Source organism: Thermobia domestica, chromosome 10, assembly GCF_964235325.1.
Source record: "Thermobia domestica chromosome 10, izTheDome1.hap1.1, whole genome shotgun sequence".
In the NCBI taxonomy this organism is placed as follows: Eukaryota; Metazoa; Arthropoda; class Insecta; order Zygentoma; family Lepismatidae; genus Thermobia; species Thermobia domestica.
Window position 1 is genome coordinate 63,463,960 of NC_137463.1, and position 72,089 is coordinate 63,536,048.

The following is a 72,089-nucleotide window of genomic DNA, read 5'->3' on the forward strand; positions in this document are numbered from 1 at the left end:
TTAGTATGAATATAAATTATTCAAGATTTCTCTAGTTCCTTGTTATATATATGAACAGTCTATAACAATGCTGGATTAAATTAGGAAATCATTTTACATCAAGGAGATAATTGCTAGAATTAATAAATCATAGATGTTAGAAGATCTTTAAATAATACTCGTTTAAATAAATATAAAAAGATTTATATTATTCTAGTAGAAATGCATATTTATATAGTTAAATATGTGTATTTTAAAGATCTCAGACATTCTTTAGATAATAAGCAGCAAATTTTTCTTAAAATTTGTATTCCCCTTTTCTTTGCTATGACAAGTTTTTTATGCTAAGCGCTCTATAAATTTCAGTGACTAATACGGTGATCACAATTTTGAAAATTGTGTATCAAATTCATTTTTAAATGTAGTGTCTTATAAAATAAATTAACACTGTTTTATGTTTGTCAATTTTACTTATGTGGTAGTTAAAATTTCATATTTAAATTCAAACAGAAAATTTGGAAGTAAATTGTACAGACATTTTTGATGTTTTTTCTTCGAACATTAGATCAATATTTTGAAATATGTAATTACGACTGACAATATTATGAATATTTAGCATCAATATTGCAAGCTCCTCAGTTTCTTACAAGGAAACAACGCGACTTCAACAGCAACCTCTCGGACTGTAACTTAGAATGATCGTTATTACGAAGTAAAACCTTGTCATCAAAACCAATTTTTAAAATTTTAGTGTTTTATTCAATCTTTACTTGGAGGAAGTACTATCCAGTAAGGAATATTAATGAAATTAGCTCAACCTTTGACATTGAAAATACTCATACTGCAGTGTGAGTAGCGTATGATGTCGAACTTTCAATTTCAAATATGTTGATAGTAATGTATCAATGTTTATAAAACTCAAGATATTGGTACGTGATTACTATACTTTTGTGCTATCTAGATTGTGGGTCAACAACATGTATCATAAACTGAAGGAAAAGGACATATCGTGATACCTTTGTGTCTGAAAGTTAAAGATATGAAAGTGCAAAGATATTTAATTATTTATAAGATCGTTTAAAAGTAAAGCGTTTATTAATCAATATAAAAATAAATCGGTTGTCAATTAGTCACAGTACGGAAAGTTGTTGCGTAGTGATCTACCCTTTTGTATGTCTCACAAGTTATAAAACCCCTCATAACACTAACGTATATATTGGAAAAAACTTCAAAGATATGGGTAAGTGAAGAGTGAGTTCAATCTATATGATAAGGAAGAACGAAGACGTTTCTATGCACTTTTATTATGTGTAGCGAATAAGACGTATTATTGTTGGTAGTTACGTAAAAGATTACGTATTTTAAGTAATATTCTGTAGAGTTTTTAAAAATAAATTTAAGTCGGTATTTAATTATCGCAAGTTCGTGATACGTGTGTGTTTGACTTTGTTAAATTATCTAACAGTGGTGATGAGAAAATTTCGTTAGAAAGAAATGAATGGCAGATTTCTACGCAAAGGGCAAACAATTGTTTGAACCCTATAATCCAGAGAACGGTGATATAGAAACTCATTTTAAAATATTTCAAAATATTGCATTACAAATTATATTCTGGATAAAAGAGAGTATGCGTTTTAATCTCGGTAATACGTCAGACAGTATATACAGCAATCACACAACTGGTGTCATCAAGGAAGGCAGCAGATCTAAAACATGCTAATTTAATAGACGTATTAGTCAACAATACTAATAATGTACAAATTATGCTGTAGAAATTTTCAAATTTAATAATCGCTGCACAGAATAACACTGTATAGTGATTTTTTCCTACTTCATCATTGTCCAATTACCCATATCCTTGAAATGTATTTCCCAACAATATTTCCCCCATTATTTTCAGATTAACCATATCCTCCACGTATCATCATCGTCCACCACTTTCTTCCCACTTTTCTCTCTTCTTGGTTTACTATCTACTCGCATTTCTAAAATTTCTTCCTCGTTCATCTTTTCTTCGCTTTCTTTCCCCATGGTTTACTATCCACTCACATGGCCAAACTTCATCGCTGTCCTGAATCACATCTCTTGTTCCCTCCATATTTGTTTGCCCAGTCTATTCTCTTTTTCTCATTTTGTTTTTTTCTAGACCTACTTCCTTTTAAATCGAATTGGCATCGATATAATTTTGTATACAATGGTTAGATTATGGAATGAATTTTTGAATTCTTCTCTCCGTTCGGGACAGTTCAGGTTAAGCCAATAAGTCCTACAATATTGTTATTCCATCTGCATTAGTCGCAATAATTGGTGACTCTTTAAAACCTACCTTGAACTCACCGGAACTTTGCCCCATAAACGGAATCATCCTTTTATCAGCCGTAACAATGGTATATGGGTTTGCTTCCAATTTATTTTTCATACATGCCTTCATATATGTTTATTTAGGAACAACAAGAACAGCGACTCCAGTGTCCAACTTAAAATTCCTTTCCCAGAAGGAATGGACACCCTACAGCATTTACTTATTCCCGAAAATAATTTTGTATGTCAGCGAATTTAATCTTAATAAACCTAACGTCTAATTTACATTTTCTTCGTATATTCCTTTCTTCCGTTTGTTGAATTTCTCTTTGAACTATTGTCAACCAGATGCTGTGTTACATTGTTGCTTGATTTGGTGTGTTCCTTTACGAAAATATCTTTCCCAGATGACCCAGTGTCTGGATCGCTGCTATTTTCATTGATATATAACAGCTGAGATTCTGATGGCAAATATTTATTACATTTTTTTGTTGGTGACACACTTTAGCAAAATGGTTATACATTATAAAATATAATGATATCAATTTATAAAGGAAATATTACCAAGATACACAAGGTTACTCTAAGGCGAGAGGATGACATGACATGGTGTTCTCTATAACACCAATTCAATTCAATGTTATGTATAACGATTTTCGCTAAGAAGTTCCTTGATAAGTATTCATTGTATTCAAATAGTAAGTGCTAATTTCGTTGAAAGGAGTTTCTTAATGTCTTATTAAAATAAATTTAAAAATATCACACTACTTCAATATCTTTATTACTAGCCATTACGTCGTACAGATAATTATAGTGCAGCCTGTATGACGTAAATACAAATTCTGTTTTAATAGTAAGGGTAGTAACGGGAATGAATATTTATTTTCTGTTCAGCCGTGTTTGATCCGCACTGGTGTTCCGTATTCTCCGCTTCTATGTTACCTTCCCTCCTGCTTATTAGATAAGGGAAATATTGCGGCGATGAACCATACATCTGAAATTGAAAGATGGTGTGTGTTATGCTTTCTCTATCGTAAATGTGGTAAAAAGCTAGGATTTACTTCTCATGACTAACAAGTGATAAATAATGACTTCAGAAATAAGTGAAATAGAATATGTTTTGTTTGGAGAATTGATACTAGATTTAATATTATTATTTACTATTGATATTAAATATTACATTTTATTGAGTACTATTCTTATTACTACGGGTACTTCTAATATTTCTCTCTTTACGAATATTTCTCTCTTTTTGAGTTGTAGTAGCAGTCTGCGAAAGCACCTTCGAAACAATTCCTGCACAATCAATAACATTGGAAAGAAGAAACATAGGCCAATATCTCACTTTGTTTGGCACGTATAGAATCTCCTGAGATGATAGACTGTATTCACACCCTACGTAACTTACGTTGTGCTTTGTGATATGATGTCCGAATTGTTCTTTCCGGAAACTACGGTCTTATCATAGTGCATAGAAGAGTGCTGGATCAGTTTATCCTCCTTGGGACATAGCTCGCAAAGATAAAATCTCCTTCAAAGCTCACGAGTGACGTATTTTCTAGTCACTAGAGGATTTTAAACTTTCCTTACTGTTGTCCCTTTCGCACTTTCTCATCACCAAACTCTGTAATTCTCTGAAGAAGTAACTCTTCTCTGAGTTCGGTGCTTTTACATAATTATATTTTTTTCATTTTCTTAACCATAGCTTCACAAGTCGCTTCTCAAGAACTTCTACTTTGCCTCGTTCAAGTGTAACTTTCTGGCCAACATATTTATCCATATATTTTTCTGTTTGCTCAATATATAAGAAAAGAAAACCGTTGGGTCCGCACGGACCCAAGGTTGGCTAAATACGTTTTGTTTCTTAACTGCTGTTATAATTTCTAAATATAAAAGTCTTCAATAATTAAATTGTAATTGGTCAATTGAAAACACCCTAAAAGTAGATGTCCTGACTCATAGACAAGAATGTGTGACAAACAGAGGAAACGTATGATCGCAATGAAGCCTGGGTTCCGCACGGACCCCAGGTTGCCGTCATAACGTTAAAGTCACAGACCTATGTTATGTTCGTAAAACCAAGTTTCTGAAACAAAATTTTTCTAGGCACCGCGTAATTTGCTTATAACTTAAGAATACATTCATGTTGTAATTACAATGGATATTTTTGTAAAGCATAGCCTATTAAAATCTTGTATATTGTTAAAAGAGCTGGAATAAACTACAGTCAATTAATTCTGCAACTGAATTTTGTTGGATCCAATAGCCTGCTTTATTTGTCGCTTTCTAGTGAAACAGATTTGAAGATTTAAAGTTTTAGAAATTTTTAGAGTAATTCCTAAAAAAAATATATTTATTTTGTATATTGTTATTGTTGTTGCGTATTTGTGTTATTTTTGTGCTAATGGAGATATTTTTAAATTAAAAACTTTGGGACAGAAACAGTATAAGTCTAAAAAGTGGAAGTGTAAACATTCAAAGAGTGACACGTATTTTTGTGCCTTTCGGGAAATAGGTTAAGTGGGCAGAAGTCCCCTTTTCAAAAAAGGTTCCCCTTGATTAAAAGGGCCACAATAAAGAAACGAAAGTCTCTCGATGCAAAGACGACTTTAAAGTAGGAAATGCGAGTTTTTTTCATTTTTGCGAGAAAAGAGTTTAAGGGGCAATGGCTCCCTTCGAAATGACAAAGAACCTGCACAAACTTTACGGAATTAAATTGCTTAAAATTGCGAAATGTTGTAGATATTGTATACGTGAGAAAAGTATCAATAGACACAGCCAACAATCACTTAAGGTTTGGCTAAATTTTTGAAAACAAAGAAGTTAACGATATTCAGAATTTCGGGAAGAATGAAAAAAACCGAGATGTTCAACGATACGTGTATTCTTACCTGTATTTTTATACTTATATTTCAACATCTTTGGGCAGAATGTACACTCAATTGATAAACAAGATTTTATGTAAATGAAGAAGAAATATATAAAAAGAATACATAAAAGAAGTAGTTGTTTTTGCTGTTGATATACTGTGCTGTTTTTTGTTAAAATAGAGATTCGTTGTCATGGCAACAAAATATCAATATAATATATAATTCAAGATCCATCTTCTAAAAGGCTATAGGCGTGATCTTTGAGGTATGCATTTTTTTTGTAATTACGTGCCATGATAAAAAAGGAAAATATTAAATGTAATATGAAGTTTTTATAGTAGTTTCAGTACCTAGTTTAGGTATAAATATATCCGGGAACTTTATATAAGTGTCGTCTTTATGTGTTGTAAATGTTGTGATCCTCAGAAAGAGTCTCAATTTGTACAATCATCCATCACTGACCGTTTATCCACTGCAGAACTTTTAATTTAAAAATAAAGAGCAGAAGGTAACGGCATTCTGAATTTCGATGGAATAGCTTGAAACTGTGATGTGTTGTAGATATTTTGATCCTGAGTGAACGTCTTAATGGACAAAAAGAAAAGAAAACAATTACTGGTCGTTTGGTCAGTATGAGGCCACATTTATGAAAGCAGCCGACCCAAAGATAGTGATATACTAGATTTTGGTCAAAATGACCGTAACAGTGATATGTTGTAAATATTGACATCCTGAGAAAAACCCTTAATGGACACAACCAGAAGTCACTAATCGCTTGGTCACAACATGGTTACTTTCTTGAAAACAGCCAAGTATAACGATGTTCTGGATTTCTGTAGGAATGAGTATATTTGTGATATGTTGTAGATCTTATCATCGTGAGAGAAAGCCGTATTGGACACAACCATCAATTGTTGACCGTATGGCCACTACAGGTACAGATTTTTTAAAACAGCCAGGCCTAACGATATTTTTGATTAAGGTGAAAATGAATGAAACTGTGATACGTTGTAGATGTCATAATCCTGAGAAAAATTGACTTCCAGGGTTTTCCTTTTTCCTTCAAGATGATCATCGGCATGTAGTCTATGCTTAAAGGATGTTACACGCTACTCTTCCCATCCCCTTTCCGGGTTGGTGTATAATACTTTTCGTGGGTTCATACAATTCCATCTAACTTTCCAACAATGTGCATTTCGTCTACATCGGGAGTCCAGCAACGTGAGGGTATGGGGAGAAGTTGGATGTACAAGTTTTCCCTCCCCCTCAGCATTTGAGGGAGAGACTCTTCCTCCAAAGGAGCTACAAGCATAAAGGTGGTATCAATAAAGATAAAAAAACATCCTAACTAATGAAACTCTGTGTATGGTCATTCTTGCGAAAGACAAAACAGTGTTGCCAACTTCGGGAAAATGCATATTTTATTTCCATTTTTTTTAAATTTCTTTTTCAACTTCTTCTTCGGGTTGGGCACGAGTAACAACGAATTTACCTCCTTGAAATCCGTGTATCACCAGCTGTCAAATTAGGTATGGCTTATATCTATGTTCCAATTAGGAACATGAAGGTAGACCAAAATATTTCGAAAACATTGTACAGGGTGAATGTCGCATAAAAAATAATCGGATTTTTTTCTCACTTGGTATTAAACTTTCGCCCTTCACTTTTTTCATGATTGTACCCAATGCCTGGCGTACACGTGAAAATGTTTTTCCTGCGTACGACAAGTAACAATGTTGCCAGCTTGAGACAAATTTCCTAAAACATTATATCTCATTTTGTTCATAACTTTCGTCTTCTTCTACTTCTACTTCTTCTTCTACAAGTTTGATATGCGACGCGCAAAAGTTAGCACGTTGGAATCTGAGTTCGGTATCCTTTAACACGAGGTATAGCTAATGTCCCTGGGACAATTAGAAGTAGTACTAGGGCCGTCAACGTAAAGGTCTACCATTTTCTTGAAACCCCTATCCGTAGTGTAAAAAAATGTGGCCCTATTGTTGCCAAACGGTCAGTGATGGATTTTTGTACAAATTGAGACGTCTTCTCAGGATCACAATATCTACAACACATCAAGGTTTCATTCATTTTATCGAAATCTATAATTCCATTAACTTCAGCTGTTTACAAAAATGTGGCCCTCAACTGACCAAACGGCCAGTTATTGGTGGTTGTGCTTATTGAGACTTTTCTTCACTATCTCAATATCTACAACATATCACAGTTTCCGTCATTCTCATCGAAATCCAGAATATAACTATCTTCGGCTGCTTTCAAAAATGTAGCCCTCTCGTGGCCAAACGGTCAGTGATTGGTAATTAGGTCCGTTAAGAATTTTTCTCAGGATCAATATATCTACAACATTTCACGGTTTCGGTCATTTTTACTGAAATCCAGAATATCGTAATCTTTGTCTGTTTTCAAAAAAGTGGCTCTGTAGTGGCCAAACGGTCAGTGATTTTTTGTTGTGCCCTTTGAGACTTTTTCTCATGTACACAATATCTACAACATATCACGATTTCAAACAATTCCACCGAAATCTAATTTCTGTAAAGGTTGTGGTCCTATATCGTTTCGAAGCGTACTTAAGCTCTTTTCTCGCAAAAACGACAAAATCTATATTTCCAACTTTGAAGTCATCTTTACATCGCCAGAGTTTCGTTTCTTTAACGTGGTCCTTTTAATCATGAGAGTCCATTTTTGAAAAGGGAGTTTTTGCCCCTTAACCAATTTTCCGAAAGAAGCAAAAAAATACGCGTCAATTTTTTTTGTTTAGTATAAAGGTGCCAAGTTTGAAGAAAATCGGATGAGTGGAAAACGTTCTGAAGCTACCTCGTTCACATTTTCATTTTTTGGACTTAAACTGTTTTTGCCCCACAGTCTTCAATTCTAACCCTGAAATAACTTAGTCATTTTTGTACGGGAATCCTTTAGTCATTTTTGTATGGAATCCCTTACTCAATTGTTGTATGGAATTGGTATAACGTGTTGTTATATAGACACATCTATTGTAAATTCAAGAAAGACTATGTATTTGTGATTGTACAAATTTATGTATTACATTCAACATTGTATGGTAACGACAGATGTAACCATTGCAATTCTGATTCGATTCTTTTCCATTATTTTCTCAACATATGAAGTAAGTGGCTTACTTATTATGTTTGCAAAATACAGAAGTATCGATCTTGAATAGTTTAAATGTATGAATTTCCAGGTTATGATGTAGAGAGGTCTTTAATACTAAAACTGATGAATGAATATTGGGTGTAGTTGGTTGTGGTTAGTAGCAATGATTGGTTGAATGATTGGATTATTTGGAGGAATATTTTTACTTTCTTTTTGTTTTTGAATAAATGATTGTGTGTTTGGTGTACTAGTATTTAGTTATGGAGTTTCTTGGAATACAGAATTATAGACTGGAAACAAACTAATATATCTCATCGGAAAATAATAAAATTTTAAAGAAGTTAGTTGTTGTAATGTGGTGCATTAATTTAGGGTTCAGGGGAAGAAAGGACAAAATCTCTATGAGTTGTTACGTACGAGGAATTACTGGCGCTATTAATGGCCACTGATAGAACTACATTAGAACATGTCGCGCTCTACTAAGCCAACTTAGAAGTTAAATGGAGAGAATTTGTTCTAATACATCGTTATTTCATTTGTTACTTGCTATGTGTTACGTCGCTATAATTCTGATATATACCAAGGTTCAGTTTGAAATGTTCATTACCAATACAAATTAAAAAGATATGCGCAATTTATCCAACTAGATTTTCGAAAGAAAATGTGTTGTTAATTGTTCCAAAATATCGATTGTAAATGCTTGTGAAAAATCAAATTGATAGTACCTCGTGAAAGTTTGGAGTGATTTGGTTAATGTCCTACATATAGGGTTTGTGGTATATTACTTCCATTTACCAATCATTGAATGAATTTGATTATAATAGTATATGTGATATTAATGATATAGATTCTGCATTTAGTACAATTGATTAACTTATTTTTTCATTCTCCATTTCAAATATCCCTATATTACGTACCAGCATAGTTGAATTTTGTGTGTCATATAGCTGGATTGGAGTATATCTTTTTTTTTGGGGGGGGGGAATTGCTTTATATATTCCTTTCCCAGAAGGAATGGACACCCTACAGCATTTACTTATTCCCGAAAATATTTTTGTATGTCAGCGAATTTAATCTTAATAAACCTAACGTCTAATTTACATTTTCTTCGTATATTCCTTTCTTCCGTTTGTTGAATTTCTCTTTGAACTATTGTGAACCAGATGCTGTGTTACATTGTTGCTTGATTTGGTGTGTTCCTTTACGAAAATATCTTTCCCAGATGACCCAGTGTCTGGATCGCTGCTATTTTCATTGATATATAACAGCTGAGATTCTGATGGCAAATATTTATTACATTTTTTTGTTGGTGACACACTTAGCAAAATGGTTATACATTATAAAATATATTGATATCAATTTATAAAGGAAATATTACCAAGATACACAAGGTTACTTTAAGGCGAGAGGATGACATGGCATGGTGTTCTTTATAACATGTTAAATTCAATGTTATGTATAACGATTTTCGCTAAGAAGTTCCTTGATAAGTATTCATTGTATTCAAATAGTAAGTGCTAATTTCGTTGAAAGGAGTTTCTTAATGTCTTATTAAAATAAATTTAAAAATATCACACTACGTCAATATCTTTATTACTAGCCATTACGTCGTACAGATAATTATAGTGCAGCCTGTATGACGTAAATACAAATTCTGTTTTAATAGTAAGGGTAGTAACGGGAATGAATATTTATTTTCTGTTCAGCCGTGTTTGATCCGCACTGGTGTTCCGTATTCTCCGCTTCTATGTTACCTTCCCTCCTGCTTATTAGATAAGGGAAATATTGCGGCGATGAACCATACATCTGAAATTGAAAGATGGTGTGTGTTATGCTTTTTCTGTCGTAAATGTGGTAAAAAGCTAGGATTTACTTGTCATGACTAACAAGTGATAAATAATGACTTCAGAAATAAGTGAAATAGAATATGTTTTGTTTGGAGAATTGATACTAGATTTAATATTATTATTTACTATTGATATTAAATATTTCATTTTATTGAGTACTATTCTTATTACTACGGGTACTTCTAATATTAGTCACAATAAAAGTGAGCTACGTTAACAAAAGTTCAATATGCTTTACCTAAATAGTAAGAGGAACGTATATTCAGTTAGATAATCATTAAACTAGTGATATTGAGTTAATTTTATTATGTCTTCACCATTCTGTCGATGTGCTATTAATGTTCTGAGCGATTATTTTATCATTTCACAGAACATATGTATGTACATTGAATACAGAAAAAGTATTCGGCAAGAGCATGATGATTGTGTACAACTTAGTTAATAAATATCTCTTTATATTACTGATTGTGTCAGTGTGAAGGCCACCAGACAGTCCAGGTTCTGAAATATTTCATTCTACCTCTTCGGCAACATATTTAAAATAATGTAAGGCACAGGAATGATTCTTGTGAGAGACCATACTAATAATAGGCATTTACGAGACTCCTAAGTTATAATTCTAATGGACGAAAGTAAACTTACTCATTTTTTTCTCTCTCTGCCTATTCTTTTTTAGAACACCTAGGATATTAGTGCAATGTTAGTAAATACACGTGTAGTTATATAAAGGTAAAGGTGGTAATATTAAACACTGAAATTTTATGACCTTGATTTGGATATAATCTACATTGATTTTATTTTTAAAAGATCTACAATGCGTGGCACGATTTCCCGACCGTAATGTGTTGTTATGATGTGTTGAAAGTATTTCCGTATCGCTCCAGTTCAAAGGTAAAATGACTATTCTGAGATGTGAAGTCGATAAAGTTATGTTGGTCTTATCTACGTCTGATTCTCTTGCCCTATTTTGTATTTCGTAAGTCATTCAATGTCATAAAGAGACTGTGTAACTAGAGACTTACTAATGATACGGAACTACTAAATAGGCTATTCCTTAAATAGTAGGTAATGAAATGAAACAATAACGGAAAGTATCGTTTATGTTACAATTTTAAACGTCGGAAAAGAAACTACGAATTATTGGGACAGATTAATCTAATCAATATCATAAATTGTAATTAAAAGCAGCAATTGAATTCCAGTACACGTACTAAAATTTAAAATAAATTAAACGTACCAATTCTTAGCAAGAAGTATTTAAGATTTCTCTAGTTTCATTTTGTATAAAAAAGAAAACAAACAATCCAAATGTTGGATAAAATTAGCAAATCATTTTACACTAAGCAGACAATTGCTGAAATTATTATATAAAGAAAGGTCGAAGATCTTTAAAATTTACTTATATAATTAAATAGATAACGATTATTATTATTCAAATAGAAATCTTTGTTTTTTAATTAAACAAGTATATTTTATATATCTCTAATTTTCCTTACCTAATAAACACATTTCATTAAATTGAATATTTTTCGTTAAGAGAAACTAAAAATATTATTTTTATTATACTTATTCACTATGGCGTACGACGTCCACACTAAGTTAGTATAAACGAACTTCCTTAACCCATTATTGCATATGATCTGAAAAATCGAAAGTGTTAATTACGTTTTAATTCATTCTAACCTCATATCCAGAACTTTTGAGAACAAAACATTAGAGCCTGTTCCTGTAACAGTGGGTGTTATTGTTGTCGAAAAACTTGCACTTTGGTTTTTCAGGGTAAATTCCTCAAAGCCGGCCATTGCTATTGAAATATCAATAACGTTTCAAGTACATGACTCTTAAAGACATGTGACTTCGGTGTCAATAAATAAAACCGTTAACAACAAAGTGTTAATGTTGTATGAAGATTAAAATATTATTTATTATAAAAACATTTGTAAAATGTAGGCCTATTAGTCAAGTATTTCCCGTGTATGTGATACCTTTTATGGCGTTTGCCACCCACTACAATAAACTTTCACGTACACTTCGCTACAGTCGTTTAAATTGCTCTAAGCATGCCCCAAAATAACAAATTGTACGCACATTTTACCTCGAGAAAACTTCATGCACTAATGGGTTAATTTTAATTTGTTTGCTATGATAACTTTTGCTGGTATTTCTAAAAGCTGTCTTAATTTCAGTAACTAATACAGTGATCACAGTAATTAGAATTGTTACCTAAATTCATTTTGAAATATAGTTGTCTAATAAAATAAATTTGCAATAATTTATTTTGGCAAACTTATTCTCGTCAGAATGTTCGTTGACATTTCATAAGTAAAATCAAACACAAAATTTAGAAGTAAGTAGTACCTATAATATGTTCGTAATCCTATTATGCGAAAGTTGGGTCATTATTTCAAAATATTTAGTTACGGTTAACAATACTCGGAAGATACTCAATTTCAGTATTGACACTCTGTTTCTTACAAGGAAATAATGCGACATCGACAACAACTTCTTTCACCTTACTTGGAGTAATCGTCATTACGAAATAAGACCTTGTCATCAAAACCAAGTTTTAAAACTTTTATTGTGTTACTCAATCTTTACATCTAGAAAAGATTAAGCAGTAAGATACTTTTAATAAAGTTAACTCAACCTTTGAACATACTGTCGTTTCAGTCACCTACCGATGTCGAACTTTGAACTGAAGATCTGTCGATAGTAGTGTATCAAACAATGTCGGTTGAATTCAACATATTGCTACGTGATTGTTATATTTCTTCGCTATCTTGATTGTGGGTCAGCAACATAGATCACAAAGTGAAGAGAAAGATTTTATCGTGGTACTTTTGTGTCTAAAATTTTAAAATATGAATGTGCAAAGAAATCTAATGAATTATGAGATTGTCTACAAGTAAAGGGTTTATGAATGAATATAACAATTGGTCAGGTGTTAGCTAATAACAGTACTGCATAGTGTTGTGTTTCCTTGTATGTCTCACAAGTTGTATAACCCCTCATAACAGCAACATGTATGTTGGGAAACAAACTTCAAGTATATGGGTAAATGGACAGGATAAGGAAAGAGGAAGGCGTTGGCATGTATTTTGATTCTGTGGAGCGTGTGCGTGTTTGGATTCCAACGATCCTAATCTTAATAAACCTAATACCTAATGTGCATTTTCATGTTTATTTCTTTTTTCCGTTTTGCTGAATTCTTCTTTGATATATTGTCAACCAAATCCTGTGTGACTTTGTTGTTTGATTTGATGTGTTACTTTATGGAAACTGCTCCTCTCCTCAGATGACTCTATGTCTGAATCGGTACTTTTCCCATTGACATTGAACTGCTCAGATCCTGATCACATATATTTAAATCGGTGACACACCTTAGCAAGATGGTTTTATCTTTCCGGAATATAGTAACATCAAATTATGAAAAAAATATTACCAAGACACTCAATGTTACTTTAAAGCGAGAAGATGACGTGACCCGCTGTTTTATAAAGCAAATTGAACTTAACCATCTCTATAATGATCTTCACTAGGGAGTAAAATCTTAAATCCCGACTGTATTCAAATTTTAAGTTCTTAATTTCTTTGGAAGAGTTTCTTAAGGTCTAATTAAGAGAAATGTTTAACTGTTACGCAATTATAATAACTTTATTACTATCTATTACGTGGTAGAGATAATTACAATTATCGCTGTATGACATGAGTACATGCTCTGTTTCAATAGTAATACGGCCAGTTTATTTATATTTCTTGTTTACCAATGTTGTTTCCAATCTGCTGTTGATTAAGGTTTTTTTCTATGTTATAATAGCTGTTAAGTACTGAATAAGGATAATAATGCGTTGATGATCCATACATCTCAAGTTCAAAGGTGGTGTATTTTATATTTTCTGAATCGTAAATGAGATAAACGGCTAGAATTTACTTGACGTGACTAATACGTGATAAATAATGATCAGAAATAAGGAAATTTCAATCCGTTCTTCTTTGGAGAATCAATATTAGATTTAATATTACTATTTACTACTGGCACAAAGTGTTATATTTTATTGACTACTATTTTTATTACTATGGGTAATTCTAATATTAATCATAATAAAAGTAAGCCACCTTCCCAAAAGATCAATATGGTCTACCTTAATAATAAGAGAAACGCATATTCAATTAGATAATCAATAAACTCCGTGATATTGAGCTATTTTTATAAATTGTTCAGCTTTCTTTCGATGAGTTATTAAAAATCTCAGGGATTTTTTCCCATTGCACAATACATATAGAAATGTTATGTATGTTGCTTATACACAAGAAAGGCATTGATAAGAGAAAAATGATTCTGAACTACCTAGCAGATAATATATTACAAATTTTGTCAATGTGTTGACCATCAAGGAGCGTAGTTTTTGAAATATGTAATTCCTCCTGTTTGGCAACTTATTTAAAATAATATAAATCACAGAAAAGACCATTAGAAGAGACTATACTAATAATACACATTTGCGTAACTCCTAAGTTTTAATTCTGATGTAGGAAAGTAAACTAATTTAAGTTCTTTTCTCTTTAGCTATTCTTTTTTAGAACATCTATGATTATAGTGCGATGTTAGTAAATACACTTGTCGTGATGTTAAAGTGCAGATGGCAATGTTAATCACAGAAATTTTAAACCGTTGATTTGGATATAATCTACGTTGATTTTAGTGTAGAAAGAACTTCAACTTGTGATATGATTTCCCGACCGTAATGTGCAATAGAAAGAGAGGTTGATTATGGTGATCCGTGATGTGGAAAAAGCTATGTTGGTCTGATCTAGGTAGATAAAATTTCAATCTACATTTCAAAATAATACCATCTTGTTTAAAGCAAGGTATGCCTCATGAAGTGGTGTTTGTTACCCTCTTCCAATGAAGGCGGGTTTTTTTAGTTTCTAACTATACTCCAATTCATTGCTTTTGTGGGTATTCTTGAAAGTATCGTTCATTGATATCATGTTTTAGTAAACATTTTCAGTGTAGAGAATTGTTTTCTGTGTAACTGTCGTCTTAATTGGATTTGTTTTCAGTAGACTGGGACCAACTTTACACAATATTACTGTGGGTAGTATAACCTACACAACTTCTATTTACGATTAAACTGTTTTCCTTGGACCGTGATAGTATTACCGACCATTTACAGTGCATGGTGGAAAAATGTTCCTCTTTAGAAACGTTGTCAATTCCACTTTCTTTGTTCCACAAATGGTGCTTATCTTATGTTGTTTTCAGGTATAGGTACCTGTGAAGTGAGTAATCATTGAAGTAAGAACTTATGTACGGTAGGGTGCATCGAATTTCCACTTTTTTTGAAATCAGCTTACCCTTAGTGATATTTTTTGCAATATGGCCTCCATATAACGTATAAAAAAATTGCAAGTCGATTGATCAATATCTTTAGGTGCCACCAACGGCCAAAAGTTTTGAAATTTTGTTAAAAAGTAAATGTTATTTTTAAAAATGTAAAATATCTAGTTTTATGAAATATGGTTATCCTATCTGGTTTTGTTTCTGTAAAAGGTCAATATTTTACGTGAAAAAAATTTCAGCTTGATGAGTCAAGTCATTCAGGTGCCACCTGTGGCTTAAAATATAGACAAATGTGTCCCTACTTTTTCATTTTTTTAAAATTAAGTAGCAATGTTTGTGATTCATCTGGATCGTTAATTAGATAAGAAAGATTTTGTTTTACATCTGCAGCTATTTGCTTATTTCCAAGCGTTAATGATTGAAATGACCCAGAACTCACCATGAGGAGGTGGCTGTAGTTCGATTTCCGCCCACCCATATATACTAATGTTGCATATGGTAGTGCAAGTCATATTGTTACTCTTTTACCTCAAACTGTTTTTCTTTTCTTTTTTGCATTACAGTCTGGTATTTTTTTTCTTGTTTGTAGTGTTGATAGGACAAATCTATGTCGTGCTTCTTGCCCACATACCGTTGATGCTGCTTCTGTCCCCAACTTCACCATTCTTTCTACCGCGCGAGTGTGACAGGGTAAGGATGTAATATATTCATTAGCCATTGGAGCCGTCTTTACATTTTCTCTTAGCTTCTGCAGGCTCAAGTGTTTTGTCAGTGGTGACTCTGTCAGCGTCATGTTGACCAATTAATCCTATCAACATAGTTTGTCGCTTCTAAGTTGATTTCAGGGATGACGAATTCTCGTACCGGTACGCGATCACCAGATTGGGTCATTTGTCTTGCTTTTAGGACTCGCCTCCAGCCGAGCTCTCGTACGTTAGCATCTTGGTCAGTCAACATTGATAGAAGTAGGTTTTCAGGACGACCGTACCACGCATTTCTACGGACATTGGATCAATTTTTTTCCTGTATTTCGCTTCCATGTGGCGAGAAGTCGTGATGAGTTGCCACAAATGACGAGCTTCTTTTGCACACGATGTAATACTGATCACAGCAAACCGGAGTGGCGCGTAGACCATCATGATGTACTGCACGATGGTTTTAAGTTCATTCGTGGGTTCTTTTGTTCCTACGCATAAACGTAAGACTCTATTTGCTGTAATTACCCATCTGGCTTGATGGATTTTACCAGGGTTCATGTGAGCTAACTCAATGGGCCATTCTCCTGAAGAAACCGCTTGGCAGATATTCAGCACTTATTTTTGATCCGTGTTTAATGAATCTTCAGTGAAGTTCAGATCCCAGTCTACTGGAACGGGCTGAAAAATATGGAGTGACAACTCTTCACAGATTGGAAGTGCTGATCCTATTGGTCCTTTAAATGTATTTGGTAAAGTAGACTTGCCGTCTATAAATTCAATCAAATGTCGAAATGGGAGTTCATTCGTGTGTATGATGATTAATTGGTGATATGATTAATTGGTCAGCATGACGCTGACAGAGTCACCACTGACGAAACACTTGAGCCTGCAGAAGCTAAGAGAAAATGTAAAGACGGCTCCAATGGCTAATGAATATATTACATCCTTACCCTGTCACACTCTCGCGGTAGAAAAAATGGTGAAGTTGAGGACAGAAGCGGCATCAACGGTATGTGGGCAAGAAGCACGACATAGATTTGTCCTATCAACACTACAATCAAGAAAAAACATACCAGAATGTAATACAAAAAAGAAAAGAAAAACAGTTTGAGGTAAAAGAGTAACAATATGACTTGCACTACCATATGCAACATTAGTATGTACGGGTGGGCGGAACTCGAACTACAGCCACCTCCTCATGGTGAGTTCTGGGTCATTTCAATCATTAACGTTTGGAAATAAGCAAATAGCTGCAGATGTAAAACAAAATCTTTCTTATCTAATTAACGATCCAGATGAATCACAAACAATGCTACTTAATTTTAAAAAGTGAAAAAGTAGGGACACATTTGTCCATATTTTAAGCCACAGGTGGCACCTGAATGACTTAACTCATCAAGCTGAAATTTTTTTCACGTAAAATATTGACCTTTTACAGAAACAAAACCAGATAGGATAACCATATTTCATAAAACTAGATATTTTACATTATTAAAAATAATATTTATTTTTTAACAAAATTTTAAAACTTTTGGCCGTTGGTGGCACCTAAAGATATTGACCAATCGACTTGCAATTTTTTAAACGTTATATTGAGGCCATTTCGCAAAAAAATATCACTAAGGGTAAGCTGATTTCAAAGAAAGTGGAAATTCGATGCACCCTAATGTACGGTCTCTCGGTAGGCTACTGAAAGTCTAATAAGTTTTGTCGGTACATAAAACTCAGTACTTATTCTTTGTTTCACGAATGATGATGTAACCGTGATACAGCTAAGTATAAATGGGCATTGCGACATATCCTGTCATTCTGTCAACGAAAGAGAAAAATAGAAGAAAACGAGTTCCTTCCTCACTTTGGAACAAGTCTCGAGGAAACACAGGAAAATCTCGAAATGGTTGTGTAGGAAGTTTTCTGTTATCTTGCTATATCTTAGATTTTGTAAGTTATTCAATCTAGTTAGGGGATATTAAACAAAGTTACGAGCGCTGAGGTACAAATTGGTTTGTTATAATAACTGAAGTGGTTGACGTAACTAGAATATCACTACCAAAGATCGAGATACTTGGGCCAGTATCAGGCCCCATGAAAGCGACTAGAGAATCTGGTTTCTTAACTGGTGCAGAGAAAATAAAACATCTGGCAGTATAAATTCTATTAGTTCTTGAACGGAGGGGAAGGAGCTATGAGTAATTTAATCACAATTGATACAACGGCCCTCTCATTTTTTTTAGAAAGCACGAAATTATTATGACCATATTTCTTTTGGCGATTTTTCAGAATGCAGGTAATAAACTTCAAACTTTTGTATATTATATGTGAACAATGTTTATTTCTACATATAATACATTCATGGAAAGTGTTCAGAATTTATTTTATAAATACTTGTCTCGTTGTCTTATTGCCGAAATGTGGTAATACATTCTTTTCATGTCTTGTAGATAAACTGTGTCTCCTCCAAAATTATTTCATTTATTTTCCTGTCGTTCATCGTTTTTTTTGATACTATACTAGTACGGGTTTGTATTTTGTAAAAAAAAAAAGTAAAGCCACCCTATAAAGCGTAACATGAGAATTCATTTTAGCAAACTATATTTTGCACAAAATTAATATAGTGCAAGGTTTATTACAACGTGAAGACAAAATGCACTGTAATAGCTGTTACACTTTTTTCTATGTTTGTTTCTTCAGAACAGAAGGATGAAACTATTTATAATGTTTATATGAGAAAACGAAGATATGTATTATGTACAGTGATAATGCATAAATGTATATAACACATTCAGTTTATTTTTATACTTTTCAATTCGTGACAAATACATATTAGGGAATAAGAATAAATTAGCAAAATTGCAAGGTAAATATACTTAAATAATATTTCTCTACTGTCTATATACTTGAATATATACCTGCAAAAAGGAAACAATTAAAAAAATTGAAATTTTGAGTTTTACGTCCCACGATTATGCCGGTTAGGCTAAAGGAGACGGTAATGATGAGTAATGAATGAAATGGTGGAATGAAGAAAGTGGGAGGAAACGGGAGAACCCCGAGAAAACTCACGCAAACGGTGTTTGCCCACCACAAAGTTCACTTGGCGGAAGCAGGGTTTGAACCCGAGACCACCTAGCACCAGAGGTGAACGCTCTACCACTGAGTCCCGCGGCCCCCGGAAACAATGTCGTAGAAACCTCTTTAAAGAATTTGAAACTATAAATGTATAATTAAAGTAACAATTTATGTTCGGAAATTTATACAATTTGATAAAGTAAGATCTCCTCTTTTCTACAGTCTAGAATGCTATCTATTATAGTGAAAGTTGCGAAATACTTTATTGGGAAGTAAGAACTGTGGAAAATATGGAAAAAAGATCAGTAACCTTGAAGAAATCTCACAAGATGAAATTCTCTCTTATAGAGTGAATTATCTTAAGCAATTAGAAGAGAATGGTAAATATGTAACACGGGTTTATACAAATTAAAGATTTGGACTGCTCTTAAAGTACAATACTGTATTTAGTGCAAACAATGAATCACATTTATACAGATGGATGCATTTTTGCTGAATCTTTCAAACGTATGTTTACTACGAATCATGTTCTGTTATTTGCTCTTATGACCCTTAAACCTTATGTCCAATTCAATAGAGACATTGTGAGTATATCTTTCTAAAATGTTATTATATTTTTGGAGAAATGCTCAACGAATTACCTCATTGAACGCGTGCGCTTTTCCCCGTTCTGTTATGTAATTATAGACATAGTGTTACAAACAAACTTACATTATAACTTAAATTAATATGACCTTTTGAGCACTAAATTTCATCTTTCAAATGTTATGGGCTTAGGTTACCGTAGGTGGTATCGCGTGGAATACGAGTGGGTAATAATTTTTATTATATCTTAAGAATAACAATATTTTAGCATTGAATTATATGTTAAGATTTATATGAATAAAGCAGTTATTTATGATAATTAAGAACATTGTATAACTTGAATTACTAGAATTTTACAATGCTTATACTTTAATGAAAAAAGAAGAATATAATATATTGGCCATATTTTTTAAATCCTCGCTACTGATATTTTAGCAGATTACCTGAAGCGTAAAGATTCCCGACTTTCGTATGATTTTCCAATGTCATTTTATATTTATATGTGAAATTATCCACAATTTGTCATCTTCTCGCTAATCACCTACGGACACGAAAGTGTACTCTGTTACTTTGCTGTGTCGGAGGGTCATCAAGAATGTGTTTCAATATAGCGTTACTAAAAGGTGCATTTGTGATATTAAACCAAATATAAACACCACAGTAAAAATTGACAAAAATTAACAATCTTTAAAATAATATTTTTTAGGAATTATATGTTCATCAAGAAACGGATATCAATTTGCCTTCGTGCAAGTGGAAAACAAATGTTTTTGGTCAGCAGTTAACGAAACAAAGGAAAAGTGCATTGGTTTGGCCTAGTTACATGAAGTTTGTAACGTGAAACTATATGTGAATATTGGTGATACTTCCAAAAGAATCAAACGTCTCCAAATTGAATAATTTTGACCTGCTAAAATATTATTATACACGCACTCTTCCTCGTGCTTCATACACGCTAGGTATTTCGTGTGCGTAGAGATTTTATTCATGGAGCCATACTTGGAAAAGGAAATATGAACAAAAACACGAAGTGAAGTGATAATTTGCATTTTTTTAAAAGAAAGGAAAGAAAACAAAATATAATAAACATGTGAAATGTATTTTTTTATTAATATAAATTTTTTGTGATAATATTTTGTTTAGTGGAAGTTCATTCACTTTGTAAAACTTAACCTAATAGAAGTGTTCGATGCAAGTGCTACGTATAAAGGAAAACATGAATTATAGCTTATGGAAACAATATTAACTATCTATCAATGAAATTAATCCCATGAATTTTAGTAGATGAGATTCTCAGTCATATTCTATAGGGTTCAGAGGTAGGACTAACTGAGTAAGTTGAACGTAAAGCAATGCTATTAAAAATGTTAAAATAGTAATAAAATGTTCAAATTTTACAAAGATATAAGGAGTAATCTCTAGAATTGTTTTTTCCCTACAGTATTTTAGGTCAGATGAGAACGAGTTGTAACAAAACACTAAGTTAGTCATTTTGCGAATATGCATAGGAAATCGACATGATAACATTCAACAAATTATTTAAAATGTATGTTTCGAATACCGTCTGCAATATACGACCATAGCAGTTATGTACTTAACAACGGTGCATAATTTGAAGAAAAACACCTGACGCACTACACTGTCACAACCATAACAATAATATTTTCTTTTATTTTTTCGTTGCTACGATGCATGAATACTCAGTAGTACAGCACTCTGTTATGATGAGTGGACTTCTGGGGTTTGATCCCCGACCCAATATGTTTTCAGTGTTAAACATGTATCCGTAGGTTATCTCGAGATGCTCTACTTTTCTTCCACTTTTCTATTTCACCACTTTTTCATTCACTTGATTTAATCATTCGGCACATTTAGCTTAAAGCCGTAAATTGGGTAGATAAACTTAAATATTACATTTCATTTTTGGTTCTAGCACTGTAAGTCTTTCGGTTAGTAATAGGATACTTCCTATGATGTGGCTGTAATAATCCAATCAGTAACATATAATGTGACTAAGAATAACACATGAATCAAACATACTAACAATTAAAATAAATTAAACAGAGAAATTAATTACGATTATAATGTATTTTAGCATTCTAATTTCGTCTTATGTAAAACAAACACAAAATCTAAATGACGGATGAATGTACATGGTCCTGTTATATTAACTAGATGGTTCCTAGAATTATGATTTCAAAGAAGAAACATTAAAATATACTTGTATAATAATGTTTAATTAAATAAATAATTCTTTCGGTTTAAATAATCAATTAGTGTTCTTAAAAATTCTTATTGCTCGTGAACATAAACTGAAAATATCATATTTATTATTTTTAGGGACTACTCAAATTTAGTATAAACGAAATGTCTTAAATTCAACTTCTTTGCTATGACCACTTTTGTTTTTATACTAAGAGCTCTCTAAATGTCAATAATTAATACAGTGATCATAATTATGAGAATAATAGTTAAAATTAATTTTGAAGTGTAGTTGTCTTATAAAATAACTTTGCATTAGTTTATGTTTGTGAATCTCACAGAAATATTATCCCAAATTACAGGTAAAATTGTAAAGACATTTGTTATTTTTTTTCGAAAAATAGCTTATTATTTTAAATATTTAGTCTGACTAACAATATTATCTATAGCGTATGTAATATATTTGTGGGGGAAATGTGACATCAACACCTCAGACCTTAACTTGGAGCAATAATCATTACGAAATTAAACATTTAATTCACACTTATGTAAAACTCCATTTCAAAATTTTAGCCTGTTATTCAATTTTTAGTAAAAAGTAAAAGAAAATAAAAAAGTACAAAATTAATTTGGAATTGATATTTCTCTCCGTTTGAGAACTCTTTATATCGCTATGAGATTATAAATGTAATCGAAATTCTTTATCACCACTCAAACAAATGCGTCTTCCATTTCAAACTTACAACAACAAAAAAAAAAAAAAGAAAAGAAAAGAAAAAAAAGAAAAAAAAAAGAAATAAATTCCTCAAGAAAATAAATCATCCTTTCGCTGTCATCTAGGTAACAGGTTCTAAATACGATTGAGTTAAATTGAAAATTCAAGGAATTTATGATGGAGAAATAGTTTATTATAACTAAAATGTCTCTAATTTAGATAAGGTGAGTGACTAGGATTTTTTATTCAAGGCACGTTACTTTGCGCTTCTGAAAGAAATTTTATATCTTGCTCGGCTTCCCAAAGAACTCAACGAAAGACTTTAATTTCAATATCTCTGTACCTAAACAATAAAACTTCAAGAACTGCGGTAATATGGAAAGTGGTACTTTCTCTACTCCAGGTTTGTATTCCTTGCTTTCAAAGACTGCTAAATTTATTGCAGTAACAGTCTGTTCTACACCTGGTTTGGACTCTCAACACTCGGAGAAATTCAGGTAAGAAACTAACTAAAATCTTAAAGGAGAGGAAGATTTAGGAAATTAGTAGTAGCAGTCGTCACTCATGGTTCAGCTATTATATTACGACTATCATTTAAGAATATAGATTAGAAAGTTAAAACCCATACTCTAATACTTTCGTACACGAAAGTCGCAGTGTGAAAATAGAAACACCAGCCAGGCTTTAATACCGCCTGACTGTACGGTGATAGAACCCAAATTGCAACCTGGATTCAAAAATAACATGAGAACACCTCCAGCGCTTGGAAATTTCAAAACCTTGCCTAAGTGTCCTGGTTTCACTCTCTCCTTAGGACCACCCAAAGAGCAAATTACTTTTCACTGTTTTAAACCATTAAACTAGAGCTAATTTAATCCATTATGCGGACTTAGAGCTCAAAAATACTACTTATTTTTTTTAAAATTTCTACTCTTATCTCGGGAATTCACCTAAGTTATGACCAGTGACAACTTTCTCTAGAGGGACTGGAAGTCAACGACTTACTTCTCCAGTGGACATCCAGTAACTAAGCTAAAAGGCAACTCCCGGAATAAAAGCTTACATGCTAATTTCCTTCGGACTGAACAGCCACTAGTATGGACCTCTACCCTACAGACCTCCCTAGCTGAAACAGCGAAAGCCATTAAGAAATTCGCCTTTTTATATGTTTTGGCAGGGACAGAAAAATGAAGAAAAACCTTAACTGAGCAACGGTTCTGGAAAATTCTACAGCAATGGAAAATTACTGGAAAAGCAAGCAAGAAAGGGAAATTTTCAAAAAAGTAGCCACTCTACCAGATGTACAATCAAAGTGGGGCGCGAGGGTAATAGTTGATCTAACTAACTGAAACTTAATCTTAGAAAATTCGTATATATACAGGGTGGGCCATTTAAATCAATCCACGGAAATATCTGAAAAATGATAAAACAGAAAAAAATATTTGAAGTACACGTTATATATTGCTAAGGGGGAAAACCAATTCCGCTAAAGTACCCCCCTCGCCCCCCGTAAATGGGGGTAATGGGGTAACTTTGAAATGTCAAATAGAAATATGGGTCGAGTAATACCTCGTTCGAAAGATCTTGGAAAACTAAGCAAAACTGTACCAAAAGATGTTTCGTATTGTGCACCAGTTTCAAAATGGCCGCCATGATATGGTTCGGAAACTCTAGTACCCGTAGTATGAAAACCATGGAAGGTAAATGAATGGAACAAAATTGAAATACGTAAATATCATAGGGCATATCGAATGGTGTAATCCCTGTGATCCCAGTGGCCTCCCTGAAGGGGTCTTGGGGGCTAACTTAAAAATTAAATATCCGACCGGACAACAGTTCGGGCGTACGCTTGACCTACCCAATGCTGTTTGGAAGGTAGACTTCATGGATAGAGAATTGGTGCACTGAGTTAATGCGGTTGACAAGTTACATTTTGATTAACTATTAGCACTCATGTCATATTGTGAGCTTGAGGGACGAAACTGTGTGTAGGTATATCCCAGAGATTCTTTTTGAATAACCAGCTCGCATGCATAAAAGTTTCTGTGGCGACGGATATTAGCAAATTCACATGTTTGTAAGTTCCAGCAACTGCATTATTCGACAACTTCTTTCGTATAACGTTCCTTCAGTTTTCGCATCAAATCATACTCAGCCACACAGATATGCTTTACCATTGAAATAAAATTTCACCTTTTTTGTCACTACAGCGTCATCCTTACAAACAAATGTTTCAACCACACCATACCTATTTGTAAGGTAGCCTTAATTTGCGAATTAAAGTAGAGTTCTCATTTGAACTTTCACTGTTACTTTCCACCCTGCTCACATACAGAGCGCAGGACTTGGATTTCTCTCTTAACATTATTGCAATTTTACTCTAATATTTTTATCTCTGTTGTATTATCCTTGAACCTTGGAATGCCTCGGTGTTTTTCCTATTTAATTTTCGTTAGTTTCTTTTACGTTTAACCGTATTCATACTATGGGCACTAGACGTTTTCTTAGACACAGTCACCATGTCTTGGCAATCATTTTGAAAACTGTGTCTCATGTAGAAAATATTCTTACAGAAGGTGTTTGATATTAATTTGTCTATGTAACGTTATGTTACTCGCTTCAAGTTGCTATTTGAAATTTTCAAGTTGGCCACGGATACCTTTCAGTTGGCCCTTGGAGTCACCCCAACAACACCTCCCAATGTGCCTTACGTCAGTTAGCTACTCCAGTTTTTTCTTCTGTTGATTTATCTCCAATCGCTTTCATACTTCGGGTACTAAACCTTTTCTCTGACAAGGATACTATGTTTCGGCGGTCTTTTAAGAACACTGCCATTTCACCTCAATCGTTTTCTCGTGCAAGATGTTTGATTTTACAAGATCTATCGAACGAGGTACCACTCGACTCATAATACTTTTTGAAATCTTGAAGCTAGCCCCCAAGAACCCTTCAAGGAGGCCACCGGGATATGCCCTATGATATTTACATATTTCAATTTTGTTCCATTCATTTACCTTCCATAGTTTTCATACTACGGGTACTGGAGTTTCCGAACCATATCATGGCGGCCATTTTGAAACTGGTGCACAATATGAAACATCTTTTGGTACAGCGTTACTTAGTTTTCCAAGATCTTTCGAACGAGATATTACTCGACCCATGTTCACATTTCACATTACAAAGTTACTCCCCATTACCCAATTGGTTTTCACCCTTAGCAATATATAGCGTGTACTTCAAACATTTCTTCTATGTTTTATCATTTTTCAGACATTTTCGTGGATTGATTAAAATGACCCACCCTGTATATATATATATATATATATATATATGATTGGTATAATTCTTTAATTGAAATTTAGATACATTTACATATTACAAACACAGTAAAATGTATATATATTAATCTATACTTATATAAAATAAGAGCGTCAGATAAATGGGTCAGACATGACTTACTAATTAATATTCAAATCATAATATTATATATATATATTTAATATTAATCAAGGCAAGTGCCCCTCGCATTTATCCACTCCAATAAAAAAGAAAAAACAAGGAGAAAAGTTCCTTGCCTTCATCTGCGCATTTGAGTTTATAGTCTCGAACTATCATTTTGATATTCTCTCTGATCGAAAAAACACAATTACACTGAAAAATCAAATCAATTAAAACTTACTTAAACTTTTTAAAAACTACTTTAATTCACTTAATGGATAATATTCCTTCAATGTTTGTTTAATCGTACCTTTCTTAAAACTTTTCACATTTTACGCTTCGGAATTAAAAAGCAAAATTTTATAAATAAAAAACACTTTATATAATTTTGAAATGTTATTGACACACGTTAAACTTCACTGTTGTCTTCAATTTCACATAAGTATCACTAGAAGTATCACTCGATGTTTTAGAAGTTCAACTTCTTCATAACTTTTCCACACCTTCAGTGGGATTGGAAAAAAGAGATTCTTACCCGGGGTGTCGGGGATTGACTCGCAGTCTAATTTTTCTCCATCAGCAAGGACATCTATAACGTACTCCTCGTCACGGGCTACGTCTAGACGTATCTCCATCTGGAGCCTTCTTATCCTTTTCTCGCAAGAAGTTTTAGTAGTATATACGAACCGATTTTTGAAACTGAACAGCTCTTATTTCCTTTAAGATATATTCTTGGTCGTTTTTCCTAATTCTTTTGTCTGGCACTTCACCAGTTTTATTACTTGAAGGTAATCTTCGTTTACTGTTCTTTGGTGCATCAACTTAACACAGAAGTTCTAACTCAAAACTTGAACCAGCTTTAGGGCGAGCTGCCACATAAACATTTCTCGTAGATGTAGGTTTTTCGAATACTTCCGCCAGTTTTTTTCACAGAAAAGAACCTTTCGGTTTCGACTCCAAAAAAGCGACTGATCGACTGGTGGACTACCAGGCTAAATCTCTAACATCTAACTAATTTCAAAGAAAAGTAAGAGAAGAAAAATGTATATATAACAAAACATCGTTGAAATACTCTGAACAACCTCGTTCGTAGGATTCTTTATTTGTCGCCTGCCCTTGCATTTTTCATCTGGAAAAAATGTTCCCGCAAACTCAGATTGTAATTACTTTACACTCTTACAAAATTTTGGGTGCCATAAAAATAGGTTTGAGCATGTCTGATTTAGTCTTTACTATTCTCCCGCTGTTCTGATTACTTACTAAAAATGTATTTGCACCAATCTGCTTTTGAACTATGCAAGGGCCTCCGTTCTTCGGCAATAATAAAGCTCTAACTTGGTTTGTAGGTGAAGATAACCGTGTTAATCATTAACCATATTCTCTGACCTTATTTTTCTTTTTTCCGTGAGGTTCCAAGATAAGTTACTTAATATTACATCAAGAATCTGTTTTGAGGAATTCCCAACAACTGCATAACCGGAGTATTTTCCTCTCATCTTGTTTGGTTTTTAGAAAAAATGGGCATTTTCCCGTCATCAATACATCAGCCATTCAGGGAAATAAAGAATGCATTTTTTTCAAATAGGAAATCGCTACCAACCAGACATTTTTTGAGTAGACCTCTCAAAATGTAAAACTTCTGACTGCATATATGTCATAATATTCTATATTTACAATCACACTTTCTTCAGTCTTTGTAGTACCTTTTGCTAAACAAAGCAATAAAAATTCCTTTCTGTATTTGGCGTCTTTATTTTTCCATATTTTCGCTTCTGCCTCGTCAATAAAAGAAAGCTGACTGCCCTTGTCACAATAGAGAAGAACGTCTCTACCAAGAATTGACGCTTTTATGAAAGCTTCGGTGTCCCTTCCATGAAATGCCTTTTTTTTCTCGTAGCGCTAGAAAAGGATTTCTGTCTTTTTTCCTTCCTTTGTTCTAATTTTGCAACAGCAGGTGCATTGTCCTTCCGTTTACAACCAACACAGAATTCTTGGGACAACTTGTCCTTGAAAATTTCTTAACTTGAGCATCCACTGCTTCTGATTCTGGTTCTGTAAAACTAATCAGACGATAATAGTTTTCAAAACACCAAGAATTCCGTGAGAGGAAAATATAATTTCCAGCCTTAGCAATAAAATCTTAACCTAGTATATATTCAATAGATTGGTGTTCCAAAACCTAGAACGTATGGGAAAACTTCATTAGTTTGATAACAAAATGTAGGATACATTATCTGCCAAGTCTTTACCTCTCCCGACGCTAATACTTATTCGCTTTGATTTCGCTCTTTCTGAATCCACTGTTTACAAGTCTTTTGGTTCACGAGCGATATAAACAAGCCACTGTGAAGAAAACAGTCCTTTACCTGCATATAGAAACTCCAAAAACATTAAGGTGGACAGTTTCTTCCCTTCGCAATTTTCCTAAGAAATTTCATTAGTGACGATGTGGGATCTGGCGCTTATTTTCGTGGTTTACAACTCTTTTCCTGCTCGGGCACTCAAACCCTTTGGTAAATAACCTCGCACAAGCATGGCATTTAATTAGTGGTTTTTATTTCTTTTTCTGTTTAATTTCACTCCGTTCACTTGTCCTCCTACTAAAGTACGTTGGATTTAATGTCTGAACTTTAATCTCAGGTTCTGTTTCTACTTCTAAAGAACATCTTTTAAGGGTGGCAATCTCAATCCTATCTCTATTTCCAGCATAATTTTGTGTGATGGAATTGTAATTTCTAGGAAACATGCTTTCACCCTCAGAGCGTATTCTACAAGTTCTCTCAGGTTTCTAAATTCTTTTTCATGCAAATACTGCTTCAATTTCGAATGCGCTTTACTTACCATCTTTTGAATTTGTTCAGCTTCCGGATATTTGCCTTCTTAGATAGGAAAAATATAACGCCATTCCCCTTAAAAATCTCGATAGGGGTTCGTCTGGTTGCTGGATCCTATCCGCTAATTGAGTTTAAATCTCACTCTCATAATTGAAACTAAAATATTCTTGTAGAGGACTTGTTCTAAATTCTACAAATCTAGAAGACTTCTTGAAATTAAACCGTTTTTTTGCGTCTGCCTGCAATAGCTTAGGAATGACTTCTAACATTTCCTCTAATTAAATATTTATACTTTTCGCATAGTCCACAACATTTTCAAGGTAATCAAAGGGGTTCTATGACACTTCAGCGGAAAATGTAGAAAGCGTTTATTTAACTTCATCTAAGCTACTCCAGTTGCAACTTCGTTGATTGCTACCGCCTTTATTTGCCTCTCGGAGGTTTCTTATCTCTTTTGCTACATCCTGCAGAGGTATCTGCGTCTGAAAACCTATACCAAAAGACGTCTTAAGCAAATTTAAATCCTCCATATTTTTCATGTTTCCCTATTCCTTTCTGAAATTTTTAACTCAATCATATAAGAGAACTACCCTATGAAAGGTAAAAAATAAAAATAATATAAAAAATATTTTAAATATATTTCACTTCGTTTGGGATCTCTTTATATCTATAAGAAATTATAAATCTAATCGAGATTATATATCACCACTCAAACAAATGAGTCTGCCATTTTTACCTTACAACAAAAGAAATAAACTCCTCAAGAGACTAAATCGGCAGCTCTCTGTCGTCTAGGTAACAGGTTCTAAATACGATTTAGTTAAAATGAAACTTATAGGAATTTATGATGAAGAAATAGTTTATTATAACTAAAATTCCTCTAATTTAAATAAGGTGAGAGACTAGGAATTTTTGATTCAAGGCACGTTACTTTGCGCTTTTGGAAGAACTTTAATATCTTGCTCGGCTTCCCAAAGAACTCAACGAAAGACTTTAATTTCAATATATGTGTACTTAAACAATAAAACTTATCTGAAATTTCTTTCGAGAACTGCGGTAACATGGAAAGTAGTACTGTCTTTACTCTAGGTCCATATTCTTTGTTTTCAAAGACTGTTAAACTTTATTACAGTAACAGTCTGTCTCAAACCTGGTTTGGACTCTCAACACGCAGAGAAATTCAGGTAGGAAACAAACTAAAATTTTAAAGGATAGAATGATTTTGAGAAATATGAGTAGCAACCGTCACTCATGGCTCAGCTATTATATTACGACTGTCATTTAAGAATATAGATTAGAAAGGTAAAACACACACGCTTATACTTTCGTACACGAAAGTCGTATTGTGAAAATAGAAACACCAGCCAGGCTTTAATACCGACCGACTTTACGGCGATCGATCCCAAATCGGAACCTGGATTCAGAAAATGTCTTGGGAAAACCTCCAACTCCTGGAAATTTCAAAACCTAAGTGTCCTGGTTTCACTCTCTCCGTAGGATCACCCAAAGAGCAAATTACTTTTCAATCTTTCTAACCATTAAACTAGAGTTTATTTAAGCCATTATTCGGACGTAGAGCTTAAAAATCCTACATATTTTTTTTTTAATTTCTACTCTTATCTCGTTAATTCACCTAAGTTATGGCCAGTAATGACCACTTTCTCTAGCGGGACTGGAAGCAAACGACATCCAGTAACTAAACTAAAAGACAACTCCCGGAAAAAATCTTACTTGTTAATTTCCTTCGGAATGAACAGCCTCTAGTATGGACCTCTACCTACGGACCTCCCTGCCTGAAACAGCGAAAACTATTTAAAATTTCGCCTTTTTTATGTTTGGCCAATGATAAAAAATTTAAGAAAAACCTTAACTGAGCAACGGTTCTGGAAACTTCTACAGCAATTGAAAATTATTGGAAAATCAAGCAACAAAGAGAAATCTTTAAAAAAAAGTAGCATCTCTACTAGATCTATAATCAAAGTGGGCGCTAGAGTAATATTCTGTCTAACTAACTAAACCTTGGTCTTAAAAATTAGTATACATATCAATGATTGGAATAATTCTCTAATTGATATTTACATACATTCACATATTATAAACACTGTAAAATTATATATATTACGCTATACTTATATTAAAAAATAGTGTCAGTAAATGCGTCGGATAAATGAGTCAGGGCTGACTTGGTAATTAATATACACATCTTAGTTTATATATGTTTAATATTATGTATATATCATGCTTAATCAATCAAGGTAACGAAGTGCCCCTTGCAAGTAGATGAAAATACTACGTACTTAAAAATAAAGTTAATGAAACATTTCAACATTATTATTCTTATACACAAGGTTGGGTCGCGCATTGGTGTTTAATGTTCAAATTCAACTCTACATGTAGTAGTAGTGTATTGTACCACTTTTGTTGAACTCAAGACAGCTACACTTGTTATGTTTTTCGGAATCTTATATTGTGGCATCATCATTATAGGTCAAAATTTGAACGAGAAGGAAATACCGTGAGAACTTTTGTATCTATCAAAATCTTTTCTATGAGGAACTTCACTAGAAGTAATTTGTAGAGTCTTTTTTGCATTCAAATAATGTGTTAATTTCCTTGAAACGATTTTCAATAGCTGTAATTAAAATAAATTTTGAAGTAACCCACTACTGCTTCCATATGTGTTTATCAGTATCTATTAAATCATGCAAATCATAACAATGTTCTTTGCATGGTTCGAACAAATATTCAGTTTTAGAACTAATATTTTCCTCTGAGTATTTATCCCTTGCTTAGCCTCGTTAGTTCTCTTTTGATGTGAATGATTTTTTGCGGTTATGTCACTAAAGCAGTCATGTATATCAAAGCAATACGATAATTCCCCATACATCAGAAATTGAAAGATATTATTTGTATGCTTCCTGTGCTATAAATTTGATTAAAAAGATTAGGATTTATTTCGTATGACTAAAGTGTGAGAAGCAATATTTCACAGATAAGAGATTGAAATGTTTTAATTTAGAGATTCAATATTAATTATTCCGTTGTGCTTTTCTATAACCAATTATTCCTATCGCTACAAATATTACTACTAATAATCAACTACTTTTCTAAAGTTCATTTTGGTCTTCCTAACTAGTAGTAAAACGCTTATTAATTTGACAATCATTAAAATGCCTGACATCAAGTTAATTTAATAAGGCCTTCAGCATTTGGTCGATGAGTTATTATTGTTCTAAGGACACTTGTAGAATTAAAACTTACTTCCATTGCGCAATACACATGAACGTGTGTTGGATATAGAGAAAATAGTCCTAGATCAGAAGTGTGAAACGATTATGAACAACTTAGCTTCTAGTAAACCATTTGTTATATTATTGACTGTTTTGGTGTGATGCTACAAGCCAGGGTAGACTTTAGTGACTTACTGAAAATAGTGTGAGGAACGGGAATGGCTGTAAGAAAAGCTCAAGATAATAACAGCCATTGGCGAGACATCTAAGATTTTCATTGGGAAAAACGGAAGGGAAGGAACTCGGTTTCTCCTCTCTACCGCCAGTCTTGCTTATATCACCTTAGATACCTGAGCGATGCTTCTTCATACATCTTTAGTCCTCTTCTAACAATGCAGGCGGTAATGTTTATCACAGAGGTCCTATTAGATTCTATTGGAGGTAATGTGCATTGACGTTAGTGCTGAAACAACTTCAAGACGTGGCAGTATATCCCGTTTGTAATATCTTGCCAGGATGACTTGGAAGCTTTTCGTACTACTATAATACAAGGTAAGAACGGTTAGTACATTCCGTGATACGGAAGAAGTTATAATACTTTTATCTATGTGGAACATTTTCCCATCTAGAGTTCATACTTGTTCCCATTTCTTTGCGCCGAGATGTGCTACATAACGATTACTCTTTTTGTGAACCTCTTCTGGATGAAGCCACTGTTTACGCAGTTTCTGCCTCTGTTCCAATACGTGCTTCCGTCGTGTTTTTCAAGTCTCTTTATTAGTCATCGCGTCTTTAGTCAAAGTTTCTAGTTTACAGGATTGTTTTTTGTAACTGCTCTTCTAGTAGTGCGTCTCATATTCGAACCTTAAGTGGACTGGAAAGTATTCTTCTAAGATTTTCGGTGAATTATGCAATCCATACAACATCTACTTTGATAAAATATCTTCTTCGCAATTGTGTGTGTTGCTCAGCGTTTATAATGGGCAGTGGAGAATATACATACATGTTCTTCTTTCAAACTTTGTGAATTTCATTTACTTACGTTGTTATCAGGTAGAAGCTCCTGTGTGTTCGGCATACTCTGAGATATAATAGCGGCTGTATGTTTTGCTGAGCTACGCTACTGAATCATTTTATTTTATCATAGGTAACCTTGTTAACTTAATACTTTATTTTATTAAAAGTGAGGTAAGAATGAAAAACAGTTTTAGCTGTTAGTTCACCAACTATGGAGTACTAAACTTAAGTTTTTAGTATAGTGTCGCGGCATGCATCTCAGATGTTACACAACTCTGTTACATAACTACGTATAACAGCAATTTATATTGACATCGACTTATGAAGAAAATATAGTTAAAACACACAGGGTTGCATCAAACAGAGGAGATGAGGTGGTATACTTTTCTTAAGGTAAATTCAGCAAAAACATTGCACACGTATATTGAACTCAATTTTATCTATTTAGATCTTCGCAAGGAATTAAGTTGCAAGGTCTCCCTTTGTTAAATAATAGGTTTTCATATCGTTTAAAAAAATTGACGGACTAATTGAAACGAGTTTTAATACGTTATTACAATAAGATATTTTATCACGATACTCGTAACATCGTACAGATCATAACAATGTTCTCTGTACGATGTTAATACTTATTTATATTTAAACATATTACCTTTTCCCAGTCTCTATTGCTTATTTAACAATGTTTTATCCAAGTTGTTTTAACCCTAGAACGCATGAGTTTTTCTTTTCTGTGAAAAAATAGTTTTGCAATTGAAAACAAAAATGAGTAAAGGAAGTAACTTTACCCTTAATAGTGTCACCTATACGGAAAGTGTGGAATTACAACTAGCTTCGAACGTTCCCAATGTGGTTCAAAATTCAGTAGTAACTACAAACCGTTATGTAGGGAAGCACAGATTAATTACCACTATGACTCATATCTGTCCCACTATGCATTATAGGGTTAAATCATTGTTTGCGTTTACGTTATAAGAGAAATTTAAAGATTTTGTGCTTTATTGTTTTTGTACTGTAAGTGTGATAAAAAGCTAGAATTCATTCGTTATGAGTTGAATGTGGCAAATAATTATTTCTCAGATAATTATGATAATAATTATTAAATAATTATGTTTGGTTTGTTTTAATGGTATTAATATTAGTCTTAAAGTTATTAACTATTATTATTAATAACAATCTTATTCCTAAATAATATTAATACTAATACTAATATTAATAGCAGTAAAGATACACTATGTTTCTAAAGTGCAATGTGATCTGACGTATTAGTAGAGTGAATGTTTATTTCATTGGATACTCGTTAAAATCCATGATATTGAGTTAATATCATAAGGTTTTCTGCATGTTGTCTATGAGTTATTATTGCTCTAAGAATACTTGTACCCTTAAAACTTTCTCATATTGCACAATACATTGTAAAGTGTGTTGTATGTACAGAAGATTGCCCTCGATAATAAAAAATAAACGATTTTGATTAAGCTAATACTGTGATGTTTGTTTCAGTGTGATTGTCAACAGGCAGAGTGGTTTCTGACCGTTTCGGCAACTTACTGAAAATCATATTTGGTAGAGGAGCTCAATACACATTGGTGAGATTACTGAATTTTCATTTAGAAGGATGAAACCAGAATAATTCAATTTCTTCCCTCTCCGGGCATTCTGATTTAGGATATCTTTTATGATCGTGCTCTGTTGGTACATCCACGGATACTCGTGTAAACGTATAGGAGGCAATGTACACCTTGTCTCAGAAAGGTTGAGCACATTCTTTATTGGTGTTTTGAGGCAAAAATTTTCTAAGTCCAGCTTCGGGTATCTTCGGAAAAAAAGTAAACCAGGATCGAAACTAAAAGTCAGCCTTTGCAATCGGGAAATAGTTTGCAGATGTGTTTTTCTTCTTTTAAACATAATAAGACTTGTTACCAAGTGTAGAAAAAAAGCATCATTGATTTAAATACTTAATGATACAATATTTCGAAACCTTGTATTAATGTCAACACATGCTTGTTTGTTATTTAGCTTTTCATGCGTAATGGAACTTTTAGATACGTTAAAGAATCTTTCCATATGTAAATAATGCTCAGAGTCAAGACATAGAACATAACGTTTCACCTGAGTACTAAAATAAAAGTCAAAGTAGAACAAAAACAGCGTTTGTAGTGGATATGAATGTCATAATTATCTTGAGAAACGTTATACATGTTTCGCTAGAAGCATGTTTTCGTAAATCCTTGTGTTACTCACTGTTAAGGTTTCGGATTTCAAATCTTAAGATTACGAGTTCGATTCCCATCTGAGGCAGTGATTTTTTTTGAAATTGTATTTTCCGCAATGCATGAAAAATTATAAAAAATAATTACATTAAAATACCTAAGTTGTATATACATCACATAATCATTGCAGAACATAGTAATTATTATGTTTAAAGTATAACATCTGAGATAGGTAGATGTTCACAATAGGTAGTTATTATATATGAGAATGTTAAATACAAGTTAGGAAAATCGTTCAATAGCAATAAATAAATTATGTAGTGTATTTATTTGCATCTATTTGTCAAAGAGATGTAACTTCTCAATATCTCATTACAGCATGTTTTTACATTCGTGAAATACAGTATATTCCTACGGATATAGAAAGTGTGTAAACAGAGTATCCAAAGTCGGGTCCTGCTTGAAGACATAATTTTTCCCGATCACCTTAACGTCACGGGAAGAAACACAAATTATCTTTAGAACGGAATGTCGTTACTTAAAGTCTCATTCGAAATACGTTGAATATGCTTCTGTATATTCATCTCTCTCTCTCTCTCTCTCTCTCTCCCCTCTCTCTCTCGCTTTGTTTATGTGTGTGTGTGTGTTTTGCGGAATATGCCATGTTGAATACACCATTTGCGAAGTATTTGAGCATCGCTGTCATCGAATACCAGAAATTAAAAATCGTATTTCAGTTGTTTGTTCATGTTAGCTCACTGCTAGAGTACGGGCTTGGTAATGAATAGGTCTTTAGTTCAAAGCCTGCAGCGATTTATCTTTTTTTTTTTGTTAGTAGAATTGCACTGACATCGGATACGAGGAGTGGTTTACTTCTAGAAATATTTTCAGAGGCGTTTAGGTAGCCCTGAAAAGGGCTGTTTTCGGGAGTTAAGGCGGGGACATTAATATCGTGTCCAAGACCCTTCTGAATTTATTACACGCTCGATTCTTCTGGATATGGAATCTATTAAATGGATGACAAATCTATCTCCTTCCCCTCCTCCAGCCATACTCCGGAAACAAGATGTAACAGGTCATCCTGAGTTCTTGGTGGATCTGCCTAAGGCCAACTTCCCTTAGAGTACGCTTCACTTCTGCCCACATATTTTCTATGGGATTGAGGTCTGCTCCACGAGGCGGCGAGTCAATTAAATCAATCTCAGGCTGCCCTGCGAATCATTCCTGAACCACACGGGAAGTATGTATTGGTGACTGGTCTTGCTGGAACTGAATTACACCATTAGGCTGAAATACTCGTACAGATGGCACCATGATATTACTCATAATGTCTAAGTACTGAGTACTGTCCAGATGTCCTTCAATTCTGTGAAGCTGTCCTGCTCCGCGACTGGAAATCCATCCCCAACATGAAATAGCTACATGGCCACTGCGATTGCAAGCATCCACATATCTAGGGTCATATCGGGTGCCTCTCGGACGATACACAAATCGGCGTCCCTCATTTGATGATGTGAATATGGATTCATCTGAGAAAACTACGTTTTCCCAATTGCGACCCACATTCGCCTGTGCAAACGCGAGACGGTAAATTTTGTTATCGTCTGAGAGTTTTTCCTTCACGGCAGCAACACAGCCACGTAACCCAGCATGACGAAGCTTTCGCAGAGCTGTATGCTTACTACCAGGAAAGAGAGAAGCTTCCCTTAGTGGGTCCAACAGGGCTTCGTTTACTAATCTCGCATCTTCGGCTTCGGTTGGCACATGCGGACGACCAGGAGATCGTAAATTACCAGTCTGACCTGTAGCATCATATTTCCGAATCCATCGCCTTCCTGTAGAGGCCGGGACACCTACTCTCCAGCTAGCTGCAGTTGCAGAATAGCCTTCCAACTCCCATAAAGCAATTAGTGCTGTACGTCTATCCATAGTTACCAATGTTCTGAGCTGTGAGCAGGGAGCAATACGTAAAAGCTAGTACCTGACGTGTGATTGGTTACTTGCACGACACGGCTATTGTGGGGAACGACTTGGTCAACGACTCGCGAAAGAAATCTGAAAATGGTGCGCCGTAATAATAATATTAAAAACAGTTTTTATAAAGGAATATTAATACATACGAAAAGCTGTTTAAAGAATAAATTGTTATACTGACTTTATACGTATAAAAACATATACCATATACCAAACAGATTGAGCGATATGATGATAGCTGTTTTGAGATGAACACTTTCGAAGTCCAACTTCGAGTATCTTCGGAAAAAAGTAAACTAAAGCTGCTGGTTCGAACCTCCAAGCCAACCTTAGCAATCTGGGGAAAAATGTAGAGATATGTTTTTCCTTCTCTTAAATATAATAAGACATGTTGAAGTGGTATTATGTGTAGAAAAAAGTAACATTGATTGAAATAATTAATGATACAATATTTCGAAACTATGTATTCACACTCTCGTTTCGTCATTGTGATTTCCACACGGAAAAGAGCATTTACGTATAAGCTCAGTTATATTTCAGAAGCAGATTCCGAAAAGCGGTAATGTTAGCTCAGGTGTACACCCCGAGCGTTTAAATCGTGAGTTCGATACCCGTTCAGGTGAGATTCTTGTATGATATTCTACTTTCCTCAATGCACGAAAATTATTTAAAATAGTTAGATTACAATTCATCAGTTGTATATATATATATCAAATGAATATATATATTCATATCATTTCACGACATAAGTAATACTGATCTTTAAAATATAACATCTGAGGTATTGACAGAACGTCGGCATGTTGTATGTGAATATTAAATACAAATTAAGAAAATCGTGTAACAGCAATAAATAAGTTATGTAATGTATTTATTTGCAGCTATTTTCATACGCAAATAACTTCTCAATATTCGCATTACAGCATTTAGGTAGAGCATATCGAAAATCGGATCGTGGTTCAAGAAAAAAACTAGCTAACCCCAAACTGTCATGTAAGAAATTCACTAATCGCAAAAGTAAAGTGAAGAGATTGAGAGCGGTAATACCTTAATCGCTCTCTCTCTCTCAACCCTCTCTTATCTCCATTTATACATACAAAAGTGTATGTATGTATGTTCCAACATAACTCATGTATGCCTAGAGCAGGGTTTCTCAACCTGGGAATATCGAAGATAAGCGGAAGAGATAAATATAGTTAGAATCTGATACCGGAAATTATTTTTAAATATTATTTTGAATTTTTTCTGATAGGCATACTTTTATTTTTATACATACTGTAAAGCACAATAAAAAATAAGTCTACTGAACATTTTCAAAGGGTGCAGAGTTGTTTAAAAATTAATTTAAATTTATAGGGGTATGATATGAAAATAATGAGAATTGTATATAGAAATGCTAGAAGAATACACAAGGAACAAAACCTGCACATTGAAATACAATTAAAATTGAAACCTAATGAGATACCTAAGCATGGTGTAATTTCACTAGTACAGCAATGCCCGGTTCAATCTTCGTGACGTGAATCAATGGCGTGAATATTATCAAGCCATTTTCAACTCATAAGCGATTTCTTGTCTTTGTTTTAATATTTACCATGAAATAAAACACACACACACCCACTTTCGCATAGGTACGAAATGACAAATGGAATTGTTACTTTTAAAGCAGCAGATACCAGATCAGGATATTGTTTTCTCCTCATCAGGTAGAACTTGTCCAAGTCTTCGTTATATAAAACCAGTTGCAAAGACTTGTCGCATGATCATTCGATTATTTTGTCAAGAAGTTGTTTGCTTAGGTCAGATACGTTAATGACCTCTTCAATGAAGGAGTTTAACATCCATCTTGAAACAAAAGAGGGCACAAATTTCGGAGGAAGTGTGTTATTCATGTTAGGAAGGTGCATGTGCACATGTATAAAATAGAAGGAAAAAGTAATAAAATATGCTCAAAATCAAGGAAATGCAGGGTTTACTTTTGAAAATTGTAATGGGCTTCTTGCCAACCATGGTGGCGCTTCGCAGTTAGTCTGTCGACCTCACTCATATGTACGGAGACATCGTCATATACTCTCGCCCCGGGCGCTGATTTTCAATGCCACGGCTGTGTTCACTATAAACAAGAAATGGAGTCTACTATTATAGAAATAGGTATGTTAAAAATCCCATATAAGCTTATTATAAAACACAAATTATAAAAGGGTCGCTGGCAAGATTATGTGATAAAAGGGGATCGTGGTAGGAATTAGATTGAGAACCACTGGCCTAGAGTAATTTTAACCACATTTCTTATAGTCTGGAAAAGAGTGATGTTGGGTTACCTATGGTGAATGGGAGGAAGATACATATAAAAGAATGATAGAAAATGATCGATATTAGTGTCGAATTCATAGTTTCCGGGGTCGCTTAGAGAAATAGTGCGATTTTCGATTTCGCTTAACTCCGATTGAGCTGTCATTAGTAGGAATGGGAACGAGCGACTTTTCTTTGAAACTCGATTCGACTCGAAACAGACATCCTTGAGGTCTACTCTAGGACTCGGCGCGAAAAGTTTCCTCCAACTCGATTCGGATTAGAGTCGAGTCGAACCAAAACGAGCCAAATCCTGTGTGTAGTCCTACCGAGACAATACATAGACAATATAATTATTCTATTATCAATTATACTACTATTACTACAAATAATAATAATAAGTCGGTACTCATGAAGTCTACAAGGCAAAGACATCGTTCATTACTCTAAGCTGTAAGCGTCGGTGAACTACAGATGGTCAACTATTGACCTCTCGCCAAAAATTGGTGGTCCCGCAGTGACGATAAGCGGTGGCCCCATTTCCGCCAATGAACCACAAAATTACTCTCCCAAAATATGTTAAATTGCCTATATCTGTGATTTGATAATATTTAGGTGAGTCAAAAAAAAAAAATAAAACACTAAACAAATAACCCGGGGTGGACGCGAACTATCAATAGTACGATTACTATGCACGTGTTCCTCTGACTTCCCCACGGAAACGATCATAAAAAGCTTGCTTGTTGAAGGAAGGATAAATCATTGAGGTCTTAATTTAGCCAATCAGACAAACCCCTACATCTCGAGTTCTAGGAGGTGGTACCGTGAACCATTTCAGGTTTATTGCTTTCTGGTGGGGTACTATCTATGTGCAAAATTTGAGCATAATAGCCGACGTGAATCTTCGGTACCTCTTCTCTTTATTACAATTTTAACCAGAGATGGTGTGGGTCAATGAAAACCATCTCGACCACCACGACCCACCATGATCTACTATCACCCAAATGACCCATTGACCAACTCTGACTCATCATCCATCGTGATCCACTCTGACCCACCACCAACTATGAACTACTCTGAACCATTGCGGCCAACTCCGACCGACCAAAACCCATCGTCATCAACTCTGACCCATGATCCACGTCCTTCTCCAAATTGACTAAAAAGGTTACACTTGTAATAAAAGAAGACTATGAAATTATCACTTATCGGAGTTTGAATTTCTACCGTCAGTGGCTTATTGCACCTTTCTATTACAATATTGGTGAATCTGATTTTTAAGATGTACAATGGTAAAGTGTTCCTCATCTTCCGAATTAAAATGAATTTAAATGTATCATATATAATTATTTTTTGTTGCCTTGCATACACATTTCAATAGAAAATAGATTGAAATTTAAAAGTCTCAAATCAAGGAAAAGTAGACGAACGTAAGAAAAGAAAGAAAAACAAATTTTCTATATAATTAAGCATGCAGTACTAATTGAAAATGTCCAGGTAATTAAGTTCAGAATACCAATTTTATGGCCATTTCCTCTCAACTTTATAGCATGATTGCCTTATGTTCAGAACGTTCCATATATTAAACACCAGCTTCTGCAATTATAAATAGAAAGCAGTGGGTATAAAATTCGAAGACCTTTAGTTTTCATTACTCAATTTCTTTCTCAACTAATATCAAACGTTTTCGATTATTTTTACAAATCAACCCACTACCAATTTCCAATATATAGAAAATGCCCCCACCCCGCTCATAAAAAACAAAAAAAAATGTCAGGACATATACTGTTTATTTTTAATAAAGAGTTATATGCTGAATTTCAGTTCTTAGTTCAACGACTTGTGAGATACTCAATTTTTTGCAAAAATTCGGACTTCTACTCCCCCCTAAGAATATGTATTATAATTGTTAGGTTTGTTTATTTTTGGTACCTTCAGTGAAGCAAAGTATTACTTTAATTAACTTCTCAAATCTACTAGAGTTTACAAATGAATTATACCACTTTCTTTTCACTGTCAACCTTTAATTGCCTCACAGCAATACACTCAATTAAACAGAACCCTTTCTGAATCCCAAAAACTATAACAATAACTATGATCCCACTTGGCATTACCATAAGCCACTAAAATATCAAAAGCCACTCTTGGCTCATCAACCTACCATAACAGTGTCCACTCTCGGCTCTTCGACCTTATTATCAAAAGCCACGCTTGGCTCATAAACCCTAAAATATCAATTACCACACTGGCTCTAACTTTCCTTAACGTACAAAAGACTTCAGCCACTTATATGGCTCCATTTCTACACCAACACAATTACACATTATTTATTTCTACATAGTAACATGCTTCATTTGTTGTTTCTATTTTCCAACACTTTGTCCGATTATTCAAAATCAACACCATGTCCGGCTAACTAATATAACCCAACACTCTCCCGGGTATTGCCAAAAGCAAATTGTCAAAAGCACAGTCTCATCCCAATATTCTCCCGGGGATTACCGAAATAAAACAGCAAAAGAATTCAAGGTCTACATAACTAAAACAAAAGGTGATATCTAATTCACGGCTACAATTTTTCCTGTCCATCATTTGAATTCTTTCTTTTCTTTTTCAACTTCTGTTCAAGTTCATTAATCTTGCCACTCATCTTCTACATCTTCCGATCTCTGCACATAAACTCGGTAAACATACCCACTTTTGCTCTCGTTGTCCCCAATAACTACATATTTCTCCGCCCCTTCATCCTTAACTTAAAAATAAAACTTAATTCGAATATGCTTAATTAGTGAATTTATTACAGTTAAATACCACTCACTAGATGCTACACCTACAACTACGTAACAAAAAATAACAAATGTAAAACATGTTCTGATTTCTAATGCTTTATTAAACATATTACAATAGTAAAATTGGATTGTTCATGAAATAGTATATTTGCTCTTGATTTTTAACTTTTTCATACGGAAAAAATTAAAATATTATTCAAGTTTTAAACTTTGCACTCTGCAAATATGTTACCCTCTAGGCAGTGGGATTAATGTGGACTAATGGGAAATGCGGCACTGTTAGCGGCGCTGAAAACTTACGATTCGATTCTAATATCGGTTGATGTCGATATTTTTTTGTCGCTATGTAACCACCCTGGGTGCTAATGGGAGCTTAATTGGACTTGAATTGAAAGTAGAACTATTCACCTAAGCGACCACGAAACTATGGATTCGATACTAATATCGACCCGTTTCTAGCATTTTTGATATGTATCCCGACAGTACTCTTTTCCAGACTGTAACACATATAGTTAGAATTGCTCTAGATATATCAGAATTATGTTGAAACACACACATACATCCACTTTTACATTCTGTATAAATAGAGAGTGAGCGAGCGAGCGAGAGAGAGCGACTCAAGGCATCACCACTTCCACATTGCAAAAGCATATATCAGGAATTGACATAGGCGGAACTGGAGAGGGTCCAGGGGGTGCCGGCTCTCCCAAGAAGCAAAGCTGGCCCTCCCCAGAATTTTTATACTGGATTAAAATAATGTTATTAATTTACCTCAATTTACGCATAACAATTTCAATGATGCTTGCATTGGGCATGTTTAACAGTGTCTATAATCTTCGGCCTATCGACTTTTTTTAAATATGGGTCTATGGTCTTGTGCCTGAATGTAATTAAATACCTGGAATAATGTGATAGTGGGCAGTATAGTGACCTCTCGATTTGCGCTGTATGCGATTTTTTTTTATTTGATAGCTTCATTAATGTAAATTATTTTTGTATTCTTTCAAGTAATTCACTTATTGATGTAGTAATATTTTCTTGTTTATATATGTGTGATAAATCAGTCTTATTGTTATTATTTATAGCATACTGTAGTAATGTTTGAACAGTTACTATTCTCAGAGCAAATTATTAAGGTACACTGAAAAAAACAGAAAGGAAAGAAAAAAAGAAGTCGAACTCTTGAACTGCTGAAGTGAAGCAATTACGCATATAATACCCATTTAAAAGTCACAATTCAATATCGTTTGTTGCTTTTCCTCCTCCTTCTTCTTTGTATTAGTATTAGTATTATTTATGAAATGAAGTTTATAATTACATTTTTAAGGTACAAACTGTAATCAGATGCGCACCCAGAAATTTTTGTTCAGAGCGTCGAAAGTTGGGAGGGGTATAATATTGCAAGACACAGACATGGCGTTATTCTGCGTCCGAGTAAACCATAAATAATTTCCAACTAGCGTAAGTTGTGCACCACATGAACAATTTTTATATTTTGCTTTCGAAAGGGGAGTGTATTTGTGCTATGCTAAAGAAAAAATATGTTCCTGATAACCTGATATTTTAGTTTCATGCTGCAAAAGTTACATGGGTATCGCAGCAATAACAAGTTGTGTTCGTAGTTTGAGGAAAATTTTCCTAATCTAGAGAAATTCTTGCGCTTACTGATTAGCCAATATAAATATTTAAGTTTTCCTTTGTTCGTCGGAAATAAACCAATAATAATTTCACTGTTAAGTCAAGTATAGTTTTATTAAGGAAGTGCACATATGTATGTCAAGTCACTAAGATTTCATGCGGTCCAAATTGGATGGACTTTCCATGAGTGCTCCCTGGTACAGACAAAACACAATCATTAAAAATATTTTTTGAGGGTTCGGGTCCGGTAGACCTCTTCATGGGTGTCCTCTGGCTGTAATGATATTTCCCAAAGGTTGACGCTAACGATGTAACTACAACAATACGCTTAAAAGCTCATAATGCAATTCAGGAATATTACAGGTGTTGATATATTTTCTCTCTCTCTGAAAATATTGTGATCAACATTATTATCAATCAATTCTGCTAGTTAAATCTTTGTTTCATTAAATGTTTGTTGCTTTCATTTTTACAATCACATCTGCTTGTCCATCAGTGCCACTTATCATACGTCCTCCCGAAAATTGTAAGATGTGTAATTTAATATTTAATTGAAAAAATAATGGGAAACATCTTTTATAGGAAAACGAGTCCCTCAAGTCCGTCTACATGTCTTCTCTCGTATTGTTGATCTGCTTCACTCTAATTGTATTTTCTTTTATATTTAAGTTGTTCGGGAAGTTAGCCAACTATATTTCTACCACTGTTTTGTATACCATTGTCTCTGTTTTTTTAGTTAAAAATGTTTTGTGTATAAAAATTTATTGTATTTTTTTGTTCTGAAAGATTTATGTAATTAAACTGCAACATTAGTAAACGACAATGAATAGCCCATGACTGATTTTTGAAAACTTATAACTTTAAATTATGTCACTGTTTGTATATTTATTTGTGTTTCTATAAGATGTAAGAGCAGAGGTAAAAGTAAACGGGAACACAGGAGGACACCGTTCTCCCAATACGGTGCCCCTCCAGTTCCAAAAAAAGGAATGGGCAAAGATAGGCACGGAAGTCGGCGTGACGTCAACCGTCCCCCTATCTTTTCAGACCCACTTTTACCCTTGCGTAAGAGTAAACTAAGAGCATGAAAGTTAACGTTTACGAATAATGTATTTTTACTCAGAATTGCTCGAGTAAAACAGTAATAGAACATTGTGAGTTTTCATAATTATAGTAGATTTTAGGTAGTTATTTAGTAGCATCAGAATATAAGGAATATACAATTTTAAGTAACTTTAAAAAAAAAAAATCACTGAAATGTTACACGAGAGTGTCGTGTTAGAACTAAATAACTTCTAGTTGATAATGAGTGCGCGATAAGGAAGACTATATATAACATCATAACAAGGTCTTCTAAAAGATTCTTCTAATGTTTCAGAACTAATGGACCATGCCCCCTCCCTAGGAAAATATCTTAGTTACGCCAATGGGAATTGAATTGAAAATCTATGTAAAGACTTTCTGCTGCGGCATGCTTCATAAGGACAATTCCAGTCTGCTCACGTGATCTTTGGGGTTCATGAATTTCTTGCGAGCGTGGCGACTTTGGATTCTCTATTTATACCCTCTCTTTATGCATCGAATAATTTTTCAAGAACATAAATAATATGCTGTAATATGAATATTGAGAAGTACCCTCTATATGACAAATAGCTGTAAATAAATACACTACATAATTTATTTATTTCTATTGAACGATTTTCCTAACTTGTATTTAACATTCTCATATATAACACCGACCTACTGTGAACACCTACCTATTTCAGATGTTATATTTTAAACATAATAATTACTATGTTCTGCAGTGATTATGTTATATATATACAACTGAGGGTTTTTAATGTAAATATTTTATATAATTTTCTATGCATTGCGGAAAATATAATTTAAAAAAAAAACCGTTGCCAGAGATGAGAATCGAAATCAAAACCATACGATTTGAAATCCGACAGCTTACCAGTGAGCTAACAGAAAGAATTACGTAAACATGCTTCTAGCGAAACATGTGTAAGTGTTCTCAAGAAAATTATGACATTCATATCCACTACAAACGCTCTTTTTGAGGCGATAATTACGTTCTATGTCTTAACTTTGAGCATTATTTTACATATGGAAAAATTCTTTAACGTATCTAAATTTTCAATTACGTATGGAGAGCTAAATGGCAAACAAGCATGTGTTGACATTAATAAAAGGTTTCGAAATAGTGTATCATTAAGTATTTGAATCAATGTTGCTTTTTTTTCTACACTTGGTAACAAGTCTTATTATATTTCAAAGAAGAAAAACACATCTGAAAACTTTTTCTTGATTGCAAAGGCTGCCTTGAAGGTTCGAACCTGGTTTACTTTTTTCCGAAGATACCCGAATCTGGACTTAGAAAATTTTTGCCTCAAAACACCAATAAAGAATGCGCTCAACCTTTTTGAGACAAGGTATACATCACAAATGTTCTATGCCATCCTTTTGGAAATAATATGCATTGACTCTAGTGGTGAAAGAACTTCAAATAATGACAGTACTCCCCGGGTGTAATGACATTTCAAGGTGCCTTGGAAGATATTTTGTAGTACTGTAGTACAAAGTGAGAATTACTATTATGGCCTGTGATATGGATGAAACAGTTTTGGTCTAATATACATTATCATTTTCGTATCTATGGAAAAAATCTCTTCCTATTTTTTTTTGCAGTGGGGTATGCTACTTAAAGTTTATTGGTGATTGTGAACCTTTACTTGGTTAATGTGGTGTTTTCGCAATTTCCACCTATGTCCCGATCAATTCGTTCTTCGAAGTATTTTTAAATTATCTTTTTCTTTGATACCGTGTATTTATGCTATGTGTTCAGAGTTGCAAGACTTCTAATGGCCCGCCTAGCACTCGAGTTTTGAGTGGACTGAGGACGTATTCTCCTAATAGTTAAGACGGGTAATGGTACACATACAACCCCTACTTACGGCTAAACTGACTTCATTGGACCGTTTGGTCTTCTTTACACAGATCATACTGAAATTCGGTTGTTATCACGTACGGATACACTGTCAAGGGCGTCCATCAGGGGGGCGCAAGGAGGGCGCTTGCTCCCCCGCCCTTAGAGGAAATTGCACTTCAGAATATCGAAAATTCAATAGGATTTTTACATTAGTTACAGCAAAATTTGAAACTATTTTTGATACGTCGCTTATACTTGTCCCCCTTGGAAACCACAACATGGGCGCCCTTGGATTCTGTGCAGTCAGTAAGCTTTGGGATAAAATAGTGGATGTAGGTTTAGCTCAGATTGGTGACTGAAACCTACTTTATTTCGTATCGTAGGCTACCGTCTTTGCACAATTTCTGTTTCATCAATAATGAAGTAAATGTTTTATAATACACGGTGTCCGAAAAGTCCTTCCCTGATTACAGAACTTGATAACTCAGGCTAGAAATAAGATAGAAATATGAAACTGGTGTTGAATTGTTTACAAACTATAAAAGTTTTGGTCACATCAGTACACTTCCACATGAGCACCGTTGGTAGCACGTAGCACATCTAGGCGATATTCAATTTCCATCCACACATTAGCCAACATCACTAGAGGGATCAATGCAACGAATGTGGTTATTCTTTGCTGCAGGGTTTCAAGATCTGGTACACGTGTTCGGTAGACCTCATCCTTGACATAACCGCATAAAAAGAAGTCTAATGGGGTTATGTCAGGAGAGCGTGGAGGCCAAGCTGTTGGTCCATCACGACCAATCCATCACCCAGGAAATGTCCTATCGAGATGGGCACGGACGTCCAAACCCCAATGAGGTGGTGCACCGTCTTGCTGAAAAACGACATCGGCGAGATACTGAAGCAGCTGAGGAACAGCATACAGCTACAACATATCCAGGTACACTGCAGATGTGATGGTATCCTCAGCGAAGAAGAATGGCCCGATAATTCGATCGTACATTAACGCGCACCAAACATTCACCTTTGGACTGCCTCTGGTGAACTCCCTGACCTCCCTGGGGGTTCTGAACCCCAAATGCGTACATTATGGCGATTCACTACTCCACTGACAAAGAATGTCGCTTCGTCGGAAAAGCCAATTCTTCTGAGATAACCATTATCGTCTGCAATACATGATAGCAATTCGACCGCAAAGTCATATCGACTTGTACCGTCGTCGGGCAACAAGGCCTGAGCGAGTTGCACGTTGTAAGCACGAAACAATAAACGTTTGTGTAAAATGTCATGGATAGAGCTTTTTGGCATCTGTAATTCACGTGAGGCCCTGCGCACCGATTTCTTAGGACTTTTCAGAAAAGACTGCCGCACAGCCTCCACAGTGTCTGCAGAGGTTCTTGGTCGACCAGATCTCGGAAGGTCAGCAACCGACCCTGTGTTCTTGAACTTCTCATACCAGGCTTTAATGCTCTTGACATCAGGTGGAGTCCCCCCAAATGTTGTCTGAACTGTCTCTGCACCGTGGTTGGTGATCGTGTCTCATGGTACCACATGGCACACTGTGCCTTCTAATGGTTTGTTGGCATGGCTTCTCGGGCTTCTTACGTACGTACTACAAACCTAAAACAAACAAAATTGAGACTTAGTAAAACAGAACAAACCTAACGCAGACAAAAACTTTTATAGTTTGTAAACAATTCAACACCAGTTTCATATTTCTATCTTATTTATAGCTTGAGTTATGAATTTCTGTAATCAGGGAGGACTTCTCGGACACCCTGTACACTATTACTTAGAGCAGTGCTATAATTAGAAAACGACACAGACTTGTTTTTCTATCTACGTTTTGCATTTTCTCCGCAAAGCTCGTTTGATTACGCAACACTCTGGTAATAATGAATGTTTGCTTGACTTGGAATCACAGCAAAAACTCACGAGCTCGGCCAGTTGAGAGTGTGATGAGTAATATAGCAAAGTATAAATGCGTATTGCGATATATCTTGTCAATGTTTCAACAAAACAGAATAAGGAGAAAGAAATTTCCTTTCACACCTCCGGAAAATTTCCTAGGAAGCATGGAAAAATGTGGAAACAATTGTGATGAATTGTCTTGACCTATTTTATATGGTGTATGGCATTCAAAGCTATTAGGAAGTATTATGAGTGCTAAAGATTATAAGTTGGTCTGTTAGCATAAATCAGATGGTTGACATAGTCAGGGTAAAATTTGCAATGGCCGATATGAATACCCTTGTACAATATCTCAGTCCATCGAATTGACTAAAGAGACTGTTCCATAAATAGCGAGTAATAAAATGAAAGATATATATGAGATTATTCAATTGTTACTTATTGATCGGAGCGAAATAAATTATGAATTATTTAATCAAAATTGCTAGAACGGTCCGCTCACTATTCAAAAATTACGAAATTATTAAGCATAGCCGCATTTTGATGATTTTTAAACATCCATGTATTAATGCTGAATATCTTTTATGATTGTGTGTGAAAAATGTATTTCTCTACTTGCAATACATTGATGAAAGTTAGTTGATATTCATTTTCAACACAGGCGCCTCATTTTCTTATCCCCACAATGTATGTTCCGATAAAACCTTAATTATTTTATAACTTGTGGATAAGAAGTCTCGACTGAAGGAAATAATCTATTCTTTTGATAGGTTGTTTATTTCGTTGTTTTAGTGGAATATGAATCTGCGTATTCTATTTAAAGTCTTTCGTGCAAACCTATACTTCAAATGAAATTATTTTATATCATGAACATGAAAAAAATAGACTGTCTTATCTATTACGCTCTTTCTATATTTCTTTTTTCAGAACAGAAGCATAAAATTATTCATAATATTTATGTAATAAAACAATATCATTTATTAATACTATACAGAGGTAAAGCATACTTGTATGTAACGTTATCCGTGTATTTTTGCAGTTTACAATTCGGGATAGATACTTGTTTGTAGAGGAGTTACTAAATTAAAAACAAAACCCAATCAAATAAAAGTTCTATCCTCTATTCATACATTTGAATATTTACTAGACGAAACGTTAGTTCTTTATTTAGAATAGAAGTGCAACCATCGCGAAGGAATCAACGTAAGCAGCAACATCCTTAACGCATTTGAAAATGTAAATGTATAGATAAAGTGATAGTGTATGTAAAATTTAACAAAATATTCTAGAGTTAAAAATAAAAGATTTAAAATAACATATTAGGAAGTAAGAATAATTGTGAAAAAAGTCGGAATTCAAACTGTATAGAAGAATGTGAGATGTAAAGCTCTTTCTGAAAGTGTGAAATTTCTGAAGCAATTCGAAGAGAGTAATAAATATATGGTACCAATATGCACAGCGAAAACAGGATATATAAAACTTAAACATTTGTGCTGATCAGAAAGATGCGAACGGTTTACTTACTATAAAAATGATAAAATTATTTATACTTGTGGGTATACCTTTTCCTTTTTGCTTAAACTCTCTAAAATATACTTTCTGTGTACTATTTTCTCTTACTTAATCCAATTCTGATCTAGAAGTCTTACGACTAATCGAATGAAGATTCCCTAAGTAAGATTGTTATCATATTTTTTTTAATTTTTAGATGGTGGATGTATAACCTTATTGGTCTCCTGCAAATTACTCCGTTAAATAGAGTCCTGCAGTTGCAGTTCATAGTATTACAAACCAACTGACATTATAATTTAAGTTGCTGTGACTTCTTGCGACCTAAGTTTTATGTTGCATATGTTGTAGGCTTTGGGTCCCGTAGTTAGTAATCGAAAGAAATATGAATTTGCGTAATAATTTGAATTTGCACTTTAAACATTATGTGTATCCCATACTTTTGATAAGGGGACGTTACTCCTTATCAAAATTGTTTTTTACCTTATAATAATTTCTTGAAACTGAATATCAACTCTATAATTCTTAATCGTAATTAAAATATCAGTGAAGCTGCGTTTTAAACATAAATGACGCTAGGGTAGATATGGCTTACATTTAAAGTATTGAATGGTAGGGGAATATATCTTGCTTCGTACGTCTATTTATTGTTTCATTCCTTCTCAATATCATATTTATACTACATTTTTTCTCATCTAAATGTGTATGTTTAATTAAGGATTTCCAAATCGGAGTTTTAAAACAATGTAATAAGTTGTATATTGTTGTGAAAATTAGGTAAAGTATATTTACTCTGTAAGCCTTATATAATCTCGCTTGGCGTAGGTAATCTCCAAAGACTTTATATAAAGTTCTTTATTTAGTATTCACGTTTTAATGCAAACCATATCTTTTCCGATTGCATTAGTTCACATTTTCCATTTTAGCGCCGTACCATAATATTGAAGTTTTCTGTTATAATTTATCGATGTTTATGGATACATGACCAGGTGTCGAACTTGATAATTTTAGTACTAGATTAAATTAGGCTTCTTATGTCACTCTTTTTTCTATATATTGTTTGTAACTCGTAACGAGAACTAGGTGGTAATTAACAACGAATAATCTTTATGTTCGTGAATACCGTACCGAATTTGATGATGGTACAAACATATCTTCTGTCTTTGGGTTTGAGTCTCGGGTAGGTAAAATACATTAGTATTTGGTTGAATATATCGGTTTTCTACTGCAAAAGCTACATATTTCTTAAACTACTTTGAGCCGTTGTTAAGCAGAAGTTTCAAGTCCTCGACCTCCCTCCAAATGGAAAGAGTATTTTCTGTCAATAAGATTGTTTATATATTAAATTTATCTTTGATTTTGGAGTTAGTACATACCATTACAACTCTCAAGGTTCATGTTTGTGCTTTATCGTTGCAGCCCCTGATCATGTCTGGGATATGTCCATATTATTCATTGTGGAAACGCAACTTAGTGACAGCGGTGGATTAGTGGTAGAGCATTCACGTCTGATGTTTGGGGTCTCTGATTCACTCCCAGCTCGCGAGAATTTAAAAGTTTGCATGGGTTTCCATGGAATTCTCCTATTTCCTCTTACTTTCATTATTACACAACTTTATTAATTTTTCATCATCACCGTCTCCTTTAACCCACACATCATAATAACAATGAAATACTTCATTTATTTTCATTATGCTACTTAAAGGATTCCTAACTCATCATTTTCAATCGATGATAAGGTAATTCAAAATATTTCATCATGACAAGAAAATGTTATTTCAATGTTGTCACTACCCTGGATCTTATAACCTCCTTATATTTTGCACTGTTTGTATTTCTTTCCACTACAAGAAAATTACTTCCTTCGTACAAGAAAAATAAACTAATAATATTTATTTTGGAAAAACATTTTACACACATCAATGTGAATTCTTTTTCCAAAAAGAGGCGTGGTGGATCAGTGGTATAAGATTTACCTCTGGTGCGAGTGGCCTCTGGTTTGACCCCTGCCAAATTAAATTTGTGGTGAACAACATAGTGTTCGCGTGTTCTCGGGGTACTTCCGTTTTCTTCCACTTACTCGTTGCGCAATTCTCCCATAATTATTCGTTTGCTTTAATCATTGCATTCTTTAGCATAAAGAGCATAAACATGGGACGTTAAACTAAATGCTTTCAATTCCTTTTTTTTATTTTTTCAAAAATTCTTTTATGATCGTGAACGTCTTTTTTTCTAAGCATAAATATTTAGTCAACCATGTTGCCTAAAAAAATAAAAATCTAGGTTCTTTATCAATTTATAAAAATAAAACAAAAAAAATCAATAAGGAAATTATTTCTGCATTTATGCGTAGAAAATAAAGAAAATTATCTGGCATACGCATTGCTGAGCCACGTACAAATAATACAACATAGTGCAGTAAAACCACTGTACGTTATAGCTTAGGTATATTTTTCTTCGTTTAATCACTGACGTCCTCAAGTCATCTTCAAAATCCTCCACCGCACATTTCTTCACGCAATATTTTGTTATGATCACACATAATATATTCTTGACGTTTTGCGAAAACTTTTCGATTCTGAGTCTTTTAGGATTCAAATAACTCATATTTTACTTTCGTCAAAATTTTCTCTTTAACTGAGCACTCTATTCTTTCTCTGCTCTAACATTACTACCATCATTAACATACAACGCACTATATCGTAAATGATTTCATCTTCTTCAATCTGGACTTCATTTTCGGGAGTTAGTAAACCTCTGCTTTTGTCCACTTTAAATAAAAATTGTCCTTAACATGCCAATTTTTATATTATTTTATATTGCCTAAATTTAGGCGATTTCTACCTGGTTCCATATATTCAACGTACTAATTTCGGTACCTGATACCCAAAATAAGTCTTCATTCAAGCAGTATTCGATATGGAGAAGTTAGTTGCCTGTGATTTTTGAAACATATTAGACGTGGTTTATCGGTTCTCTCTTAATCATTGTGAATAAAGAAGGCCACGAAGTTTTAAGGTAGTGACAGGGAGGTTATCTATCTAAATTTAAATTGATTATCTAAATTTAATTTTCTATAAGTACTATATGAGTTATTCTTTTGAGGTAAATTTAAAAGTTTTATTCACAAAATCACTTGTTTGTGCCTTGTCCGTTTATTCATCAATCCATAAAGAAGATAAACATCTCAATAGTTAATTGCTGGGTCACCATCTATTATTTTCCGAGAGTAAATAATCCAGATAGTTAATAGAGGTACTATTTAGATCGAAAGTAGTACCTGACAATCATTTCCGGTGTAATATTGATCACATAGATTACAAAGACCACATAGATTACATAGAGATGTGGATTTCTATAATCATTTAAGAACATCTTCATTCTTAAATCTAGTCAAATTTGGAAACAGATAAACGTTTCAGCTTTAATAATGTTTTACATGGAACTAAACCGGTAAGACATACAGAAAGAGAGAGAGGCAGAGAGAGAGAGAGAGAGGTTATTTGTGTTGAATTAGCGTTCTCAGAATAGGAATCAAGAACCTTTGGCGTGAGAAACTCGGTTTAAAACCCCAGCGGGTGCTCATGTAGTTCGGATAACACGTTAAGCTACAGGTCCATATCTCATATGACCTTATTGCTGAAAGGGACGCTAAACTAAAAGTCAAATTAAAATAAAAAAAAAATTAGACTGATCGCTTTACTAACACTCTATTCAACTTTAAATTGTAGCAATCAATCTATTCCGGCTTTAACATTCATTGAAAAGAATAGAAACTATAACAAATAAAAAGGATCAGTTTTCTTGAATCTATTAATAATAATAATAATAATAATATTATTATTATTATTAATGATCATAATAATAATAATAATAATAATAATAATAATAATAATAATAATAATAATAATAATAATAATAATAATAGTAATAATAATGTAGCAGAACAACATAGTTGATCCAGAGTTTTCGTACGAATCTAGCAATCCTGCTTAGTATCATATCTGTAATGCATGTATAGATGTAAAAGTTACATACATTTTAACTCTTCTTCTTTGATCATCCATACAATTGATTGCTTTAATACATATGAAAAACCAACAGACTCTTAATTTTCATTTAACCTTTCATTTTTTAACTCTTGTTACAAACTCTCAATGTTACGAATTTACTGGATAACTAATTTAAATGAATTACACCCTAAGAGAAAAATATCCAGCATCAAGAGTAAAAATAATGTAGTTCTGGTAAATGAATAGAAGATAGAGAAGGGCTGGAAGGGTTATTTCCAGAAACTTCTCAATAATGAAAACCCAACGATCTTTGACAATGTCAATCGTAGAAATGAATCAGAAAGCTGAATAGTGCTAAAGCGCCAGGACCGGATAATTTTTCTACCGTAGCATCGAGACGTTTAGGTAAAGAATGAGTGCAGTGGTTTACTCGACTTTTTAATAGAATATTTGAAACGGAAATATGCGAAAGCAGCTACAGTGTACCAATTTTTAAGAACAAAGAAAAATGTGACAAGTACAGAGGAATAAAGGTAGTGAGACATGCAACGGAGCTCTGGGAAAGAGTGATAGAAGAAAGATTAAGAGAAGAGACCGAAACAGCATAGCCGATTTTGTTTCATGCCAGTGCGTTTGACAACGGAGGACAAATTTGCTCTTACGATGTTAAGAAAAATTACAGAAAATAAATGAAAGACCTTCATATGGTTTTTGTCGACCTGGAATGAACGTATGATACAATGCCACGAGATCTTATTTGATAGACACTGAAAAAGAAGTATGTTCTGAACACAAACATCTGTATAATTCAAGATATGTATAATGGGAAAAGGAGAAAAGAGAAGAGTGCGTGTTGAATAACAAAAGAGAACTGAAATCGAGAATATGAGAACACCACCGTTCAAAAACGATATGGAAATGACGAAAAAAGCCAAGCACTTGCAATCAATTTTGCAAGTGGAAGTGCAGGGTAGTGTAGGAAAGCGGCAGGAGTGTTGTGTGACCGTAGGGTACTAATACACCTTAAACAAAAGGTTTGCAGAAAGTAGTGTGACCTGCTTTATTATATTGAACGGAATGTTGGAAGACAAAGAAAAGAGAGGAACAGAAATTGCATGTTGCGGAGATGAAGATACTGCAGTTTATGTGTGTAGAGACGCGAAAGGATGAAATGATCCCGGGAATAGTAAGAGTAAGATCAGATATGAAAAAAAACTGCAATGAAGTAGATTGGGATAGTTTGGGGATGTTAGAAGAACGGATTTGGGATACGTAGACCACCGAGTACATGCTATGGAAGTGAGTCTGAAGACATATAGGGAGATTGTGTTAAGAACTACATGGTGCAAGAATGGCGTCACAGCGAATATAATACTTGATAAAGACAAATTGAGTACAACGGTCCAATTAACCGATTTCAACTAACTGGAAGAAAGACTTAGAAGAAGAAAAGTACACCTTATTTTAAGGCTTTGAAATTATGATCAGTGTTTGTCATGTTATTTACATTTTCACTAATAGATTACTCTTAGCTATACAAGAAAGAGAATTTTCTTTAATGATTACATAGATCACAGAGTTCCTTAAAGGATTAAAATAATGCCGAAGTAACTCCTTTCTTAAAGAATCAGTTTATTGTAGAAAAGAAGCATTTATCTGTTCAAGAAAATTTGGGTGCACCGACATTGCGCAAATTTTCCCACGCTTATCTGTTGACACAGATAAAGCCTTAATGAGCAGGCAACAAAATTGGAAATTGCGAAAAAAATCTTGTGCAACGTTGCCATCATTACCATAAGTATATCGACTAATAAAAACAGTCACCAAAATGCAAGTCGTTTTAACAAAAAAAAAAAAAAAAAAAAATACAAAGTAATGGATAACAATAGCATTTTCAGTCATCTATATTATATGTGTGCAATGGCGTCGTTAGAGAGGGTGACTGGGGAATGTGTCCCAGTCATTCATTTTCCGTATCATATCTAACTGTAAGATTAAAACTGTAAGAATATAGTTATTGAAAGCAAATAGTTTTGAAATACTGTAAGGAAAACAAACATATATAAAATAAACAATATATATAAATATTTCTAGAAGTTCTCTTGAAATATCGTGAACAGACGTTCGACCAATCAGAAATAAAGATTTGTCTATATCTTCCAGTTTTGGCCAATCAGAAACAAGCACTTGTATACATATTTCAGGTGTGTCTACCACATATCTTAATAACTATCCTTTCACCTTTCTATAAATGATACTTAGATTTGCATTTGCGTCTTAGTTGTTCTTAGGTGCTGTGAGAAACATTTGTTATATATTACCTAGGTATTATCGTATAAATTGTTACAAGAATGAGTGGTCAGTGTATTAGAGATAAATAGGGCCCCTTGGCAAGAAAGCTCGCCCCCTTGAGTGATGCAGCAACTTATATCTACGTGTACCTCCTACATGCAGTTAGAATTCTAAAGCAGCATGTCGAATGTTGTGTCTCGCCGCGGTTTTCAACGAACTTAAAGAGTTCTGGTTTGGCCAATGGCCACCAATTAATATTGCTACCAAAGTGTTTACCATCCTCTTAGGTATTGATTAAGACCAATATCGTCTCTCTATGAATTACCGTTCCCATGATATTGGCCAAAAATGGCCGATTTCCAGAGATTTAAGGAGCATTATTTGAGGAACCGTAAGTCATAGAGAGGTCATATTGGTGTTGGTCAATATCTATACCATGTCTATACCATCCACGATGCGTCGGACGACAAATGGACCAGAAGCTTTTCACAGACATTATAATAGTCAATTTTACTTCCCTGCTCCTGATATTTATACGGTGATTTCTGCTTTGTTAGAGATCCAAACGGAAACTGCCATGAAAATAACGTCCATATTAAAAGGAATTTCAAAGGCCCAAAGACCAGCAGAAGTCAAAAGGAGCGAGTTTGTCATGAGGAAGTATGCTGAGTTCAGGAATTCGCAGAGAAACTATGAGAAGGCACGTATGACATTTTTAAAAGCTGTAGGATTTAAATTTCATGCATTCAAACTGTAAAATGAAATTTTCTGTAAATAAGTATGTTGCTTTGTAAATATTAGAATGCAATAAAATATATCTCATAAAGGAATAGCTTTATACATTTCATTTCGATGCAAAATTTCACACAATTCCTTAAATCCTGTTGTTGGCAACGTCGCGGCGGAAATTTGCGCAATTTCAGCACTTTCTGCTCCTCGTTAATAAGACATAAATTACTTAGATTATCAACGATCTAATCTTTAGAAAAATTTGCGCAATGTCGTTGCACCGGAAAATTTTCAGTTTCCAATTTTAATACTATATATATATATATATATATATATATATATATATATGTATGTATATATATATATATATATATGTATATATATATATATATATATATATATATATATATATATATATTGCATTATATATTATTATTTATTATTATATACTGCATTATACTCACAAACATTAAATTGAAGGGGCCGCGGTGGCTCAGTGGTAGAGCGTTCACCTCTGGTGCTTGGGGTCCCGTGTTCGATCCCTGCCCCCGCCATGTGAACTTTGTGGCGGACAAACACCCTGTGCGTGGGTTTTCTCGGGGTTCTCCCGTTTCCTCTCACCTTCTTCATTCCACCATTTCATTCATTACTCATCATCATCGTCTCCTTTAGAATAACCGGCATAAGCGTGGGACATAAAACTCAAAGATTTCATTTCATTTCATTAAATTCAATTTATTTCCACGGTGTCTGTAATATTGTTTCATATTCTGTCACAAAACTCAAATTGTCATGTATGAAGAAAGGCACAATTTTATCAAAAAATTCTAAATTTACTTTGTTCTAAGAAAATGTAATTGTCAGAATCTTATGTAAGTTTGAAAACAAAGACAATCTTTACTACATTCTGAATGCGGCCCTCTCCTACATCACCATCAAATGATACATTAAGATGTGAATATATCCAGTATTTTGCGTAATGTAATTCGTATTAATAGTTGTATATTATACAGCTAACTCAAGTTAAGGTGTTCAGCTACTTCTTTGACTTTTGAAATGGTAAACAAATGTTTTTTTCCTATTTGGATTATCTAATGTCGTAGAGTTAAACGCGGTCATTCGAACCACACAGTTAAAGACGCATAGAAATTATTAGCAAAAATTGATTTTTCTGAAAATATGCAGTATTAATTCTGTCAAGATAAAGAATAATGATTGCATTACAGTTTTTCTAGCTTGAAAGAATGAGCAAAATAATTATGACTTGGATTAAACTATATGCCTAGCTTATCTATTGTATATACACTACACTATAGGAGAAAAGTGATGTAAATCACAAAATTTCGTCTTGCCATCAAGCAGCTGATCTTTAGAGGTACACCAATATTTTTAAAAGTCTTAGCTTACTAAACAGTGTAAATTTAGAGGTACAGCAGTATTCTTTCTTTTCACAATTAATGGGAAATGAACCATTTGGTAATAGGTAAAAAAAAGCATCAATGTTTCATTAAAAGACATGTTATACATTATATAAGAGAAAATCTTCAGATCGGGTGTTAGAATCAAACATGCTGATACAAAAATGTTATAATGAATGAAGAAAACACCTAAACTTAGATGGAAGGAAAAATCAATAAAAGATATTTTTCAAAATCAGAGAAGTGAAATGCAAAGTTAACTCTGAAATTTTAAATTTCTTGTGTGCAAAATTATAATATATACAGACTTGCATGAGACATTCTCAACAAAACAACAACATAAGTGTACATTTGAATGAACACTGGCGCTAACACGTAATGTTATTTCGAATTATTACAATATTATAATAAAATGTATTTATTTGATATGCATTATATAATACACAGCAGAATTATGCTGTGTTTCTGAGGATACATACATAATTTTTCCAGCTATAAAATGACTACCCATTTGCAGCTATTGCTTGCTTAGCTTGGTTGTTTCCACTGTGATTTAATTCATTTTCTGTCTTTACATTTGACTTGCATCCGTGTAATGGATCAAGGCAAAGTGGTGAAGTTGCATTCATCTGAAATTCAAAAATGGTGTGTGTTATGTTTTGTGTATTGTAAATGTTATATGAAGTGTATTTTCTTTCAGTGTAAGTATAATGAACTACCTAATATTTAAATAGTAAAGGAAAAAATAATGTATTTTCGTTTGAATGTTGAACATTACATCCTAATGTAGATGAGCGTTGACTACTAGTGGTGCTATTTTTACTGTTAATATAATGTTAATGTAACAATAATAAGTTGTGTTTCTACAAGATTTTAGAATAGTGCCTGTCATGAAGTTAATGTTTATTCAATTGATTAGTGATTAAATTGCATGAAGTTTGTTGAACGTCGCTAAAATATGCCTTCCATATTTCTATAAGAGATTTTATCGTTAAACAACTTACACACGCTTATAAATTCGTTTGCTAACACAAGACATATGAAAGGAAATTAGATACTTTATGAGTTTTTTGTCGCGGATAATAATGTAGCAGTTGAACTGAAACTATTGTAATGTACTTGTATTCTTTTGATGTTTCGTTAGTACCTAAAATGTCTTATTGAGTGTTGAAGTTAAAAATAGAATACTTATACTGACTAGGATAATCACAAAAGTGGTAATAAAATGTATTACCCGTATAACTTCCATTCCACCGAAATTTTGGGTTTGTAAATTCTAAAAAAAATTTTTTAATATTAAAATGCAATTTAAATATATTTGGTTCTCCGAAGGTGTTCAAGGTTGATTAAAATTGGAATATATGAAACTATTATTTTTTAAATTGAGTTGCGAGTATTTGCTTACAAACTGAACTACACATATCCTTGGATATTTAGAGCGCAGTATGGTGTGTGTATTAAAATATACGGAGGTGGAAAGTTGGTAAATGCAGACAAGGCACAATAGTAATGAACTTTGTATTTCATAAAGATCTGTTAGCCCCAAAACAAATACTTTTGCAACTCATTTACTTAGTAAACAATTACTAATTACTACTACTACTTCTACTAGCACTACGGTCACTATTATTATGGCTAATAATAATAATGGTCACATAGAACATTCAGTTCCCGACTTAATAAGAGAGGAACGTTTATGACAAGTTAGTTAGAAGTTATCACTTTAACTCTAGAAGGATAGTGTTCAGAATTTCTAGTAAAATCTCAAATTTTAGTTCTGCATCTCTTTCCCTCAATTTATATTGATCACTCATCAATTGTGCGTAGGTGTCAAGGTGCAACTTTCACGTCTAATGCTACTGTTACTGTAGGGTTGATTTAATTCAATAATCAACCTGACGATCAGTATATTTATACTAAATTCTTGTTCGCTTATTTTACGAGTACTTTGTACCAATATACATCATTTGTAACATATTTTTCCATATTCGTATATATAGTACTTGACGTATGATTTCATAGCTTCTTTATAGAAATAATTTATTTTCAGAAACTTTTGCTTCGTCTTGATACCACAAAAGTTAATCAAGAGGGCTGTATTAGTATAAACCATAAAAACCAAGCAATATACTATCCAATTATTTCTTGGGTTATGATAAATCTTGCTATAATCAAAGCATGTGTGGTTCATTCTCACGTATGTTAAGGGGAGGGTATCATAATCAACAAAAACTCTAGATTTCAAGTTTACCTTCCGTTCACTAGAAAAACGACCAAATCACCGAATCTCTCTCTCTCTGTATATATATATATATATATATATATATATATATATATAACGTTGTCAAATGTTTTAGTTGCACATTACAAGGATTAGCATTCAAGACTTACAACTTTATGTTCGTATTCAATGCGTGTGAAGGGATGTTAGAATCTCGTGATTTTAATTGAAGTTATATAATGGTTGAAAAATACATTATAATTTACTATGTTTTAAAGGAAATTTATGAACTAGAGTTATTCAGTAGAAATTAGTAAATATCTAATATATATAACTTCTATTGAATATACTTCAGAGCAACTATTTGTAAAATATTAGTCAGTTATTTTAGTATATGAACTAAGTAATACAGTAAAGAGTAGGACATATACTTGTTTTTAATAACTATAATTATAAATAAAATTAAATTATGAATGAAGTAGATAAGAAAAGTTTGGTTTGGAAACTCTATTATTATTTGGGTAATGGTTTTACTGATTTTAAAGAAGCTTCATGTATTTGCAAATTGTGAAAAATGAAAGTTTTTTGTAAAGTAATTTCTAGTGTTATTATTGATTCATTTGGAAGTAATACATTAAAATATATCATGTGATGACTGATAAAATAATATATTAATTTTTTACATACCTGATTTATTTATTTGTGTACAGATTGGAGAAGCTACTGAAAGTATTTTTATTAGAATAAATTATTAACTTGCCACGATAAAGTATGAAGATATAAAAGAGATTAAGTGTATTTTCAAAATACACTTTCGAAGATGTTCTTGATTACAAACAACATGTAAATCTCAAATAAGTTTCTGAGTTATAAAACATATTTAAATGATAAGCATACTTTCTTATGAACAAGAATGTGTTTGGAAAAATATTAAAAATATCCCTAGATTTCTATACAACGAGTTCAAGCAAACTGCCGTAACTATCTACATTATTTTAGGAATTAAAAGCTAAAATATAAATAATGTAATATTTGTACAAAGTGCAAGCATATTGAGGAGCAATACAAAATACTATAAAATGATCTAGAAACGAAATATTTTAAATCTAATATTAAAAAATGCCATTTAGGAATTGAAATATTGGAACGACGAAATATAGTTGTATATTGATGCTAGATTAAAGTGATCGAAGATAGTCTATATTTACTTATTGCGATAAAAATCTGACACGAGTAAAATGTGTAAGATTCGAAAATCTATTGCTTAGAGTTAACGTATAATATATATTCTTCTACGATATTTACTGCTAAGGGTGTAACGTACCACTTTCACTTCTTCTTCTAAAAATATACATACTGTTGCAAAAAGTGTGCTTAATTTTTAATATATATATATATATATATATATATATATATATATATATATATATATATATATGTGTGTGTGTGTGTGTGTGTGTGTGTGTGTGTGTGTGTTTCATATAGTCACTTTTCCTGGCTAACTCCTTTTTACAATTGAATTTCATTCTGAATAATAGCTTATTTGGACATTGAACCTTATCTTCTTTTTTAAACCTATAATATTTTTAACCCTATAATATTTTTTTAAGGGGGAGAAGAAGTGTCGGAATATTGGTGTTGAATTTAACATTGGATCTCAACCATTTTTTAGGCTAATCATGGTTTCATTTCGTTCTTTCGCAAAAATGTCTCAATAGCTCATTAAATATGTTGCATCTCATTTTAAAGGTGCAATTTGAAGTCTGTGCGTGATATTTTTTCTTATAAATACAGATAATTATAATCCGAATTCCCATAAGAAAATGATCAAAATTAGAGGGAAAGGTATTCTGTTTTTTTTTTTACAGTAACGAAAAGAGCTAAAAACTTCGGACCTTTTGGAGACTGCAGTACTGTCTTTGTATTTCTGCGCTACTGTGATATTTTTTCGTTGTTTCCAAATACATCCGTTACACAATCGATGATAAATTATATCCTACATCATTGAATCTACAGAAATCAGATATCAGATTTTTTCGTGTTCACGTACTTGGCCGTCTAACTGCTAGATGGCACTATAGTCATTCCTCATTCCACTTTCCTTCTCAGCGGGAGTCAGCCCTTTTGAAAACCTACTTTGAACTTCTTAACAGGGGCGGGAGGAAGGAAATTATTGTGAAGGACGGGAACTTCAAACACGAGGATTGGCAAAATTTATGACCTCTTTAGTTGATGGTTTCTGTTTCAGCAGTACCGTGTATTTGTAGACGGTTTCTATGAGAAGAAGTAATTTGTGTTTGTAGCGATAAAGTCAACCTTTCGTCAAAGATTTGTGAAGGAGAAGCAGAAGCAAAGTCTTCGTTTACCTATTGAAATGAAAACTGCCTGCAGGACTGAGAATATACATGCAAGAAAAAAGGTAAGATACGTTATTATAATCTTTAGGGTAGGTTACTCCCCGAAATATTCTTTGTTTACCTGTCAAAAAATCAAGAATAATATAAAGCTCTTTCATCAGCTTCCATCGTACAACATACTAGATACACACATATTATATACATATAGTGGTGGATACAGGATATGATCAAGGGAGGAGCTAAACCATAGTTTGCCTCTTTATCCAGAGTAAACAGGATTGAAGCCCATTTTACCGAGTGTATACCTGAGCGTCAAGGGGGAAGAACTATAGACTCTATAGCCACCCTTGGATCCGCGACTGTATATGTATACTATTTACAGTGCCGGATAAAGCTATAGCTTAGGGCTCCGCTCTCTTGGGGACCCCAAAATCTAAAGAAAAACTGGAAATGCATTTCTAAAATATAAGAAAATTTTAAAAAAAATCAAATAAAATTTATATACGTTGCAACAGTGATTACTGCTGTGTAGCCTACGTTCATGTAATTAATGGGGCTCCTTCTAGTCTGCTTCCTAAATTACTTCCTAGTTTCTTCATTTCTGTATGTAGGGTGTCTATGTTCATCTGGACATATGAAGGACCCAATTACCTTCAACAGCTTGGGGCCTCACTAAACCTAAATTCGACTTTGACTATCTATTTATGCATGGTTGCTCCCTCTCTTTTCGGAGCAGTGTTTCTTTGATATTGCTTCCAATTCCGAAATGTTTTACCAAGGGGGAAAGAGTCCTTACTCATTCCAGGCATTCAAACTAGGGACTGAACTACTTGCTTCCAACATTCTGTCCCCCATGTATCCCGGTCTGAATCAATTGTCTAATGCCGATAAAACAATTACATTCAAATGTAGATGTTGCTCATCAGTGTCGACACATAAATATTTCTCAATCAACGGTAGAGTTTTTTGGTACCCTCAATCTGTCTCCCTCTTATTAGCGGAGAAACACTCTATACTCGTAATTCTGTAGTAATTCTTAAAAAGAAAGTGCTGTTTAATGTATGTATGTAAATTTTAATACACCCTAGTAGTATAGAAACGCACCATACGGTACCTTACCAAAATAAGCACCCTATGATAACGATGCAAACATTAATAATGATAAGAAAGATAATAATAAATATTTTAAAGACATTCTTTCATTAATCAAGTCGCACTTAAAAGTAAAAACAATTTTGTTTATGCGTGACAAAAAAAGAAGAAAAAAAGATGCGCTCTAATATAGGCTTACAGTTACTTTATAAATTTTTAAAATGACGCGCCCCATTCTATTTTTTACTTTTTAGTGCGAATTGATTAACAAACGAATGTCCTAAAAAGGTGTTTTATCATTTTTTTATTCGTTGGACACATTTTCCATATCCTAAAGTCATATGCAACCAGGGAAACCAGGGCTGATTAAAGGCTAGTATTTATTTTAGAATAAAGAAATTGAAAATAAAAACATATTAAACTTTGCTTTAAAAAATAGATATATTGCAAAGTATGAAAGTAACAATGGAATATTGTATTGTCACCGGACTTACGTCGCTCTGCAACAGTTCTTAGTTTATGACTTCAGGAAATAAGTTCATTTTATACGAACACTTATTTAATGTTTGAAACAAACACCTGTTACGTCCTTGTACACTCATGTCCAAAATGATTGTCGCATATCTATAACTGTCTTCTTGTAAGAATATAATGTAATAATGATTTTGCTGGGTACTTTTAATACTGATACTATGTGTACAATCGGGAAATGTATATGTGGTAAATTTGATAGGAAAATAACTATAAATACGAAAATTAGAATGAGTAAAATGAAATGTTGCTAAATGGAAACGAAAGTTTTATTTTCGTTTTATTGTTCTTATTTACTGCTCTTTTGACATGAGATTTGCCACATACATGTCTTCCCGATTGTACACATACTAATATTATAAGAAATACCTGGTGAATTCGTTATCAAATTATATTCCTACAACAACATATTTATAGACATGCGACAATAATTTTGGACATGGGTGTACCTTCCTGAAGAGGTGACACATTTTATATTCTATTGTTAATGAAGTGGTCTATTTCCCCAAATAAAAAACAACACCAAGCAGGTCATATGCCCGCTGTCCTTCTAAGCCGGTCCCCAAGGCTGAATGTAACATTGGGGCCCTTTCCTGTTGTAATAGGAAAAACTCAGGATGGTCAACCACTGGTATCGAACCCAGGACCATTCGAATGTGAAGGCGAGAGAGAGGGTAAATCTGGTGGTCGTATTTTGAAAAGTAAATAAGAAAATTGATTCCACTAAAAAGAGTCACATTGTCAATACATTTCAAATCTTTACCTGGGTTTTCTGCCTGTCAATTCCAAGGTTTTTTTAACCACGAAGGCCCTAAATAAATTAGAATATAGGCTCTCCTGTGCTTTTTTTTAAATATTGGCATGGTTCTTCATTTTATATCAGACTCTTCCCACACTATTCTGTAATTTACCATAGGTAGAATCGTTTGAGAAAGGGACAGGCGACAAGTGCTTTAGTTCTCTATGATATGTTTGTGACCGTTGTAGATATTTGAATGGCTCTCTAGACACGGGGCTGATATCATGTTGGTCCCTCTTATTTATTTTTTTCTTCAGCTCTGTTTCTCTTTTAGGCAAAAGAAAGGAATTTCACTCTTCTGTCCCATTTACAGCGGTAACCATCCCCCCCTGCCCTGTCCAACTTTGACCACATGCAGGGGAAAACGAAGGAAAAGGAGGGGTGCCATTTGCTTTGACGGCATTTGAGCAACAACCCCATCTATTGCCAAAATAATGAAACACTTTGCACTGCAATGAAAAACTGAGGAAGGCTGATCCCTTCGAATTGTCAAGGTCACTTGAGTCCCGCCGACTCTTAAATCCAAAACCTATAATCTTATATCCCGTATATGTACAACACCTATATCACTCATGTACACTGAACTGTTGCTTTCTGTCGTTTCAATGACTGCTTTGATGGAAATGCGGTACGTGCGTGGTGCATTTTCCCAGAGTAGTGACTGCACTTTAAAATCCAAATCAAAATTTGAGGATCAACGTCTTGTCACCTTACTATTAAATGTTTGTTGCATCATTAGCAAACGAATTGGGTTTCATCCTTAAAAAGAATGATAAGCAAGATCATTTTATAGTTCAGTATATCATGGTTTTTATACTTTCTTTCTTCACTGATCAATAATTCCATTCAACCTATATTAATAATATATACCATATACCAGCAGTAATGTAAGCTACTATCCAACACATTTCTCATTAGGTAAATACTAGTAACTGATCACCCAATGGTAGTGTGTGCATTATAGTAAGTGGAATAAATAATGCCTAACAACGTGTATTTTTCGAAAATTTGAATTTTGAATACTCAAATTATTTGTAAGAAATTGATGTGAGTCTCTTGTAGAATAAGGTTTTCGGAGACTCTTTTCACAGATAATTTCTTCAGTCCTTCTATTATGGGATTTCAAATTCCTCCTTGGAAATGGTATTAAACACGTAACAATTAGTTCTTACTACGCTGAAGCAAATATAGTGGAGATATTTATAAAACATTGAAATGTTTCCTCAGAGCTGACTTAGTCGATAAACTACTTCATTTTGCAAATTCCATTTCAGAATTAAAATTTACCCTGATTCAATTCGAACATTCAGGGCTGAAATCAGTTCCAGTGGAGCTACGCTGGATGATTAATAGTTACGATTTGAATACTCTAAGACTTATGAAATATGGACAATTATCATAGAAAATATGAAAAAAATCCTGGTCCGGAACGAAGGAGGTAACTTTTGCGAGCCACAGACTCTTTAATATAAGTATTGGTTCTTGTAAAAGCTCATGTCAAGCATTCACTTGTGGATAAAATAATTAAGTCCTCGAGCAATCAATTCGATGCATTGGTATACGATATTGGTGTCAGATAAAAAACAAGGCAATAATCCTTCAATCGCTCTTTTGTGACTGAAATTAAGAAGTATTTTCGAAACAGATAGGACCTAAAATTCAATCTTCATCCTAAATTATGCTATTATTTGTACCATCCGTCACTCTTGATCAAAAACGTCTGGAAGATAAACTCATGGAAGAAGTGGGTCAATAAGCAGAAGGAGAAGGTGAACACCAATGATATTAACCCTTGTACGTCTCTCGATTTTTGCACACACATTAGTTCTTCTGGGTCAAAATGGATCCATTCATTGTTTTATGTTTCAATTTGAAGTTTACACAACATTTGTACATATAATAGTGTTGTGACTGGTTTGTGTCAAATATAACAAAAGATGGGTCAAATCTATTCTAGACAAGCGTCACTGGTGAGGGTGACGTTTTCGGCTCCCTGTATTTTTTAAATACATGATTTATGTTCCTGTCGTCCTCAAATATTTAGAAATAATTGTACATTTGTTTTCTTATTCACCGAAATTTAACATGCCAGAGATGCTCTTGCATCTAGAACACATAAAACATCACATCACACACACACACACACACACACATATATATATATATATATATATATATATATATATACAGATGGTGATCAGAAAAAATGGAAACATATGTAGTTGCCAACACGTCAGATGTATGGGTTGGCAGTGATCTCGTGGCGCCCGCAGCGCAGGACCGCTGGTGGTTGTGTGTTACGTTGGTCTCCATACTACGTCAGGCGCAGTGGAACAGCAGTGTTCAGTGGCTGCAGCAGACGGAGGTAGTGCAAAATAGGAGAACTCTCAGATTTTCAAAGAGGGCAAATTGTTGGTGCGCGGTTATGTGGAGTGAGTGTGACGGCAGTGGCTGCTGTGTTAGGTGTGTCGCGTGGGACAGTGTCGAAGGTGATGACGGCCTACACAACACACGGGAAAACGACATCGGGGAAGCGGAACAGTGGACGGAAGAAAATCATGAGTGACAGGTCACGCCGGGTATTAAAGCGCATTGTCACACAGAACCGTCGTGCTACTGCGGAGCAAGTGACGGAGGAACTCAATAAGTACCTCCCCCACCCTGTTTCGACAATCTCAGTCCGCCGCGAATTACATGACATGAACTTACGGGGTCGTGTTGCAGGGGCTAAACCGCTCATCAGGGACCATAACGCTTTTGCACGTCGCAAATGGTGCAGCGAGCATGCAACTTGGACCGTTGAGGACTGGAAACGTGTGATATGGTCGGATGGGTCATCCTTCACCCTATTCTCAACCCTTGCTCTGTTTATGTGTAGAGAACGCCCAAAGAAGCTTATGATCTGCAGTGTCTCCGCCCAACTGTGAAACATGGCAGCAGCTCGGTGATGCTGTGGGCCGCAATGTCATGGTTTTCATTGGGTCCTGTGGTCACACGTAGCGGACGAATCACAGCCAACGATTATGTCGCAAATTTAGGAGACCACTTGCATCCTTTGATCCGGATGTTGTTCCCGGAAAATTTTGCGATCTTCCAGGATGATAATGACTTACAATGTTGTGCTACAAGCAGGTTTTATTTAGGTTACTTTTTGGTTAGGTTAGGTCATGCATTCCTGTTAATTTTTTTCGAAAACCCCTGAGATCAAAATTCACGTAAGTGGTTGTTTTCTTTTATGCTACTTGAAATATATGAACACACATTTTACTGCTTTTGACATTGCTCACAAATATGATTGAAATGTCTCTTACAGATAAATTTGTTTCACAAAGTGTATTTGATCGTACTTTTGTTGTCTGTTCCCTTTCACAAGCGGCAATACCTCTTTTCCTCGGAACATCACAGCTACTCGTCGTTTGATGAACACACTCCTCCTGTGTCTCTCTACGGAGCGATCGTACGATTTCTTGGGCTGCATTTGTTTGTTCTTAGCACATTTTTGTTTGTTTGGTGTAGGTTTCAGTTCAGTTGATTTTAGTTTAGCGTCCCTTTCAACAGCGAGGCTGTATGAGACGTGGACCTACTGATTAGCTTGGAATCCGAACCACGTGAGCTCCCGCCAGGAATCGAACCCGGGTGTTCCACGCCAAAGGCGCATACGCTAACCACGCTAGCCACCAGGAAAGTCTTGATGTAGTTTTCAATCAGAGCTTTCCGTCGAATTTTCATCAGACAGGGAAGACGAAGACAAAGAATCATGCACTGATAATTGATCCTCCGTTTCAGATGTCACTTCTTCATCGTCAGAAAAAGTAAGAAAGTTTTGAATTCTTCTAGTGTCAAAGCAGTCATTTTAGACACCAAAATAGACTGTAATTACTGCACAACGAGGAAACAAACAATACTACGAATAAAAACCAATCCAAATTGAACCTAAACAATGATACCAGTACAAGGTATCTGAAAACAAAACTAAACAATTTTGCCAGTACAATATACCGGAGCAAACTAAATTATTTTAGGACAGTGCAATAATAATAATATTAATAATAATAATAATAATAATAATAATAATAATAATAATAATATTTTTTCATTGTTTGGTAGAGGTATTATCATCAGAAATCCACTCAATAATGATATTTAGTCACTTAAATATTCATTGAACTAATGGGTCTAAATTGACCCGAGGAACTAATGTGTTAGTTTTTCTACTGTGACGTAATAGGATGGAGTTTTGAATCGAAATTTTTACAAAACACATACTTGGTAAAATAACTAAAAGTCTCGAAGTGTGATGATCACAGCTCACATAGTGTCCGAGATAATCAAGTTGAAAAATCGCGTTGGGTCAAAATGGACCCGAGGGACGTAAGAAGGTTAAGCTTAATTGGATCAATTTTCATCTTTGGGTTAGTGGATTGTGCTTTAGGTAATGTACGAATTCCACTAATTTCCTTGACTGTTAAACCAAGGAGATTAGTGTTAAACCAAGGAGATTAGAGTTAAAGCAATTATTGGGCATAAATTGCAGTTCCAAAACAAATGGGCCGAGAAAATGTAGTTTCCTTTATAATCTAAACTATTTGTCCTTGTGAATTATTTGTTGTGTGGTTGCTTTCTTGATATTCCTTGACTGAATCGCTTTTGATGTGTCGAATCAACTAAGTAGTAAGATTTTGTAAATCATATTCTCGTTGAATAGTATATTGCACGAAACTGAGTGATTTTTGCTTATATTTTCTAATAGTTTAAAATATTGCACTAGATTTAGAATATTTGAACTTGACTTCTCGATAATTTGTGTTTTGGCGCTGAACCGCGTGTTGTACCCTAATTGAATTCGGAATTAATCGGGTTACATTTCATATAACAATTAAATTAATTTTAACTAACTGTAAATATTTTAGTAAACACAATAATTATTATTGAACTTGGTATTCAAAGTATACTAACATCTAAAACAAGAGTAAAATTGTATTTAGCATTGAGTTGAGATATGCGCAACTGTATTTTTAAAAAGCATTAAATGCGGAGAAATTACATTTGGAACTCCGGACTATCATAATATAACTGTTTTTACTATTATTTGTTTATATTTCTGGACCAAAGTTTTCACACTATGCAGGGCTGAGTTTGAAAATGCATGTATTTTGTTTTTGCATGCAAATCAAGACTTGTTAGGTTTTGCTAAATAAATTAGAAATTAGATTTCTATGTGATATTTGGAGTACATATAATATATATATATATAATTTCTAACTTTTGTCATAAGCAGAAGCATGGTTAAATTTTCCATGTATTTACGGAGGATACGATTTTGTTCTCAGAAACATAGGTAATTGAACTTAAATCATTTGTCCTTCTAACGACACATATAATCATACTTGTAACACTTGTATAAATACGTATAATTTATAGATAGTGCATAAAAAGTTCACATGTGTTGATATTTCCGGTCTGCGTTGTTTCACTTATAAAGAGCTAACTTCTGCTGTGCAGGATCTCTGATTTGGAACATGCGAACTGACTTTGTGGTGAACCAAAACTTGTGAGAATATTTATTTTGGGTTTCCTCATTTTCTTCAACTATGTTATTCAATTTTTAAAGTCTTGTCATCATAGTCTACTTTATTCTGGAAGCACACCCACGATACCTTACATTAATATATAGAAAATGGCATATATTTTAAGCTAATATTAGAAAAAATAATTTATTGAGAAAGTTAATTTATTGAGGTTTATATTGGAAATGCCACTTTCTAGGAAGATCATCCCCGTAAGAAATACAACAGCTAGACAGCGTACTTCTTACAAAGGTACTTACAAAATGAAAAAGTCTTAAAAACATAACTTCTATGAAACGAATTATAAGAAAAATGTAACGATAGAACAAAACTTTCAATAAAAATAAATGCGTTAATGAATATATAACCAAAAAGGATACATAGACTAAGGAAATATAAGTAGAGACTTTAATATTAATGTTAAACAAAAATAGATAAACGCTAAAACAATTCTTTAGAATACGTTAAAATTTCCTATCTGACGAACAAAAGAATCAGCATGACCACACAAAAAAAGAACTATCCTTCGAAACAGGTGTAATAATGCA